The sequence below is a fragment of the Microcaecilia unicolor genome, chromosome 1 (assembly GCF_901765095.1).
Source record: "Microcaecilia unicolor chromosome 1, aMicUni1.1, whole genome shotgun sequence".
In the NCBI taxonomy this organism is placed as follows: Eukaryota; Metazoa; Chordata; class Amphibia; order Gymnophiona; family Siphonopidae; genus Microcaecilia; species Microcaecilia unicolor.
Window position 1 is genome coordinate 643,855,269 of NC_044031.1, and position 72,089 is coordinate 643,927,357.

The 72,089-nt window shown below is 41.9% G+C and overlaps 4 protein-coding genes across 4 annotated transcripts in view; 2 read left to right on the plus strand and 2 right to left on the minus strand.

Annotated features, from left to right (window-relative positions):
• Window positions 1-572, plus strand: part of LOC115461345 (olfactory receptor 1019-like) — a 948-nt gene extending 376 nt beyond the window's left edge. Inside the window, exon 1 of the mRNA XM_030191088.1 lies at window positions 1-572. This exon is cut by the window's left edge and continues 376 nt beyond it. Within this exon, the coding sequence (XP_030046948.1) occupies window positions 1-572 (572 nt within the window).
• Window positions 573-22,417: 21,845 nt separating this feature from the next.
• Window positions 22,418-24,469, plus strand: LOC115460545 (olfactory receptor 1019-like). The gene is made up of 2 exons (XM_030190310.1): window positions 22,418-22,434; window positions 23,521-24,469. Exons 1-2 carry the CDS (start codon window positions 22,418-22,420, stop codon window positions 24,467-24,469), a joined length of 966 nt encoding a protein of 321 aa, XP_030046170.1.
• Window positions 24,470-37,542: 13,073 nt separating this feature from the next.
• Window positions 37,543-38,481, minus strand: LOC115461352 (olfactory receptor 146-like). Its single transcript, XM_030191100.1, has one exon. It carries the CDS (start codon window positions 38,479-38,481, stop codon window positions 37,543-37,545), a length of 939 nt encoding a protein of 312 aa, XP_030046960.1.
• A 21,222-nt stretch (window positions 38,482-59,703) lies between these two features.
• LOC115460546 (olfactory receptor 1020-like) overlaps window positions 59,704-72,089 on the minus strand; it is a 19,711-nt gene continuing 7,325 nt past the window's right edge. The window contains exon 2 of the mRNA XM_030190311.1: window positions 59,704-60,632. Within this exon, the coding sequence (XP_030046171.1) occupies window positions 59,704-60,632 (929 nt within the window). The remainder of the gene's footprint in view (window positions 60,633-72,089) is intronic.

Sequence of the window (72,089 nt, forward strand, 5' to 3'; positions counted from 1 at the left end):
TATGTAACCCTTTGCTTTATACAAGTATCATGAATCCAGGTGTTTGCTATCAGCTGTTGGCTGCTGTATATGCAGGGGGATTATTTCTTTCAAGTGTAACCTTAGGATTTATGTGTACTTTAACTTTCTGTGGGCCAAATGTCATCGATCATTTTTATTGTGATATTCCTCCACTGCTAACTCTGTCCTGCTCCGGGACTTTCATTAGTAAAACAGCCTTTTTTCTTTTAGTTCTCTGTTTTGGCATGAACTCCTTCCTAATAACATCAGCCTCTTATGTATCCATCTTTTCCACCATCCTGAAGATACGTAGTGCAGAAGGGAGACGTAAAGCTTTCTCTACCTGTGCCTCCCACCTCACTGCCGTCTCCTTGTTTTATGGGACAGCCCTTTTTACGTATATGAGACCAGCTTCTGGCTATTCTGAAAGTCAGAATAAAGTGACTTCTGTGTTTTATACAATTGTCATTCCTATGCTGAACCCACTGATCTACAGCCTCAGGAATAAGGATGTCAAAAAAGCCTTAAGAAAAATAATAGAAGGGAGAACAGTTAAATCTAATTCTCATTGATCAGGAGTATACCAGAAGGGATTCAATGTATTTATTTCTCTAGAGCTTTATTTATGTATTCAAATTTATCAACCACCATCTTTCAAGAGAATGTTAGGTGATATAACAAACACAGAATATATACAAAATAAATGTTCTGCTTACTTACAGCAGGATGTGACCCGAAAAGGCCACTTTAGATAGATGAGATTGGAATTGAGACATCCAGTTTGGGACATACTCAGTTCACTCTGTATCTTTTTTATTTAAAAGCTTTTTATACCCTCTTCATGGGTAGAACCCAAACTAGATGGTGAACAGATAAAAAAAGAAATAAAGAGATATTGGAAAGGTATTAAGAATAGTATGAAATCAGCAAAAACAATAGTGAGAGGTTGACCAAGGTCAGTAAAATGGGTCAGTATAAATCAGCATTAGGATGAGAACAGAGGGCCCGATATTTAGCCCCATGGTGATTTATAGCATCAGAGCTGCTCTTAGTCACGTTCTGACCTGACCCCAGATATTCCATGCAGTTACTTAGCTGGTTAGCAGACTGAAAATAGACGCTAACCAGCTAAATAGGCACTCCACCCACACTCTGCCCCCAGCCCGCCCCTAACCTAACCAGTTAGATGGCTGGTTAGTGGCGATACTCAGTGGCATAAGCAGTTAAGTGCCTCCGAATATTATGTGCTGGGTCACTCAGGATGGAGACTTTGAGCCAGTCCTGAATTTCTAACCACACCATCCTGGTGCATTATGGAACTTGCAGCACTGATTTCAATGGGCATTGGACGCTACAAATCCCACCCTGCTTTGGAATGGAAGTTCAAAACCAGGACTGGCCCCAAATCTCCAGCCTGGAACTGGGTAACTTGACATCTCTGAGACCCTAGCCCACCAAAAGGAGCTACCATAGCAACCATTGGTATGCTAGAGGGTCTTTGGGTAGGAGGAATGCTCAGTAGCTCCTGCCCAGTCCTGTACTATCCTCAAAATGAAGCCCTTAGTAGTAGTAGTTGCATGAGACTACTGCTAAGGACACTATTTTGAGGGTGGTGCCAGACTGGGCAGGAGGGACTGGGAATTGCTCCTGCCCAAAGACCTCCTGGACCACCAATGATTGCTATGGGGTCTAGGGCTTTTGAGGGGTAAGAGGGTCTAGGGCCTTTTGGGGTGGGAGATGAGGGATGGGAGAAGCTTGAGCCTTTTAGGGGTGGTCTGGAGCCAGAGGGGCTGGGCTTTAAGCTGGGGGTGCCTGCTCCTTCGGTCCAAGAGCATGCTGCTAGGAAGCTGAAATAACACTGCTTGCAGGCAGCGTTTTACTTTCGTCACTGAATTCAGCAGTCTGCAAGACAGAGATACCACAGGTTGCTAAATCCCTTGGTCTATCAGAGTGCAGTAAAAGATTGCCTTTTAGCACACCTTGATAACTTCTTACCTCAATCTCTCTTATTAACTGATTCTCTCCTCAAATGCAGATTCTTAAATTTCTTTAACTCAAGGCAATTTTCAAGCCACTTACACCAATAAATTTGATTTGCTGCTTTAAATTTGATTGCTGAAAGTTGACCTTTCCAAGTTCAACTAGGACTATGTACAGTGCTTTTTTTGTAGGAAAAATGGTGCCAGTAATCTTACAGGGCAGCCTTAGGGGCTGGGTCACTATGGTTCTGCCCCTATAGTAGCCACAGTCATTTTACCAGCTATATTTTCAATAAAAAGGCAGTATTGAAAATATTACACCAGTATAGGAGATGAAAAATAACATGATTTTGTTTCATTATAAATAATTTCTTTAGGCTGTTACAGTTCTAGTACACCCAAAATGACACAAACCAAATTAGCACACAGACCAGGAATTAGGAGAACACTAAAATGAAAATAAAATGATTTTTTTTCTACCTTTGTTGTCTGGTGACTTTGTTTTTCTGATAATGTTGGTCCCAGTCTCTGGTTCTGCTGCTCTTTATCTGTTCTCTTAACTCCATTTTCAGAGCCTCCTGTCCATTTATTTCTTTACTCTCCTCATTTCTTCTCTACTTCGTGCCCTATGTCCATAAGTAAAAGCTGGGTCCTCCACAGACTAGACTGGAGGAAGTATAGAGTGGATCCAGTTTTTGCCTATTTTCTCCATCCATGTCCTGCATTTTACCTCTCTCCCCTCCCCTCCCCTCCATCCATGTCCAGCATTTCTACTCTCTTCCCTCTCCTCCTCTCCATGTCTACCAATCCTCCTCTCTTCCCTCCACTCCATTCGTGTCCAGCATTTGTCCCCTCTTCCCTCCCCTCCCCTCCATCCATGTCCAGCATTTCTCCTCTCCCCTCCCCTCTATCCATGCCCAGCATTTCACCTCTCTCCCCTCCCCGCTATCCATGTCTAGCATTTCTCCTCCCTCACCTACCCTCCATCCATATCCATCATTTCATCTCTTTCCCCTCCTCTTTCCATATTCAGCATTTCTCCTCTCTGTCAACCCCTCCTTCCATGTCCAGCATTTCTCCTCTCTTCCCTCCCCTCTTCTCCCCTCCATATTCAGCATTCCTCCTCTCTTTCCTCTATTCCCCTCCATCCATGTCCAGGATTTCTCTCTTCCCTCCCCTCCCCTGCTCTCCATCCATGTCTAACATTTCTCCTCCCTCTCCTACTCTCCATCCATATCCAGCATTTCATCTCTCTCCCCCTCCCCTCCATCGATGTCCAGCATTTCTCCTCTCTTTCCTCCCTTTCCCTCTATCCATGTCCAGCATTTCTCCTCTCTCCCCCCTCCCCTGCATCCATATTTATCATTTCTCCTCTCTTCCATCTCCTCTATCCATGTCCAGCATTTCTCCTCTCTGCCCTTCTCTCCTCCATCCATGTCCAGCATTTCTCCTCTCTGCCCATCCCTCTCACCTACCCCTCCAACCTCATCCACTTTCTCTATTTTTTCACCTCCCTGGGTTTAACATCAACCGCCCTCCCATCCAGTATTTCTCCTCAAACCTTCCTCCCTCTCCCACTGCCTGCCTCTGAGAGTCTGGACCTCTGGCAGTAATTAGAGACTAGGCCCGGCACCAGTGCTAACTTCAGCAGTGAGGATCCTTTACACTCACATGCTTGGTAAGGCCATGTTGGTTTTGTCCTCTATGACACATATGCATCAGAGGTGCGGTACCAACAAGGCCTCCAGGAGCAGATAGGCTCGAAAGTTCCTCACCGCTGAACTTAGTGCTGGTGCCGGGCCTAGTCCTATGTGACTAATGCTGGGGGCCCAGAGTCTCAGCAGCAGGCATCAGGAGAGGGAAATGGGATCAGCTCCATAGCAACACCTGTAACAAGGAGCATGTAAAAAAGGTTATGGTATGCTGTACCGTCATGTACTGGCACAAAAAAAGCCCTGATAATGCATGAACTGTACAACATGCATAGTTTTGACTGAATTTTAAAAAGCTAGAAACATTTTCAACTCTATGTACATGCCTTTTCAGCAAAACGCTATTTGTAGAAAAAAAAGCAGACCCAGGAATCCATGTGTCCTTTCTATCTGTAACAAGTTTTAAAGTGAAAGTATATACATACTTCTACCTGGAACTTTCGGCAAAGTTCACAGCTAAAAAATATCCAGCTTTTTTGTACTATAATTGATCATTTGAAAATTGCCCTATTGCGATCAAATCTTTTTCAGAGACGGGGAAGTGGTGAACAGGATGGTAGACATCAGGAAATATTTTTGCATGGAGAGGGTGGTGGATCTCTAGAATACCCTCCCAGTGGACATGGTGGGGACAAAAAACAGTGACAGAATTCAAAAACATGTGGGATAAACACTGAGGATTCCTATATAGAAAAAGGGTAGAATCAAAGCAAAAGGCATAGAAGGGTGTAACCAGGGCCGCCAAGGGGGGGTAGGGGGGACAAACCTCCCTGGGCCCGGGCCTCCAAGGGGGGCCCGGCACCGCAGTCCCCAGTCTCACCCGCCCGCCCTGGGGTCTGTCAACCGTCTGCCACTGGGCCAGACCCCCTGCATTCAAATCACAGTGCCTCACCTCCGTGTGAAAGCACAGCAGTGGCAGATCGCCTCTCTTCGGGCCTTCCCTCCCTGTGTCTGTGTCCCGCCCTCATTTCCGCAAGGGGGCCTGGCCCTGTGGCGGATGGAGGGGGACTGTCGACGGGGCCGGGGTGGGCGGGTGGAGACTGGGGACTGCGGTGCGGCAGCCTCAGGGGGGCAGCAGCGGCGAACTCAGGAGGCAGCCTTGCCCCAGGCCCAGCCCAGTCTTTCAGCGGCCCTGGGTGTAACCTGCATAGAGTGGAAGGTACAACTCTGGCTGCCTTGTTGGGCAGACTGGATGAATCATACAGGCCTTTGTTTGTTGTTCTTGGCTATACTACCATGTTACTATGATTCTAACCTACTTTTCCTTTCTATAGGGATATGAATTCATCTAAAACTGGGAAGTTTTAACAAGAATTCCAATTTTTCAGTTCAGTTTTTCAGAGAAAGAGGGACTATACAGACTGTGGTTTTGGACCTCTCCGTCACCGACCAATGTTATGACTTTTCCATTTGAACCTAAGAAACTTTTACCTTTGTTTTCCTGCCCCTGTGAAGTAACAGGCCTCAGTTTTCAATTAATAAAGTGCTTATCTTAATTTTGCAACCTTGTCTGGCTGTGTCATTTGAAGGCCCACCCTTAACCCTCACTCACGGTATTACATACCAAAAATTTGAAAACATTTAAAACTGTATTTCTTCTTTCAAGAATTTGATGTATGAGATGTTTCAGATGAAGGGACAGCCTGAATGTGGGTATCTGTGAAAATCATTTGTTTTTTTGTTTGTTTTGTTTTATTTTTTTTCCTCACTTGTATATTGGGGAGGGGTGAGGATGGATGTATGGCTCTGGAGTGACTGAATAGGTCTAACCTATAAATATGTGAAGTTCTTTCTTTTTATATTGTTTTTATTGTACGTACAATCTGCCAAGATCACAAATGTCCAGGCAGTATAGCAAATCTTAAATGATAAGCAATAATGTATTTTGCCCTTATTCTTTTGTGAGAGATAGAGCTAGGAAGCTTGGAAGAGCAAGGACATCATTGAGCAGGGATGATCCACTTTCAGAGGGACATGCAAGATATTTGCTGTTTACCTCAGTATCCCAGTGTTACAGAAGAAGGACTATTGCAGCTAAAGGAGAGTGCCTGGTGTAATTTCTCTGGTTGGTACGAGTTGAGTCCTTAATCCCTCAGCTCTGAAGGGCTGGTGACTGATCTTTGTGACAGGTACTTGTCACATACCCCTCAGCCTTGGAGTTTGGATGGGACCTTGAACAGTACCTAACTGACAGCAGCTAGGTAAGAACATTTACACCAGCTATTGAGCTAGCATGGATGAGCCTAAAGTTAGGTGCTATAGTGACAGTTGCACGTGTAATTCCGATATGGATTTTGTGCTTAGCATGTACCACCTTGGCACCTAACTTTAGACCACCTATAGAGAATGCAAAACCTTACTGTGGTTTAGTAAAATGGCCCTTTCTTAGTTAAGTGGGTATTTGCAGAATAGTTCTTAGGCTCAATACTAGCATTTACATACATAAATATAGGTCACCAAATTTGGGCTCAAATTTGAGATCTGCGAGTATGATCAATTAAGCTAAAAATAATCAATTATTGGAGTTGCCAAGAACCTAATTGGCAGTAATTAGAAGATCTGTTTATACCTTATTAGGCATTACCTGAATACTCTCTTAATTCTATTCTTTATATAAGCGAGAAGTGTACAGTGAATACAACTTTGCTTGGAAATTAAAGTATGGCTTTTATTTGACTCAAATTAGTAGGCACACAGATTAATTAACAATTTTAATTAAGGTCTGATTAAAGAAATATGTAGGCACTTACAATCTCTGTGTTTCAATAAGATGTTATGTTTAATGTTTCCATACAGAGTTAATACCACATATTTAATCTAGCTTACCCCCTGTTTGCTCGAATAGACTTAGGTTGTGCTATCTGCTGTCAGGCTAGTACTGTTCCAAAAAGAGTGATTTAAAAACAGCATTTCACTGTAGCAGCATTTCTGATGTTAGCTCAATTTGAATAGTAATTTCTCATCTCTTTCCAGGGAGAGATCCTTGCTTCCGCCCCCCCCCCCCCCCCCCCCCCCCCACCTTGGTAAGACATCTTTCTCCATGGCACATCTTTCTAGTCCATCTGTGGGGCTGGAGTCTACATTTTGTAACATAATTAAACTCACTCACAGACTTTTAATCTCACACTCCCCTCCTCACACTCACTCACTCTTACTCACTCTGGCTAATATCCAGGAAATACCATGTTATATTGGATTTTTCTCCATATCCATTAATGGTATATCCTGTCATTGGCTGTTGACAGGCTAATATGGAAGTAAAGGAGTTTGGCAATTCATGAATGGATCTTAATGAGCATTATGACATGGAAATTGGACCTATGATGCAATGGCCTAGCCAGCTTAATCATACACAACCAATTCTCTGATAGGCCCATCAAAGAGGAGTCTCTGTAGGCATAATTGGGATTGGGTTGTCAATGTCCTTGATTGTACCCAGGTCACCTAGTACATCTCGATTCTTCTGTCCCATGATCTCACCTAGAGTAAACATCCAGATTCATCTTGCAAGCTCTTTGGTACACCAGCTTGGATCAATAATGCTGCCAACTTAATTCTCCTAAAAATATAGTTTAGGCCTGGTCTGTAAACCTAGGAAGCAAAGTCTAATTTGACCTAACTTCCCTATACCCTGCAAGCCCAAAGCCACCCCAAAACTAACCATAACACCCTAATTTATCATATGCGTGCCTAAATGTCAGAGCATGCAACTCAAAAGGGGGTGTGGCCATAGGTGGGGCATGGGCAGGTCAGGAGCATTCCCAGAACTTAGGTGTCATTTTATAGAATACCTACATTTGCGTGTCTAACTGCCAAAGGTTGGGCACGAGCATTTACACCAGCTTTTGGAAGGCGAGAAGTGTGCTAAGCTAGAATTCTGTAAAGGGCACTGTGCGCAGAGCACCCTGTACAAAATACCAACTTAGCATGGATCATAACTGTACCTCTTTGGGTGCCATTTACTGAATCTGGCCCATAATGTACATGTAAACATGAGCACCTAGGTTAAAGAATTGCCCTTCATCTGTTTACTCTTAGAAACCTCAACTTGCTTAAAAAGGATCAGTCCTGCTTCTTTCCTCATACTCCACGTGGCTCCAGACTGTTTGAGTTTAAAAATAAACAAGCAGGGCTTTTAATACCAAATGAAACTAATCATTTCCTGTCACTGTTATTTTGTTTTAAAATGAACCAAAAGAGCCTTTTTATTGCATTTTCAAACAAATGCATATCCTTGATCTATTCCAGCATTTTCTAACTCATTCCTGTCACTGGAATGCTTTGATGTTTCACTTATATATACTGTCATCTACCAACATTTGCTTATTTCCGATCTGACGAAGAAGGGCAACCTTCGAAAGCTAATCAAGAAATGTATTAGGTTATGTCCAATAAAAAAGGAATCATCTTATTTTCTTTTCCATGTTTTCTTTTATTTCTATTGATTACCTTTAAAAGTGGACTAACATGGCTACCACACCTCTCTAACTCATTCCTGGAAGTGCACCTAGCCAATTGCCACAATGCCTATGCACTAGACAATGAGTGATGGCAAATTCATCTCATACATATTCATTGTTGTAGTACTGAAAACCTGATAGGATAGGTGTGCCTCCAAATCAGGATTAAGAACCTACTGTAGACTAGCAATAGTTTATTTATTTATTTGTTGCATTTGTACCCCACATTTTCCCACCTATTTGCAGGCTCAGTGTGGCTTACATAGTACCGTCAAAGGCATTTGCCCAGTCGGTGGATAACAAATACAAAGTTGGGTCAGAATGGACGAAGATTGCATGATGCCCTGTTCGATCATAGTCATGCTGTGTTGGTAGGTGAAGAGGGTTATGTGGGGTCATTGGGGTAGGCCTTTTTGAAGTTGAGAAAAATATGCTGGATTTATTTCTTATGCAAAACAAAAAATATTAGCTACAAAAAAAAATTTTCTTTATTGCTTTTGGGAGTTGCTACATCCTCTGCTTTTCGTTTTGCACAAGAGAATTTTATGTGACCAATGTTGTATGTATTCTCTGTATAGTAGTTTGTTTATTTTTTGGATTTATTTCTTAGACAGAAGCTAATATGGCATAAATGAAATACATATATCAGTTCATGTATCTAAACTGCATTACAAACATCAGGGACAAAACTGAATCACCTTTGTTGTTTGTACTTTGGCTCACTCTTGGAGCTCTTAGGAGCTGTGAGGATTGTTTCCCATAGGTGTTTGCACATAATTAAAAAAAACCCTCCCATATAATTATAACACAGAGACAATAGAGCAGGAGAGAGAAGAAATTTTTACTCACAGGTACAGGGAACATCTTTTAGCTTTGAAATATAATTTATAGTTTGTATCATTTAGCAGCCACGATTAATGTAGTACTGTTTGTTTGTTTGTTTATTTATTTATCTATCTATTTATTTTTTTATTTATTTATTTATTTATTTGCATTCAACTCATCCCAATTTGTCCAAAGATGCTCTTCTACATAGTTAATTTTCTCATATGCAGGACATGCCTTCAAAGTCTGAGGCTTTTGTCCTGGGCCTTCAAATATTTTGAGGTAAGACAACCTCGTCTGTTTTTTAGTTCACTGTTCTCTCCCCTTCCCCTTACCACCACTAAAATGAACTATCTGGTGACCACTAACCATAAAAGGGTAAATTATTGCAGATTCACCCACCAGAAATGTAACCTTACCCACTTCTCCATTCTAAAGGCTGGAGGAAATCAGAATGGCTGACCTGTTCATGTCCCCTCTGTCTGTTTTAATCTGATAACTGAATGTGTGAAGTTCTGTACTATATTAGGATTTGCTGGTGCTGTATGTTCAAATGTAAGGCTGAATGAGACAATGGATACAAATGCTGCTTTCCAGTTGGCTGGTGGGAGAGAGATAGATAGATAAGGATCATGTGAAATGTGGAGGTATGCCATCAAATAGTTGAGGAACAAAGCTGTAGGGGGTGGAATAGAATTAAGATTGGGATTTAAATATCACCCTTTATAATTCTTCTCCAAGGGTGTCATTTCTGGGAGAAAGTTGTGTTTAGTTTAATGCAAATAATTTAATTACCTGGACTGGGGGATAGTTGAGATTGCTGAAATGATGAGGTGTATGGGCGCTCCATGGGATAGTAGAGGAGGGAGCTGGAGTGGGGTGTTGTGGTAACAATGAGAATAATGGCACAAGGTGAATCACTATCCTTGAATGTGATGTAGCAAAAGAAACACACGTATACTGCGCTACACAAATATGTTTTGCAAATAAGTATATGAGTCATATTAAGGTGAAAAAAGGATCTGTACTACCCTGATGCCATTTGCTCTTCCAATAATAGTGACATCTTATCCGGGTGCTAGTGTAAATCATTGACCCTTTAAAAACCTCCATGATGTGTCTTACAGAAGAGGGGTCATACTGGGAAAGCAAGAGGCTGTACTAGACTCATTGATAGTGCATACATGCCTGGGTTCTCCACATCAGTCTACTATACCCTGGAGGAAAGGAAAGGCAGGAATGATATGATAGGAGTGGAGGAGTAGCCTAGTGGTTAGTGCAGTGGCCTGAGTACCTGGAGAACTGGGTTCAATTCCCACTGCAGCTCCTTGTGACTCTGGGCAAATCACTTAACCCTCCATTGCCCCAAGTACAAAAGAAGTACCTGTATGTAATATGTAAACTGCTTTGATTGTAACCACAAAAAGGCAGCATATCAAGTCCCATACAGACATTGAAATATTTGAAAGGTATTACCCTACAAACAAACCTTTCCCAAAGACAGGAATGTGGTAGAACTAGAGGACATGATTTGAGGTTGCATGGGGCTGACTCAGGAATAATGTCTGGAAGTACGTTTCATGGAGAGGGTGGGGAATTCCCTCCTGTGAGAGGTGGTGGAGATGAAAACCATAATGGAATTCAAGCATGGGATAAACACAAAGAAATTCTATATAGAGGGCATGGAGCAAAACAAGTTTAGCTGTGATTAGATGGCAACACCAGTAATTGAGAAGCAAAGACAGTGCTGGATAGACTTCTACTGTCTGTGCTCTGATCATGGCTGGACAAATTTGGACAGGCTGGAGAGGGATTTAAAGACAAGGTCAGAAGTTGAAGAACAATGCTATGAGTTTATCTTGTTGGGCAGGCTGGGTGGACTATACAAGTCTTTATATGTTGTCATCTACTATGTTCCTATGTTACCGTCAGTGAGGCAGAGCATTCAAGTTGCAGTAGTTTGTAGCGAGAGATGTGGAGAAGCTCCTCCTGCTGGTAGACAATACTGGGGGACTGAATGTTGGTGGTGAGCTACAAAACCATTGGGGCTGCAGTGGAACAACTGTGCATTATTAAAAAGAGTGAAAGGGAAGCAGAATCCCTTGGTCTGTATCTAAATTGTTCCCTCTGCCCTGTAAAAACAGCTGAATAAAGGCTTAAGCTGGAGAAGGGAAGAGCTCAAGGTGAGTGTCCATTAAGAAGAGATAGTTGGAGAATTGAAGACTGGACATTGGGAAGGGGTCTGTGTTATTTACAGCTGCTACTCTTTGAACTAATTTTAATAGTTTATGAAAAATAGGTTGATAAGTAGTCTGAACTTTAAAATCTTTTGGGTCAGTATTCAGCCACTGCAGCTGGTGATTTTTTTTTCAATGCCAGTCATAGAAGTCAAAAATATCCAGATATTCAGTACCACTATCCTAAAAGTAGACAGCACTGAACATCTGGATAATGCAGTCAGCACCAGACTGTATCCACATAGCGGCATTATGCAGTACAGTATCCAGATAACTTTTTCCCCATAAGTCTGAAATGAAACATTAATAAGACTCAGATTTTGTTGTTGACAACATATGACTCACCTGATAACCCTACAATGTTTTAGTATAAAAATGAATCTATTCTCATTGTTCGAAAGCTGAGAGATTTAGGTTTGATGCTTGGTGATGGTTTTACAATGAAAGTACATGTATCTAAGATTATTAGCAATATGTATTTTAGATTATGATTGGTAAGAAGGTTGAAGAATTTGTTAAAATAACAACATTTTAGAATGGTTGTACAGAGTTTAATTACGCCATGTTTTGACTATACAAATGTTTTGTTATTGGGGCTTCAGAAGACTTAGTTAAAAGCTTTACAAATAGCACAACATTTTGTGGCCAGGGTCTTGACAGGTACTGCTAGGTTTGAGCATATTACACCAATATTGAAAAGCTTGCATTGGTTACCTATAGAGTATAGGGTAAATTTCAAAGTTGCTCGCTTCATTTTTAAGGTTCTTACGCAACAAGTTTCAGAGATATTGGCAACGAGGCTTCATATATACCAACCAAATCGATTGTTCAGATCAGCTACTCAGAAATTACTTGCTATTCCATCTCATCATGCAATATGTTCTGATGAATATAGAAGTAAGATTTTTATATTGCTGGCCCAGTTTACTGGATGGAATAAGTTGTCAATATGAATAAGGAATAATACAGATTTCAAGGAATTTAAAAAAGAGCTCAAGACATTATTATTTATGCAGGCCTACAGCTGGGGTGATGAGCAATGGTTTAGTATCTGTTTTAGAATTTTGATTTCTAAAATATCTTGTGCTGTTGTTTGAATGATTAGTTTGTTTTATATTATGTATGAGATTATGTGATCTGCTGAGAACTTTGGATCAAGCGGAATAAAGGTTTTTTAAATAAATAAATAAAATTACAGCACCAAAACCGTATAAACAAGTATCCTTAGTAAAATACATGCCCATTTAGACAAGGGGCACTATGTGTTAGCCATTTCTCTCAACCTCTCCGCAGCTTTTGATCTTATCCATCATGCTCTTCTTATTTCATGGTGGTTTCACTCAGGATCTCAGGAACTGTGCTTCAATGGTTTTCTTCTTTTCTCTCAGCTCGGTCTTTCAAAGTTTTGGCTCCTTCTGCAGAATCTACTCCTCAGTCCCTTCACTATGGAGTTCCACAGGAATTAGTACTCTCCCCACTTTTATTTAATCTTTACCTGAGCCCCTAGCCTCCTTTATTCAAAGTTTCAACATTTCTGTGTATATTTACACGGATGATATTCTCTTGCTTTACAATACTAACCCCACTTTGTCAGGTATAACTCAGCTGCAATTTTGCCTTCAGGCTTTACCACACTGGCTTTTCTCACATCTTATGATGTTAAGCCCTGAAAAATATGTTGCCTGTTGGTTCACAGGCCACCAAACTAGCCATACTGAAGAGCTCTGGCTTCTTGGAAAATCTGTTAAACCAGTTACTTCTCTTCGCTATTTGGGAGTAATAATTGACTCCCAACTTTCTCAGTTCACGTATCCCATGACAACTGCAATCAGTCTGCAAATTTTTGACATGATACCTTTCATGGCCTGATTGTCTCCCTATTCATGTCAAAGATCAATTACTGTAACATCATTTTTTCAGGAATCACACAGGCTTCCATCAAAACACTACTATTAGATTATTATGCCATGCAGAGAAGTATGATAGTGTATCCTATCTTCTTAAAGATCAGCATTGGCTCCCAGTTGCATATTGGGTGAAATATAAGATCATTTTATTAGCATTTCAAGCTTCTCATATTGGTCTTCCACCTTACCTTGCTTCTCTCACCATTCCTTACTCCCTGCCCATTTACTGCGCTCCCTGAATGATCACCTTATGGTCTTGCATAACCCTAGGCAACTCAGTATGAAAGCACCAGGCATAATGCCTTTTATTTTCTTGTCCCTGCTTCCTGGAATAGTCTTCTTAGAAATTAGGGCAGATTCATCACTACCTAAATTTAAAACTGCCATTAAGACCTGGCTGTTCAAGCAAGCTTTCGGCACATAAGCAGAGTGGCCGTGAGCACAGAAATCTTTTTTTTCTTTCTGTTCTCGCTCTACTCTCTTTTTTCTTTTCTTTTCTTTTCCTTTAAGCAAAGTTATGTTTGCTTGATTGTTTACTTTCCTGTCAACATTATGGAGTTCCTTTCTTGCTGTTATTATTCTGTAAACTGCTTAGCTCTGTACTCAGGAATAGCGGTACAGTAAATTGAAATAAAGAATAAAGCACTATACTGATGGCATTTCTGTATATCTGAATACCCAGTCAGCAGCTGATATTCAGATAAGTGTTTTTTGAATATTTTCATTTTGTCTAGTTTTCTACGTTGTTTCAATAGTACTACTACTATGAAAGTACTTTTCTGTCCCTAGAGGGCTCACAATCTAAGTTTTTGTACCTTATGCACATTTGCATATTATTTCTGTATGTATGTACCATCGAGAAATAGTATAAAACTGACTATCAATTTTTCTGTTCTTTGTATGAATGACAAAGTGATAGCAAACAGTAAAATAAGGTGTGGAATTGAGGAAAAATGAAGTCACACAATAACTTGATTAAACTAAATGAATTTGCCATAAAATCAAGCTGTCTTTAACCTTATCAGTCTAAAGAACAAAAACTCAGTGATGTTAGTGTTGTTAAATATGAATAAATTAGGCATTATTTTATTGTGGGAAGTTCTTGAAAAAAAATTGAATAGAAACAGATGGAATAATGACCAGCATCTGGGAACCCACCTTCCTGTTAGCAATTCTTTTCTGAAAAGAAAAGGTTAGTAGGATGCTAATGATGTAGAGAATTGTCAAGTTGAATTATCTGTCACCTACATCTTCTAAGTAATTCCAGCAGGCAGTAAAGATAAAATAAATGTTGGCAACAAAAAATATAGGGGGTCTCTTACAAAGATGCGGTAGCGTTTTTAACATGTGCTAATCATTAGCAAGTGCTAAACGCTAGAGACATCTATAGGAATATGGGTATCTCTAGTATTTAGCACACATTTATTTTTACTGTGCTCTAAAAACACAAGCATTCCTTTGTAAAAGGTCCACATAGAGAAGGATGACATAGGTAAGGCCACACCTTAGTAAACAGGACCCTTAGTATTTTTTGAGAAACAATTGAATTTAAGACTAGATTGTGTTTAACAGAAGAGTTTGGGAATGTTTGGGGATTTTTAATACCCTATACTGGTTTCTTCAGAGGTGGGTTTTTCTCCTGGTTTGGGAGTTTTTTTCCCACCGTTGTTGTTGTTTGTTTTTTTTCAGTCAGGTTCAAGCCAATGACAGAAAGCCCATAGAGGTTTTGTTGAAAAGTCTATGACTCTCTTTGGGGTAGTTGAGGCTTCTGTTTAAATGATAGCCCTTTACCACACCTTCTGTTTACATAATCAATAGAGCAGAAAGAACATTTTTATAGTGTTGGAATTGCTCTCCAAAATTAATTATATCTTTAAAAATATTGATGCCTGATTAAATTTCTTACCTTTACAGATGTTTCTTGTAGCACTTGTTAATCATTTTCCTCATTTTGTTGAAGTTGCACTTTTGAAAATTAAATGCTGACACATTAAATGCTGTGTTTCTCCTTTTTTTTTTTGTTGGTGTGATGTTTAGATGTTCCAGAATGACAAGACTAAGCAAACTTAGGGGCCCTTCTACCAAACAGTGGTATAAAGTGGCCTTAGTACAGCCTTATGTGGGTTATTACAGCTCGCTAAGGCCATTTTAGCACTGGAGTAAAACAATCGATTTGTCTATTTTCTTATTAATGGCCTCATGCTAATTTTCCTATTAGTGTGTGGCCATTAGTACATAAGCCTCTACCACCACCTATTTTGTAGACGATAGAGATTCACACCAGTGGCGTAGCAAGGGCGGGGTGGTGGGGGCGGTCTGCCCCGGGTGCACACTGCTGGGGGGGTGTCAGCTCCACTGGTTTCCTGCTCCCTCTGCCCCGGAACAGGTTACTTCCTGTTCCAGGGCAGAGGGAGCAGGGAACCAGCGGAACCGACACCCCCCCAGGGCGTGCACACGGCAGGCAAGAATGCAATCGGAGGGGGCTTGGGTGATGTGCCGAGGGGGGGGCTGATGCGCCGAGGGGGGTTGATGCGCCAAGGGGGGGGCTTGGGTGATGCGCCGAGGGGGGGGTTGATGCACCGAGGAGGGGGTGTCATGCTGCACCTGGGGGGGTGCGCAGCGGCGAACCGCCCCGGGTGGCAGCCGCCCTCGCTACGCCACTGATTCACTCACTAAACCTGTGGTAATCAGTTACCATACAGAAATACTCACTCTCCACCCCAGACTCGCCCCAGTGCTAAAAAATTAATTTTATTTCCTAGCAGGGTGGTAACGCAGACACATCCCAAAATTACTGCAGGATGTCTCAGTGCACCCTGCAGTAGGCAATTTTTTGCACATTAGTGCATACCGTAGCTTTGTAAAAGTACCACTTACAAAAGCTACACTTACCTCAAAGCACTTATAACTTTGTGCATTAGAAGGCGGCAGCCCTATAAGGCACATGGGTACATGTGTTGTCTTTATAAAATACCAATCCAAAAAGATTTTCACTGTACCTAATTCAGGCAGTGTCATAAGCACGGGTGGGCCCAGTTGAGCAGGGGGAGAGGCCATTTGGGCTCAGGCTCACCCAGCAGCCATGCACAGCTGCTGTAGCTGGTGAGGATCCTCAAAGACTAGCCAGCTAAAGACGTCTTACATCCAAAACTCCTACCAAGCTTAGCAGTTTGCAGCAATGTCTCTGGGCTGACATCAGTGCCAGAATGCTGCACATGCTCAGTTTTTGTGCATGCACAAAAACTGAGCATCGGCAGGCTGCAGCAGTGGCAGCTCAGGACAGAGAGTTGATACTGAACATAGGGGAAGGGAGAGTGACACTAAGTGGCCCTTTAACAAAGCAGCAGTAAGTCCACCGTGGGTTTAGCGTGTGGCAATCCAGAACTACCACCGGCCCAAAATGGACACTGGTGGTAATTTCATCAACAGCATGTGGTATTTCCAGCACTAGAAAAATATTTGAAAAATATTTCTGCAGAGAGTTACCTGGTGGTAATCGGGCAGCGCCGGGTGCTAGCCGGTTACCGCTGGGTTAATGTGGAAGCCCTTACCGGCACCTCAGTGGGTGGTGGTAAATGCTCCCCCCCTGCATGGCCACACAATAAGCACAATCTTACAGCATGGCCATTTCTTTTTTCAGCCTTTTTACCCGCTGTGGTAAAAAGAGCCTCAGCGCACAACAAAAACAGCCATTGCTGCTAGTGCATGGCCCCTTTTACCTCAGCTTAGTAAAAGGGCCCCTAATAGGGCAGACCCTGAACATTGGAGGAGGTTAGGGCAGGGGCACACAGAAGAGATGCTGTACAGAGTAAGATAGGTACACAGAGGAAGAGATGCTGAGCATGGGGGGAAGATAGGGACAGAGACCTAGAAAGGGAATGTTGGACAGGATGGATAGAAGTATAGAGGAAAGATGGATAATGGCCATAGAGAGAAAAAATGTCAAAAGGACTTTAGTTTATTTAGGGCCCTTTTACTAAGCCATGGCAAAAAGCGGCCTGCGGCAGTGCAAGCACGTCTTTTGGGCATGAGCCAGGCAAGTTTTTGCCATGTTCTGGAAAAAAGGGCCTTTTTTAAGGGGCCGGAAAATAGATGTGTGGCAAAATAAAATCCAGCACATGTCCATTTTTGGCCTGAGACCTTACCACCATCCATTTACTTACATAAGTACACGCTACCCGGGCGATAGGCATGCAGAACACGTCCACTGCTGTTTACTGCTGGCTAGGCGCCACGTGGTAGAAAACAAAAATATTTTTTACTGCATGTTTTCGGCACACACCAAATTCAGAATTACTGCTCAGGGCACACGGTAGGTAGGCAGTAATACTGATTTGACACGTGCTGGACATGTATAGGCCCTTACGCACCTTTGTAAAAAGGCCCCTCAGTCCTTTTGTACACCCTCATTCAATCCAGATGGACAAAAAAAAGTGCTTTACAAACTTTTTAAAAATAAATTAATAATAATGATAATAGTAAAGAGCAAAAAAAAAAAAAAATAAGGACCTGTAGCTCAATTGCCTGACCCAGGCTACAGCCCAGGGGATCCATATGATAATACTGTATAAGCCACAACAAATTAATGTGTTTTAGAATGGACTTAAAGCGAGGCCTAGTGAGGCCGAAAGATCTCTCTATTCTCAAGGCATGGGGCACAGCATTCCACAAATATGAAACAACATAGCTGAAATCTAAGCATCATGTAGTATTCAAAAGGATTGACATTGTACTTGGAAAGAACAGTTGACTCATAGTCTGGGAACACAAAGTGCAGCCAGTGGAAAAAGAAGATATATGCCCTGCTGAGTATGCAGGGATACCTGAGTGAAAATTATGTACATCAGAAGTAGGATCTTGTATCTGATTTTGAAAATAATGGGCAGCCAATGAAGTTCAAAAGTCTCAGAAACTGAAAAAGGTCTGGTCTTCTTGACTGATTTAGGACATAAAATGAGAATTTTTTTAAGAGGTGAAGGAATATCCAGTAGTGGGAGATGGTCGACCATTCACTCTAAAATTTGGCCCACGTTGAAGATGAAGTCACAGAGGTTTGAGCAAAGTCCATGGACTGCATCGTGCATATGCTTATGATGCTGCTCTATGGTATTAGTTAGAGCATGCGCCTCTCAAATGAAGCCTGCCATTTTCTCTTGCAGTTAACCATTCTTCTGGGACATAATCTCTGCCTAGTGCACCACAGGGTTTTCTGTCTTGATAAGTTCATGGACCTCTATGACCCAAGGCTGACATTGCTTTGCTACTGGCTCCTCTACATTGAGTAGTATCACTTCAGCACCTGAATGCCTTGACAGCTCTTCATCTTCCTTGTCCTCCTCAATATCATCTTACTCCACTGAAGGACCTGAAAGTATACTCATATGTGGCTATGGTGATAGTGGTTGCCCTGTAGCTACGTTTGAAGGACCAACTTGCTCTTCCATGTGGCTCTTTTCTTCTGCCTATTCCTATGCCTCTGCTACATCAACTGGAAGATGGAAAATAGCAAATGCTGCCTAATGACTAAACTCTGACAGGCAAGAATCTTTAGCCTTGGAATAATATATAGACATACAGACTGAAATCCTAGAGCCTCTGATTGGCTATAGCAACAACACAATGCTATTTACAGGTATGTGGCCCCTCCTAGATTAATGGCCTGTACCCCAGAATGGGGATCCCATTTCACTACAATGGAAACAGTGGCTAGGCTACAGTGGGAATGGTAATGCTGAAAGTGGTCAAACAGAGCAGTGTAAACTTTTGCGGGTCAATATTCAGCCAACAATGGTAAACAATACTGACTGATAACAGCTGTTATGTTATGAAATTACAGTATTTTTATACTGCCTTTCAAATTACAGTCAAAGCGGTTTATAATAAAGCAGAAATGATCTACAAAAATAGTACAGAGGAAAGAAAGTACAGTTAGAGAGAAGAAACAAACACAGAGAACCATTAATTCATAAAATAAAATACTGCAATTACCAGAGCAGACCGAGACCCAGAAGTCCACAAGTCATATAGGGCCAGATTCTATAAAAACTCCTCCCAGTAAACATTTCCGCCTAAGCATATTCTATAAACAGCGCCTAGATTTAGGCACGGTATATAGAATGTGCTTAGTTGATATCCCAGCACCTAAAACTATGTGCCTCCAGTTATACCAATGAAAACATGGTGTAAATCCCTGCATGTAGACTTACGTGCGCTGGGCTATTTTCTATAACTACTGTAAGGAGGCTGGGGATCTAAGCAGGATAGGATAAGGTATGGGTCAAGACTACATCCCCCACAAGACCCTGAGAGAAGGAATCAGGGTGGTAGGATTAAAAACCTGTTAGGGACTCCACATGGAAGGGAGAGTGGTAAAGACTGGAAAGAGCAACTGATATGGCAGACAAGGGCCAGAAGGGGGAGCAGTGATGAAAAAGCTCAATTTCCGTGGGTTAAAAATCAGTACAAGATTCCTCCCACCTGGGAGGAAGGAGAGAGATTAAACCAACAAACTGCCAGAGAAGCAGAGTTAATGGAGTGCTTGGAGGACGGAGAGTCAGGGGCTTCCAGCACACCAGGTTTGGAGGAACAGATGGACTGTAATTCTACACTAGTGCAAGGTTGCAGGGGATTGAAGGCAGCGGGTAGTCACAGGAGTCAAGTTGCTGTGTAGAGAGAGGTGAACTGCAAACCTGTAACCACCTAATAGGAAAGACTTTAAAACGGAAAGCCAGGAGGCATGGACTTTTGGGGGGGAGGGTTTCAAAAGAAAGGAAGTTTTGGGGTTTTGATTTTTCTTTTTTGCAGTGAATGGGGCTGTTGCCTGTTTGGGACTGATTTTTGAACCTGGGATATTCAGGGAATGGACATTTGGGGCGAGAGAAAGATAATAGAAAAAGGGAATAAACAGTTTTGGTACTAAAAGCTGTGCTGTCGTGAGAGACTTTGTGGGTTGGCTGTTGGATGGAGAAGCTGAAGTGGTGAAACAGTTGTTAGCAGCAATTGGAAAGGAGGGAAGAGGACTGAAGCCTGCCACCATTACCAGACGGACCTTTGCGGCCTTGTTACACTACGCGCGTAAATTTTGGAACACCCATAAGATGCCCATTTCCCCGCCCATAGCCATGCCCCTTTTGACCTGTGTGCATTAGTATTTAGGTGCAGTTCATTACAGAATACTCTTAGCAAGTTGTGCATGTAAATTCTAATTGTTGCCAATTAATGCTCGTTATAAGTGCTGTTATCAGTGCTAATTAGCATGTTAAGCTAATTAAGTTACGCACATTGTTATAGAATACACTTGGATTTTTGGCATGGAACGCTAGGCACAATATATAGAATCCAGGGGATAGCGCTAATTAGTGAAGGCTTGAGAAAACAAATGAGCTTTAACAAGATAGTTCTGCATGAATGTCAAGGGAAAGAGAGTTCCAGAGAAAAGGTGCAACAGAGAAAAAAACTGAATGGCATATGAATTTGATTCTAGTTAAATACAAATGAGGGGTGTTAAGTTGATGACCCAAAGAAGAGCAAAGTGCAAAACTCACATAGGTAACAGGACAAAGTTAAAACTGCTACGTTAGTGGTCCTGCTTACCCGGTTAGTTATGCAGGCACCGGCACTGAATACAGCTGGTACCTGTATAACTTCCAGTACTGCCCCTGGACCACTCTGGTGCTACCTGCATTGTACCATGGTGATCAGAGGGGATATTCAGTGTCATTGCCTGGCTCAATGCCATTGAACAACTCCTCTTGAGGAGCTCAGTGTAGTTTAACTGAGCAGGAGACTCTTCAGCCCAGTTAAATTGTTTTAAATGTCAGCCCTTCAGTAGTTTGCTTGCCCATAGTGGACAATTTTAACAAGAGCTGGGACCCATTGCACCTGTTTTTAACCTGTGTATTTTACAGTACTATGTTGCAGCTGTACTAATCTCTTGGTTTTAAAAGTATGGAGGCAGGATTACAGACATATACTGCTGAAAGGGCATAACAGTCCCCAGCACCAGTTGGAAATAAGCAGGTTGCATCTCAGAATGTTATTAACCTGGTTGCCTAAAGCAGTGTTTCCCAAGTCCGGTCCTGGAGTACCCATTGCCAGTCAGGTTTTCAGGATATCCACAATGAATATGCATGAAAGAGATTTGCATATAATGGAGGCAGTGTATGCAAATCAAGTACTCCAGGACTGGACTTAGGAAACACTGGCCTAGAGGTATCCTCTTAGCCGATCCCAGAAATGGTGGTGTCATCAGCAGTACCTGAGACCTGACAATGTATAACTGTGAGGAACCTCTGGCTGCCAAATCCCACTGTGGCATGGGCTGTATGTTTGCATTTGACTTTCTTATATAAGTCACATCACTTTTTCTCAAGTTCTTCGTCTCTACTATCATGATAGATTCTGTTGAGCTTCCAGCAACTTATGAATTTGGTTTTATGCAGCCTTCAATAAGACTGTTTCTATACTGTGGCCACTCAAGTTTAGGCAAATGATGTGGCTCTTAGGTTACAGAAACATGATACTGGATTCCAGTTCCTGATGGTCAAATCTTACTGCTATGGTGCTAAACCTCCTCACTGTATATGTTACTCTCCCCCCCCCCCCCCCCACCCCCACCCCACACCCAAATGTTTCCTCTTTATTTCTCAGAAGAATGCAAACACACATATAGCTCTGGTGACTGAAGGATTAGGAAAAGAAGCTACACCAAGCAGGCTTAGAGGTAAGTCACAGTACTGGTATCAGAGCTATAAAATGCTAATTTATACTGCTTTACTTGTGGCCCTTCAACTTCATCAGATTCCATGAAAGCATTTGTGTGTACACCATGCAAGAATTCTGCATCTATAAACATGGCCATGTTGATGGGGAAGGATGTGTGCCTCTGTGGATCCTTAACAGAACTGCATCTTAGAACATACTACAATCCCTGTTTCAATTCTCTAGTCATCGGTTTGCTCAACAGAGTGCCTCCATTTCACAGCTTGCTTCTTCAGGAGACAAACCACCCAGCATACATTCTTTGTGTGTTAGTTTGGGGACACAAAGAATGTATGCCGGGCGGTGCAGTGGACTGTAGGGAAATGGACCCATGCCTATATCTCATTCTACCTGTCACACTTATGGTGGAAGTGTGATCCTTCCAAAACTGATCAAAAACTTACTGTACTCACATATATTTGACCCCTTCACCTATAAGGACTATTGTATGGTGTATAGTTGGGGGCATCGGGTTTTGGAGTGCTCAGCAGACAAGATAATGGGGTAATGGTGGGATGTGCACCTGGGAGCTTTTATATGATGTCCAGAGCAGTGCTCCCATGGGTGCCCCATTGCTCTTCTGGGATGTCTGTGTGGCCAGTCTACTAAGAAGGCTGGCTCCTCCTACATCCCAATGGCTTGATTTTGTGCATTTTGCACTTGGACATTTTTTTTTTTTTCGAAAATGGACCAAAAAGATTAATGCACAGAGCACAAAACCATCTAGCAAGTGACCATTAAAAAAAAAAGATAAACATTTTGCTGTTTCAAAAATGGCCATATTTCTTAATCGGATTTGGGATGTTTTGTGCAAAACGTCCAAAGTCTGACTTAGATGTCACATTGAAAATGCCCTTCCACATCACTTTTGCTAGTGAAGAAGACCATTTGAAATCATGAAGTGTGATGCTAGAGGGTTAATAATCCTCGGATCTTCTTGGGGGAGAAGGGTCATTTTTGGATCTTGCAAATGTGTCCACCAGACAGTCTTCTCAGGATAAAGGGTGGGGATGGTGTAATCCTCTTTGGAAGATCTATCCAAGCTGTTTTGATTAAGAGATAAGGGGGATGGCATTGCCAACTCAGGAGGAAGGAGGGAATGATTACAATTAAGAAAAGAAATTCAAGGAGGGGTGAGAATGAGGCAAAACCTAGGGTCTCAAGGATGACAAAAATCTATGTGAATAAACTACTTGCAGAAATTTTGAAAATTTACTTGGTTCCTTCCTGACCTTTCCCAATCAAGATAATTAATGCTTCTATTTTGATCTATTAAATATGACCATTCTGAGAAACAATTTGCAACTCATGTGATCTAAAAGGATAACTCCTGAGATTACTGGTTAGATTTCTGAAGAAATGTTGCTACTGATAAATAAAGATTTGGCAGAATGCATGAAAACTGTAATAATCACCTTTTCATTATAATTGCAATTTGGCTTCTTCTTGTCATTCTTTTTCAAACGGTAAAATGTTGGGGAGTTGGTGAATTTTGTTTCCACCTTTTGAAAGGGAATACTTCATTTCACAAAACTCTGAAGTAAAGAGATTTTTTTTCAGTAACTTATTCTGAAATAATGTTCTCTTTTTCTGTTTATTTAAGATGAGGCCACAGGGAGAAACGATATTAAATACCAAAGAATGGATGAGAACAATCAGACCTCAGTGACTGAATTCATTCTCTTGGGTCTCACAGATGATCCAAAACTGCAGATTCTCCTCTTCCTGTTGTTTTTAGTGATCTATGTCATTACCCTGCTGGGGAACACTGCAATAATTATATTAACCAGGGTGGATTCTAAGCTTCAGACACCTATGTACTTTTTCCTGTGCAACTTGTCATTCTCTGATCTCTGTTATTCCTCAGCTGTCACTCCCAGAATGTTGGTTGATCTCCTGTCAAAGAGGAAAGCCATCTCTTTCCTTGGCTGTACTGCACAAATGTATTTCTTTGCTGTCTTTACATGTACAGAGGTTATGCTACTCTCAGTGATGGCATATGATCGTTACATAGCCATATGCAACCCTCTGCTTTATACAACCATCATGAATCCGAGTCTTTGCTACAAGCTAGTCGCTAGTGTATTTACAGGAGGATTCCTTATTGCAGTTGTACACCCAGCCTGCATGTTCAGTTTATCCTTCTGTGGTCCCAATGTGATTGATCATTTTTATTGTGATATTCCTCCACTGTTAAATCTCTCCTGCTCCAGGACCTTCATTAGTAAAACAGTCATATTTATTTTAGTTATGTCTTTTGGAATGAGCTCCTTCCTAATAACACTCTCTTCTTATGCTTCCATCTTCTCCACCATCTTGAAAATGCACAGTGCAGAAGGGAGACGTAAAGCCTTCTCCACCTGTGCCTCCCACCTCACTGCCGTCTCCTTGTTTTATGGGACAGTACTTTTCATGTATATGAGACCAGCGTCTGGCTATTCCACAAGTCAGAATAAAGTGTCATCTGTGTTTTACACAGTTGTGATTCCGATGTTGAACCCGCTGATCTACAGCCTCAGAAACAAAGATGTCAAAAATGCCTTTAAAAAAATAATACAAGGCTGTCATTGTAGTAAGTTGAACACGTAAAGTAGTGTTTAATTAAATACATATATCAAGGGTCCTTTTACTAAAGTGCGCTGAAAAATGGCTTGCAGTAGTGTAGACGTGAGTTTTGGGCGCGTGCCGATCCATTTTTTAGCGCGCCTGTAAAAAAGGCCTTTTATTTTATTTTTTTGCTGAAAATGGACATGTGGCAAAATCAAAATTGCCACATGTCCATTTTGGGTCTGAGACCTTACTTCCAGCCATTAATCTAGTGGTAAAGAATCCTGGCGGTAATGACCTACGTGTGTCAAATGCCACTTGGCGCACTTTCATTACACGCACCCGAAAATAAAAACTTTTTCAGACACGCGTATTGGACACACACCAAAAATGAAATTACCACAAGAGCCACGGGGTAGTCGGGTGGTAACTCCATTTTGGCATGCATTGGGTGCACGTAGACGCTTACGCAGCTTAGTAAATCTATGGGCTAGATTCAGTAAATGGTGCTCAGAATTCAGCACCGAAAAAAATTAGTGCTAAGCATCATTCTATAAAGGGCACATGCCCATTATAGAATCATGATTATCACCTATTCCTGTCCCTAACTTTAGGCACAAGACTTACGCCTGGTGAAAATTGGTATAAGAGCAGGTACCCAAGATAGACACTGACCCCCAAATTTTATATATCATGCCTTAATTTCTGCGTAGAAATCAAAGCATATTATGTAACAATGTGTGTAACTTAATTGGTTAACTAGCCAATCACCGCTGTTAATTGAATGTTAACAAGCAATTATCAGCATTAATTGGCATTAATTATGATTTACGCGCACAGCTCCTTAAGTGTATTATGTAACATGGTGCGTGTAAATTCCAAGTTGCATAGTTGAAAAGGGGATGTGGGTATATATGTGGAATTATAAAATACATCCGCTCTGCACCTAATATATGTGTTGGGATTCATGCCAAGTAAAAGATGGCCTAAATGGATGCGACCAAATTTGGTCACTTGGAGAGGCGCTCGGCATATTCTATATACCTTGCAGAAATTTAAGCCTAAGCTATAAAATTTAGGCATACTATAAAGAATACGCCTAGGCGTATTTTTTTCGGCACGGATTTTTCAGGCACCATATATAGAATCTAGCCTTGAGACTGTATTCTATAATTGCACATGCAACATTATGGAATGCCCCTGACATGCCCATGCTTCCTTTTTAATTATGCACTAGCAGAATTAGGCACCAAGCCTTATAGAATTTTGCACAGCCAAATGCGTGCACAAATTTTAATAAATGCTAATTAACATCAATTATTGGTTGTTAGCACCAATTATTGATGTTAATTGGCTAGTTACTAAATTTGTTCATGCATCTTGGGCATACACTCAAATTTGGATGGGTGATTCTGGATGCCATATATAGGATCTGGAGGTATCTGTGTAAGTAGTAGGGAGACAAAAATAATCTATATAAAACTGTATAAAGGCTATAATTTCAGCCACAGATAATAATGTGATGTAGGTGTACCACAGTAATTTTTGGATGTGCCTGTGTTATTCCCAGGTTAAAAAATAAAGGGGTCCCTTTGGTAAGTTGGCTTCCCATTCAATATCAGATCAAATACAAAATTCTCACGATGACATATACAATTCTGCACACAGCTACCCTTCCCTACTTAGTAACTCGTATTGTTCCTTACACACCTTCTCATATACTTTGTTTCCTAACTGATAACAGGCTGGTCCTACCACCTCCTTCAAAAACATGATGGGAATCAACACGCTCATCTGTTTTTGATTCTTGCCCCTGCCTTTTGGAATTCATTTCCTCAGTACCTGAGGCTTGATTTTCATATAAGTCTTTCCAAGTACTACTGAAAACCTTTTTCCAGTTTGGCTTTTGGAGAATAAACTGTCCTCAGTCTGGCTTCTGAGTGTTATTCTGTGTTTCTGATCGATTTTCTGCAACAGGAAAAGGAAAATGCAGTTGATGATTCTATAAATGTTTGTGACTGGTTTGAATCTGGAGAATGTTTGTGCCAGTGTTGACTGGTCTTGAGTGTCTGAGCTTTACTATCGAACTATGGTGCTCCTTTTGCTTTATTTTTTGTTGTTTTAATTTGTTTTATTTTTATATTGTAAATCGTTTTGGTTTGATTACAAGAGAAATGGTATACCAAGTGAAAAAAATGATAAACAATTACCACAGATTAAAAAGTACTACCATGAGGAGCTCAGGCATCCCTCAGAAGTTTTGGGATTAGCACACTCCCCAGGCGCTAAAAATAGAATTTATTTTTTAGCACTGGGGGCATGTCTGGGGCAAAGAGTAGGTGTGTTCTGTGCTGATCGGATAGCAGAACTACATCGCCACATGCTAACCGATTAGCATGTGGCTAGCATGTGAGCCCTTACCGCCTAGAAAAAAGGTGTTGGTAAATGCTCACATACTAATGGCCACACCCTAGCGGGAAAATTAGCATATGGCCATTAATGGGAATAATGGAAAATGGGGTCATTTTACAGCTGTGCTAAAATAAGTACATAAGTACATAAGTATTGCCATACTGGGACAGACTGAAGGTCCATCAAGCCAAGCAACCTGTTTCCAACAGTGGCCAATCCAGAACACAAGCACTTGGCAAGATCCCAAAACAGTACAATACATTTCATGCTGCTTATTCTAGAAATAACCAATGGATTTTCCCTAAGTCCATTTTAATAATGGCTTATGGACTTTTCTTTTAGGAAGTTATCCAAACCTTTCTTAAACCCCACTAAGTTAACTGCTTTTACTACATTCTCTGGAAACAAATTCCAGAGTTTACATACACATAGAGTGAAGAAATATTTTATCCGATTCATTTTAAATTTACAGCTTTGTAGCTTCATTGTGTGCCCCCTAGTCCTAATATTTTTGGAAAGTGTAAACAAGTGATTCACGTCTATTCATTCCACTCCACTCACTATTTTATAGACCTCTATCATGTCTCCTCTCAGCCATCTCTTTTGCAAGCTGAAGAGCCCTAGCTGCTTTAGCCTTTCCTCATAGGGAAGTCGTCCCATCCCCTTTATCATTTTTGTTGCCCTTCTCTGTACCTTCTCTAATTCCACCATATCTTTTTTGAGATGCGGTGACCAGAATTGAACACAATATTCAAGGTGCTGTAGCACCATGGAGCGATACAAAGGCATTGTAATATCCTCATTTTTGTTTTTCATTCCTTTCTTAATTATACCTAACATTCTATTTGCTTTCTTAGCCGCACACTGAGCAGAGGGTTTCAATGTATCTTCAGTGATGAAACCTAGATTCCTTTCATGGGCGGTGACTCCTAACGTGGAACCTTGCATTACATAGCTATAGTTCGGGTTCCTCTGTCCCACATACATCACTTTGCTCTTGCGCACATTAAACGTCATCTGCAGGGCCGTGCCGATGCGGTAAGCGAGGTAAGCGCCGCAGGGGGGCGCCCACCTCTGGAGGGCGCCGCCGCGGTGCTTACCCTCACCCCGGCGCCCCAGCCCAATCGTCGACTTCGGATGTCCCTGCTGCCCTCACAAGCGTAGCGCTTTTGCGAGGCAGCTCGGGCTCTCCCTCCTTCCTTCCTTAGTTCCCGCTCTGGCTCCCCGATCAGCAGCCCCCCCCCGCGTGTTTTAACCTTTACGCGATGTCAATCAATGAAGAACGCACACCAGATTCGTTTCCAGCTTCTCTCTTCACACAGTGTCCCGCCTTCAGCGTCAGCGATGATGCATTTCCTGTTCCCGCGAGGGCGGGACACTGTGTGAAGAGAGAAGCTGGAAACGAGTCTGGTGTGCGTTCTTCATTGATTGACATCGCGTAAAGGTTAAAACACGCGGGGGGGGGGCTGCTGATCGGGGAGCCAGAGCGGGAACTAAGGAAGGAAGGAGGGAGAGCCAGAGCTGCCTCGCAAAAACGCTGCAGCCTGCCACATGTAGGGGGGAGGGCAGGGGAGAGGAGAATTGTTGGCCATGTATGGATGCAGGGCAGGGAGAGAGAAGAAATCACTGGACAGAAGGGGAGAGGGCAGAGCAGGGGAGAGAATTGCTGACAGGCATGGATGGGAGGGCATGGATGGGAGGGCAGAGAGGCATGGATGGGAGGGCAGAGAGGCATGGATGGGAGGGCATGGATGGGAGGGCAGAGAGGCATGGATGGGAGGGCAGAGAGGCATGGATGGGAGGGCAGCAGCAGGGCCCAGGGAGAGGACAAATTGCTGGAAGGGGAGGGGAGAGAGGAGGATTGCTAGCTATGGATGCAGCAGGGAAGGGCAGAGAGGGACAAGGATGGACATGGGGGCCCAGGGAGAGGACAAATTGCTGGAAATGGAGGGGAGGGGAGAGAGGAGGATTGCTGGCTATGGATGGAGGAGGGAAGGGCAGAGAGGGACAAGGATGGACATGGGGGCCCAGGGAGAGGACAAATTGCTGGAAATGGAGGGGAGGGGAGAGAGGAGGATTGCTGGCTATGGATGGAGGAGGGAAGGGCAGAGAGGGACAAGGATGGACATGGGGGCCCAGGGAGAGGACAAATTGCTGGAAATGGAGGGGAGGGGAGGGGAGAGAGGAGGATTGCTGGCTATGGATGGAGGAGGGAAGGGCAGAGAGGGACAAGGATGGACATGGGGGCCCAGGGAGAGGACAAATTGCTGGAAATGGAGGGGAGGGGAGAGAGGAGGATTGCTGGCTATGGATGGAGGAGGGAAGGGCAGAGAGGGACAAGAATGGACATGGATGGGAGGGCAGGACCCAGGGAGAGAGAAGAAATTGCTGGAAATGGATATAGAGCAAGAAATGAAGAAGAAAGGAGGAAAGTAAAGAAATAAATGGAAAGGAAGCCCTGGAAATGGAGTTAAGAGGACAGATAGCAGCAGACTCAGATACTGGGCCAGCATGATCGGAAAAAGAAAGTCACCAGACAACAAAGGTAAAAAAAAAATCATTTTATTTTCATTTTAGCGTTTGGAATATGTCCACTTTGAGAATTTACATCTGCTATCTTATTTTGCAATGTATAGCAATTTGTTTCTAAGAATATTGCTGACAGTTCCTGTCAGTGTGGCAAGTGGTGAGCGATCATTTTCACCGGGGGGGGGGGGGCGTGATCATTTTCACGGGGGGGGGGGGGGCGCCAACTGATAGTCTGCAGGGGGGCGCCAGAGACCCTAGGCACGGCCCTGGTCATCTGCTATTTGGATGCCCAGTCTCCCAGCCTTAGTTCATGGGAAAGACCTGCACTGGGGTTAACCTGACCACTTTTTAGTACAGCTTAGTAAAAGACCCCAAATTTTATTTTTTTAGTGCTGGGGGCTGGTCTAGGGATAGAGAGTCGGTGTGTTCTGCACTAATTGGTTAATGCAGCTACATTGCCATATGCTAAATGATCAGGCATGAGCCCTTGCCACCTACATAATGGGTGGTGGTAGGGACTCACATCTAAATGCCAAAAAGTCATCTTAGTGTTATTCTGTTATTCTGTAAGTGCACACATAGGGGCCTTTTTACCAAACAGCAGTAAAAAGTGGCCTTAGAGCATCCTTACAAGGGACATTCCTGCATGGTAAGACCATTTTTACCACTGGGGGTTAAATAGCTGATTTTTTTTATTTTTCTTATTAATGGCCACACACTAGAAAATGGCATCAATGTGGCAGCACAGGAACATCCATCTTATAAAATGGCTACATAGACTCCACGTGCCAGGACTTGAACATTTATGTCATCTATTTTAGTACGATGCACATCCATATTTCAGGTAGCGTACTAAGGGTGGGGCGGTGGGGGCAGTCCACCCTGGGTGTAGACAGCAAGGGGGTGCGTGGAGCTGGTGTAAGGCTGTCAGCTCTGCCAGTCCTCTGCCCCCCTAACATTACTTATATACTGCTAAATATTGCATGCAAATCAAGGCGGTTTACAAAGTCTTATTAAAACACTAGTAAAAAAGGCCCGTTTCTGAGAGCAATGAAACGGGCGCTAGCAAGGTTTTCATCGTAGTGTGTATGTTTGAGAGTGAGTGTGTGTGAGAGAGAGAGAGAGAGAGAAAGAGTGAATGTGCGAGTGTGTGTGTGAGAGAGTGAGTGTGTGTTTGAGAATGAGAGTGTGCTGCAGAGGCCCCCCCTCCGTCTGTTGGCGTCCTCCCCAGTCCCCCCTGTATTTTGTTTTGCCGTTTCCTTCTCCTCCCCCTCCCATGTGTCCTCCCCACAGCGCCTCAGGGTTGTGGGCCCCCCCCACTCCCCCCGCTGTCTGGCTTTCAGGATCGTGGCCCCTCCGTCTGGGGCCTTTTTTCTGCATTGTAGTGTGTATGTTTGAGAGTAAGTGTGTGAGAGAGACAGAGTGAATGCGGGAGTGTGTGTGCGAGAAAGAGAGTGTGTGTGTGAGAGAGAATCCCAGGTTCAGGGAGTTTCTCCCCCCCCCTCCCCTCCCCTGGGCCTTTCAGGATGGTGGTCCCCCCTGTGTTCCCTCCCCCCTTCCCCCCTCGCAGCTCCAGGGTTGCCCCCCCCCCCGGGTCTTTCAGGATGGTGGTCCATCTTTCTTCCGCCCTTTGTCCCTCTCCCCCCTGTCTTCCCTCCTCCCCTTCCTGGCCTCCCCGTTTCCCCCTCGCAGCTTCAGGGTCGAGTGCCCCCCTCGCTCCGCCTTTCAGGGTGAAACTGTGATGGTGAAGCTGGTTCCCTTCTTCGCAGGTTCAGGGAGGCAGGCTGTCTCCGTCTGCTGAAGGTGGTTCCCTTCCTCGCACGTTCAGGGAGGCAGGCAGGCTGGCTGGCTCCGTCCGTGAGTCCGAGTCCTGCGGATGCGGAAATTGGCCGCCGAGGGGCAGGGGGAGATCGCGTGTCGCCGCTGCCCGCATCCCCGCCTCCCTCCCTCCGCCGTTGTTCGGGCGATGTTAGTCCTCCGGAGGTGGGAAATGGTCACCGAGGGGCAGGGGGAGATGACGTTTCACCGAGTGTGAATGCTCCGCCCTCGAGAGGGCGGGCCAGACACTCATTGGCAAACCGGATATCTCTGGCGCCTCAAGTTTCCGGCTTGAGGCTTCAGAACGTTGAAGGTGCCTTTTATATATATAGATTAAAAAGGAAAGAACTCTAAATCTTGATAGGAAAGAGTTAACCGCACACAGACATACAGAAGGAGAAAGCACAGTCTCACAACATGGCAAAGAATAACTACAAAAGTTCTTTACACCCAATTGCAGGATCTGGTCAGATATATTTATTATCAAAATCCAATTGAAAAACATGAGTCTTAAGAGACATCTGAAAGAGAGAGTAAGAGTTCTCTAACCAAAGGCTGAGGAGGAATCATGTTCGGCTTCTGGGGCTTCCTGAGCAGGCTGAGGGGAAAGACTTACTTCTCTTTTTGCAAAACCTCTTTGCAAATGTAGCCTCACTCCCAGCTGAGACCATAATTGACTTATTCTCCACCAAAGGTCCCTTCCACTGACATCTTTGCTGGTACTGCTCTGTTTCTGGAAATCGGCAGCAGCAGCTGCAATGAAAAATAAAAAAAGATGCGCAGGGCCATGTTCTCTATGTGCAACCCTGCCAGTGATACCAGTCCCAACCCTCTGAATGGGAGGTGGAAGTTGGAGGTGGGGTGATGGAAAGCAGCAGAAGATGCCAGGGTGGGGGGTGGACAGAGAAGAGGTGAGAAGAGATGTTGGAAGGAAGGGAGAACATATTGAGTGGAGGGGTGGAGGGCAAGAGAAAAGAGGAGTGAAGAAACATTAGATGGAAGGGGAGTAAAGAGATAGAGCGAACATGTTGGATGGAAGGGGGTGAGAGAGAGGGAGATATGCTGGATAGAAGGGGGCTAGAGGGGGAGATGCTGGATGGAAGGGGAGGAGGGGTAGAGAGAAGAGATGCTAGATGGCAGGGGAAAGAAAGAGTGGAGAAACTGAATGAAAGGGTGAAAGCAGGATAGAGGTGATAGAGGGCAACAGAAGATGCTGAATGGTAGGAGGTGAATAGGGAAGAAGAGAGAAGAGACAGTGGATGGAAGGGGGACATGTTGGATTGAGGGAGAAGAAAAACAGAACATACTGAGGAGGTGGATAGGAAAGAGGAATGAAGAGATGCTTGAGGTAAGGAGAAGAGAGATGGATAGGAGAATGCTGCATAGAAAGGGGAGGGGTTAGAGAGGGGAGAATGTTGGATTGAAGTGGGAGGGGGTATAGAGGGGAGATGCTGGACTGAAGGTGGTGTAGAGAGAGGAGACACTGGATAAAAGGGGGACATCCTGGAAGTGGGGATAAGACAGCGGAATGGGGTGAGCAGAATGGGGTGAGCTACGGCCCCATCAATATTTTCGCCAGCACAGTATCAGCAATTATAGAGCTTGAAGGCAGGGCTGGAGATATGTTTTATAGCCCTTCCATCCAAAAGATGTTCAGCTGCCCCTGGATAAATGGAAAGGTTGGGGGGGGGAGAGGGGAGATACTGGATGGAAGAGAGGAGAGATAGTGGGCAGATGCTGAATGGAAGAGGAAGGAGTGGGAGAGGTAAGATGCTGGAACCCAGCCTAGAAGAAGAAGAGAGAGGGAGAGATGCTGGAGGGAGAGAGGGGTGAGTTAAAGACTAGGGTATAAGAGGAAGAGGAATGAGAAGGCCTGGGATAGGAAAAGAGATGGAAAGCTGTAAAAATAATAATAATAATAATAAGTTCTATCCCGCTTTATCCCTAGATATAGGTTCAGAGCAGGTTAACAATAAGAGTAACTGAAACACCAATCAGGAAATTACATTAATAATTAATTAAAATTTACAATAAAAATTTTAAAAACAAAAATGACTTCAAAGATTTACAAAATTGAAAACAAAATGAACATAAGCAAACTTCTAGTGGCAACACATTCCAATGTTTTACTAACTGAAATATGAAGGATTTACGATATGAGGGCTTTAGCTTAAAGCTGAAGAGGGAAACTGGATAATAAAAATGGATAAAATTTGAACAGAGAGCCAGAAAAATAAATGGAAGAAACTGAAAGAAAAAAGATCAGTGAGGGAGATGGATGCAGTGGAGGAAGTGAAGAAGACAGGAAGAAAGAGAAAAATGACAAATGGCGAGGAAACCCTGATGAGAGAGTTAAGAGAGGACAGGAGAAAGCCAATATTCAGCACTTAACTGGTCAAGGTAATCACATAAATAGGACCACATAAAAGTCAGTCTCATCTTTATGTGGTGTACCATAGCTGGATAAATGCTGTAAAACCTGGAAATTCAACGCCAGTGCCGGACATAGAATGACATTAAATTTTCAGGCATGACACCAGTGGTGGTCAGCATAACTCTGAGCACTGCTGGCTGAATATTGATCCCTAAATTTATTTTATTTAGATTTTGCTCACACCTTTTTCAGTAGTTACATTCAGGTATACTGGATATTTCTATGTTCCAGGAGGGCTCACAATCTAAGTCTGTACCTGAGGCAATGGAGGGTTAAGTGACTTACCCAAGTTCACAAGGAGCAGCAGCAGGATTTGAACCAGCCACCTCTGGATTGCAAGACCAGTGCTCTAACTACTAGGCCACTAGGCCACGTCTCCACTCTGTAGAGATAACTGCCCTTCCTAAGGTTCAAAGCCATACTCAAGGCCTACTATTTTCACAAGTGTTTCTCTCAAAACTAACTTGACAGATAGTTTGCTCCTCAGCATCCCCCCCCCCCCCCCCCCCCCACACACACAGTATGTTATTGTAGAAATTTGTCCTACACCCCCATTGTAGCTAAATTCTCCTTCACTGTGTTGTCATCCTTTTCTCTGACTCCCCTCCTAATGTATCATAGCTTATTCAATAATTTAATGTAATCTATTAATTACTTATACATTCTACTGATCTATACATGTTATATTTATACAATGCATTACTATAAATTAGACATTCTTGTGCTTTTTCCTCTTTTTTCCTTTCCTTGATTATTACCTTATTTACAGTATTGTAAATAAACTTGAACTGTGAACTATGAACTGTAAACTGTTCTACTGTAGGTTAGTAAATCTAGCCCATAATCATATACAATGGCTAGTTTTGCTTATACATCATTTTTTTATCTTTAGGATTTACCTAAGGTTACCATATCTTATGGGTGTATTAATGACTTTTGTATAGACTCCTACTATGGTTTGTCATAATAGATGACCCCAATTTTGACTTTTTTCTTTACCCCTATTCCTGGGGGAAGAATTATGAATAACCACAGTTCATATTTAGTGATACATATGTGTAAGTCTCAAGCAATTCTTCCTCCTCTTACTCTGTCATTACTTTGATATGTCATTATTTACTTATATATTACATGTGATTAATCAGTTCAACAAAAATGTTCAAAATTAAATACATTATAATAGTAATTCATAAAACCATCTTACTCCACCAAAACAATCCCATAACCAAAATCTAACTCAATGCATTGTTAAAATAATTTTACGAAAACAATTAAAAAATGGCATTATAGGGTAATTCTATAACAAGTTGTCTAAAGTTAGGTGACCAAGGGACACCTGGTAGGAGCCTCTTCTATAAAGGAAAGTAATAATGGTCACATTTTTTAGCATGGGAGTAAATTCTCAGAGCTGTATATTGAATGGTTTGAAGTCAACAAAGTAATGACTAAGGTTATACCAGAATAAATGGTATTGTGGAGGGGCATAATCGAACGGGGCGCCCAAGTTTTCCTGAGGGCGTCCTCGCAGGATGGCCCCATAAAGGGGCGGGGCAACCCGTATTATCGAAACAAGATGGGCGTCCATCTTTCATTTTGATAATACGGTCGGGACGCCGAAATCATGAAATTTAGGTCAACCTTAGAGATGCTCATCCTTAAGTTGTTTTTGAGATGGTCGTCCCCGGTTTTCGGCGATAATGGAAACCGAGGACACCCATCTCAAAAAATTACCAAATCCAAGCCATTTGGTCATGGGAGGAGCCAGCATTCATAGTGCACTGGTCCCCCTGACATGCCAGGACACCAATCGGGCACTCTAGGGGGCACTGCTGTGGACTTCAGAAAAAGGTCCCAGGTGCATAGCTTCCTTACCTTGTGTGACTAACAACTTTCTTTAATAATTTTAATACATAGCAAAATTGGAAACTGGCAGTAGTTCACAGCTGAAGATGGGTCAAGTGAGGAGTTTTCAGAATCAATCAGGTGATAATATGCTTCTAGCAAGTTGGAAATTCTCCAGTAGTAAGGCCATTGGTGATTATTGGCATTGCTAGGTGAAGAAGGCTATGGCAGGAAATAATGGCCCAAGCAGAAGGAATAGGGTCAAGTAAGCATATGGTACTGTGGGCTCTGTATGCTATTTTCTCCAAAACAGTAAGAGAAGGCAATAAAGACCAGGAGTATAATTTTACAGATGAAGAAGATGACTCTGGGACATCTAAAGTAGTAGTATCATCTTCAGGAGCTAGTCTGCTGAAGTGAATTTATCTTAGATACAAAGAACTGTGCAAGATCTTCAATATAAGGGGAACATTGAAGAGAATTATTCCTATTAGTAGAGTTTAATTCTGTCAGAATTGCAAAAGGCTTTTTTGGTCTATTGGATGCTTTAGCAATCATGATAGTGAGTTGTTCTTCTTAGTTCAAGCTTAATGATTGCAACAAGATTTATACTGAGCAAGTAGCTCTGCACTCCTGCACTTTCTTCACTTCCATTCTGCATGCAATGTTTGCCAGTATAAAAGATATAGGCTAGGATGAAACCATGCATTATGTTTTAAAGATAGATTTCTCTGTGAATTAGAAGAAATGATCCCTGTTACTTGAGAGTATAGTGCTTGGATGCCATAATGGCACATATGCTTTACATATATGCAAATGCACATTTGTGTTATTATTCTAAACATTTATAAATATAACATGCATGTAAGCGTTAGCACCTGTGTTATAGAATTGCCCCCTCTCTGACCAATAATGTAACACTCATCCTAAAGCTCCTTAATCTAGAAGTTCTTCATTCCATGCTCTACCAAAAATGCCCCCACAAGGGGTCAATATTCAAAGCAATTGAGGTGGCCAGAAATGTCTTCTGGCTTTTTAAATCACTTGGCTGGGGCTCACCAGGCATATTCAGTGGCACTAAACCAGACATAGCCATTGAAATGCCCGGTTAGTGCCCAAGCAACAAAGGATTCAAATACAAATCCATCTACGCAACCAGCTTTTCCTATTTAAGTGCACAACTATGGAACACACTGCCAAAAGCAGTAAAAACTATGCTCGACCATCTAGACTTCCGGAAAGCACTAAAGACAAACCTGTTCAGAAGAGCATACCTCACCGTCTCAACATAAAATACCTGGACACCTACATCATAATGAAACCAAAGACCTTAATGAACATTACCTGACTCTTCCTTCCTTCTCCCTCTCTAAGACCCCTATCCAACCTACCATACATGTACTTCATCCCACCACAATATCACTTTGTATTATTCACACCATGTATTTGTTCATACCGGAATCGGCTATTGCCGTTAACGGTAATATGTAAGCCACATTGAGCCTGCAAATAGGTGAGAAAATGTGGGATACAAATGTAACAAATAATAATAATAAGCTGAAACTAGCTACTTTGTGGGTGTTCCGAGGGCCATGTTAGCACTTAGCCAGTTTAGTAGCAATATTCAGTACTTAACCCTAGGATATCCACATTAATAGGACCAAATAAAACACAGTCCTAGCTATATGTGGTTCATCATAGCCAGTTAATTGCACTTAACTGGCTAGGTCTTATCTGGCCACATAATGCTTGGATATTTAATGCTGGTGCCCAGAAATTGCCCAGCCTTGAATATTCAGGCATAAAGTCACAGTGGACAAAGAAACGCTAACTGCTACCAGCTGAAAATCTACTCCCAGGCCTTTAACTTCTTGCAAAACCAAAGATCGCCTCCCTGAGTCCACACTTCCATCGGAACTTGGTTCCACAGATGTGGTCCTTCATAAGCAAATGCCCACTTACGGGTAATTCTGTCATTGCAATTTTTGTACACCACCTACATGTCCTTTGCTGCACAAATGGTTTCACAAATGTACTATTTCAGCTTTAAGCATTAGACCTGGATATAGTGGACAACCCTTTATTCTCTGCAACTTTTGTGTATTACTTTTCTTAAGGCTCTTTTGACCTCCTTGTTCTTGATGCTGTAGATCAGAGGATTCAGCATGGGAATCACAACTGTGTAAAACACAGATGCCACTTTAGTCTGACTCATAGAAAAACCTGTGTCCAGGTGCATATACATAAAAAATATTGTTCCATAAAACAAGGAGATGGCTGTGAGATGAGATGCACATGTTGAAAAGGCTTTGTACCTTCCTTCTGTGCTACGCATCTTCAAGATAGTAGAGAAGATGGAAGCGTAAGAGGTTATTGTTAATGAAAAGGTGCTAAATCCAAAAGAGACAACTAAAATAAAAAAGACAGTTTTACTTGTGAAGGTCCTGGAGCAGGAGAGACTAAACAATGGCATGAAATCACAATAAAAATGATTGATCACATTTGGTCCACAGAAGAACAAACTAAATATACAACCTACATGTACAAATGAAATGAGAAACCCTCCTGCAAATACGCCAGCCACCAGCTGATAGCAACGAGCTGGATTCATGATGTTTATATAAAGCAGAGGGTTGCATACCGCCACATAACGATCATATGCCATCACTGAAAGCAGGAACGACTCTGTGGATGTAAACACAGCAAAGAAATAGAGTTGTGCTGTGCACTCCACAAAGGATATGGCTTTCTTCTCAGACAGCAAGTCAACAAGCATCCTAGGAGTAATAACTGTGGAATAACACAGATCAGAGAAAGACAAGCTACACAGAAAATAGTACATGGGAGTTTGAAGGTTAGGATCCAGCCGGGTTAATATGATTATTCCAGCGTTCCCCAGCAGGGTGATAACATAGATCACTAAAAACAACAGAAAGAGGATAATCTGAAGTTCTGGATCATCCGTGAGACCCAAGAGAATGAATTTGGTAACTGAGGTCTGATTCTTCTCTTCCATCATTCATTATTGTTTCTCCCTATAGGTGGAAACAAAGTAATCAACATTGAAAGCCCCATTTCACATAGAACGCTGAGATCAGAATTGAGAATTCCAGGTCAGGATGTGCTGTTCAATTTTGCAAAATGGTCTGCTAAACGTGGAGTCTTTTGTAAAATACCTAGAAGGACATACAACAGTACACATCCATTGCTGGCCAAAACATCAGGAGCAGCAATTTTAAAAATGCAGATGCTGAAAAACAGTGTCCCTATCTCCAAGATCTGCATTGTTGCTGCCAGGAACATTGCAGGTTCTTAGCTACAGCAACCCAGATAGTCAACCCCAAGTCATGGCAACTACCTTAAGAAGGGACTAGTGGTGGCATCAATTTGTCTCCCACCCTAGACCCCCTCCCCCCTCAATATCTACCATACCCTCTCTATCTCCTGGACTCCCCATAGCATCTCAAATATCCCATCCCCACCTCTCCATATCTCTTTATTGCACCCTCCCACAGGCCCCTCAACAGCACAAGGATCCCCCCAAACACATCCTGAACCTCCCAGCTCTCACCACGGGCTTTACTTCATATCTATATGGGGCAGGAACGACCTCCAGTTGCTCCTACTTCACTGGGTGCTTGAGAATCAAAATGGTGTCTCTGGTCCCTAGCAGTAGTTTTGCAGTGCTACCATTAGGGGGTCAAGCTGCCAAATAAGGAGCATCATCTTCTGACACTTTATTTTAATTTGCTATATTTATTTATTTATTAGGATTTATTAACTGCCTTTAAGAAGAAATTCACCCAAGGTGGTATACAACATATATAGTGTGACATAAAACTTACAATTGTGTTAACAGCATAAGAATAGTAAAATGACCAAATATAAACATAAATACAAATACAATCAATGAGGTAGACAGGCAAATTAAATTCTAGTAATAGGAATAACATGATACAGTGTCAGAAAAGTACACATTAAAACATCACAGTTGGCATTCATATAACAAAAAGTTGGCACAGTAAAAATGAAACCTCTTAATAGGCAACAAATTAGATCATTCGTATAACATGGATATGATGCTTACGATGTCAGCATAATGCAAATAAAACACTTTAATAGGCAAGTATTACAACATTCAGTAACACAGAAATAATGCTCACAATGTCAGTACAATACAATGAAACATCTTAATAGGCAGCCAAGGGGGCAGATGGAGTTGAGATTTACACACACAAGACAGACGGAACAAATTCACTGGGATAAATAGATGCATGGCTAAATTGAAGGTAAATTATATGTACAGCCATATAAAGTTTGTGGAACTAGCCTTAGTTACAAATTGTGCGGTAGGTTAGTGCAGATGTAGAGTCAATGGATAGTCAGCTGCCATATCTATTAAAGATGCTGGAGAACTACTACTACTACTCAACATTTTTAAAGCACTACCAGACTTATGCAGCGCTGTACAGTCAAACATGAAGAGAGACAGTCCCTGCTCAAAACAGCTTACAATCTAAAGGACATAACAACAGAGACAATCAAATTAGGACAGCATAGTACATCTGATTACACAATAGTTCATAGGGACAGACTAATAGATCTAAACAGCTAAAGACAATTAAGGTATGCAAATGCATAATACAGACAGATTGGTAGTGGTATTGAATAGAGGAGTAATGGTTAGGTTAAGTGCCAAAAGCAGAGTTGAAAAAATGGGCTTTGAGCAAGGATTTGAAGATGGGTAGGGATGGGGCCTGACGTATCAGTTCAGGAAGTCTATTCCATAGTATTCCAGGCAAAGGGTGAAGCGAGGCACAAAGGGCGGAGTCTGGAGTTAGCGGAGGTGGAGAAGGGAGCAGAAAGGAAGGATTTGTCCAGTGAGTGGAGGTTCCGGGTAGGACTGTAGGGGGAGATGAGGGTGGAGAGGTAAGGAGGGGCAGCAGAGTGAGAGCATTTGTAGGTTAGTAGGAGAAGCTTGAATTGTAGGTGGTAACGGAGAAGAACCAGGCTTTCATGTGCTTCCTAAAGCAGAGTTAGTCTTGAGTTAAACATAGCTCCTCTGCAAGGTCTACTCCTAAGATGGTTTGTTATCGCGCATTATATCATGTAATTTCCTTTGATAAGAACAGTGGTACTGGTCAATGTTCAGCCTGTGGAGAGCATTAGCGCTGAATATCCAGAGCTAATTTGGTATGCGCTGGCTGCCAGAGCTTAGGCGGCTCCTGGCCAATTTTCAGCTTAGGCACGCATAAGTGTCTTATGGTGGGTCCTGGCTGGATACTAGGAAGCAGGACCTCCCACCCCTCACCCCCATTTCTGGTGCCCTCTCCCTTCTACTCTGTCTCTCCATCTCTCACTGAAGTGATACCGATCCCCCAGCCAGACCCCCCCCCCCCCCCCCCCACCTCCTTAAGTCCTCCTGGGCCTACCTTTAGTATCGTTGGTAGAATAGGGATCCAATGGGGGAAGGATGTGATGTGGTCAAGATACTTACAACTCTCTATCAGTAAAGCTGTGGCATTCTGAATTAGTTGGAACTGTTACAAACTCTTTTTGGTTTGACCAATGTACAAGGTGTTACAGTAGTCTAGCTGTGACATTATCATGGCATGGAAAACCAAAAAGAGAGAAACACCTACAGGTGCAATGTGAAGACTTTGTTAGTAGCTGACCCGACATACCTGCATCAGGGGTTGTTGCCTGTGAGTAAAATTAATCCTGTACCACAAAAGACAGATGGAGCATAGAAAGTATTTCAAAAGATTGCTGTGTTGTGAGGCTGTAAACTCCTATGTAGACTCTTGCCATTGTTCCAGGACCTCCATTGGTCTGAATCCTGGCTTCTCTCATCTTGGACCTCATAAGATGGCTTGGCTTCTGCCCCTGGGGAACACTTCCCCCTCTGCTTCTGGCCTTGTCAGGGTTAGCTACTAATAAGGTCTTCGTAGTGCACCTGTAGGTGTTTCTCACTTTTTGGCTGCTTCTGCTTTTTTGTTTTTCTTTGCTGTGTACTGCAGCGCTTGATCTTCTTCTTTTGGTTTCAGGGGCATTATCATGGCATAAACATCTATAATTCGACACTTTCATAGTTGCTGCTAATGACAGAAGCAGTTTTTAAAGATTGAATTTGCAGGATCAAAGTTAGTGATAAGTGTAACAGTATCCTAAGATTCTTGACCTGTAAGTTTAGGAGGAGTTCATGCTTCCTAAATGGTATTATGAAGTCAGGTGCATCTCCTTTTGTGTTGGGAACCCACAGAATTTCTTGGGTCTAAGCAGTTTGCTGTTTTTGCCCAATACTGGGTTGTTCTTAAACAGGTAGTCAATTTATTCAAAGCTGTGGGTAGACCTGGTTTGGTGGGTATGAGAAGCTGAACATCTTTGGCATAGATGTAGAATTTTGCATCAGTCAACTGTAGCAGCCCAGCTAGGGGCTTGTTATAGATATGAAACAAAATAAGTGGCAGTATGGATCCTGAAGTTCAGTGCCCAAGGTGATGATGTGCTTTTGATGAACAGAACTGTTTGTTGTCCTTCTGACAGCATTTAAACCATGCATATATGATATTTTTGGTCCACAATATCAAACCCTGCTGAGAAATCCAGCAATACTAGTATCAATATGGCACCCCTGTTGCAGTTTCTATGGAGATCATCAGGCAGGGATACAAGAATTGTTTCAATTGCATATCCAGGTATGAAGCCAGATTGACACAGGTCTAGCTAGTTTTTCATTCAGCCAGTCATTAAATTAAATACAGACTGTCAGTTCTAAAAGTTTTCCCAAGAAAGGGATGCCAAATACTGCCCAGTAATTTTCCAGCTTGTCTTGGTCAACACAACTCTTTTTCAGTAGGGAATGCACCACATCCCTTTTTAGTGTTTTTGGAAGCTGACTGTCACGGTTGTGCCCATGTTTCGTGCTCTCCTTCTTCTCGCCACCTGGTGGCCAGACCTGGTGGCTGCAATGAACTGTCTGGTTATTGTCACCCATTCCAGATTTCAGCCCAGTCCGGTCCGGATCTTCCAGACTGCCAGACTTGCTCTTTTTGTTTGAACCTGCACAGCTCCCGTAGTTGCCTGGTGATTGCTGCTGCTGGGCTTATTAGCCATTCTGAAATCTTTCTGCTTTGCCTTTGCATCGCCTTAGGCCCTGGTATGTTGGTGCATGTTGCACTCCTATTTAAGTTCTTGCCTGAGATTCTTGTTTGTTTCTAGTTAGGCTGTGTGTAGTTTAGATTAGGGCTATTGTTTGTTTCTTAGTCTTGTTCCTGGTTTGCAGTTCTTTGTGTAGTTCTTAGGTTCTGTGTTGTCTGTCTTCAGTGGCTGCTTGCAGCTTCTAGTTCTATCCCTTGTCTGTCCGTGTTTGTTTCCTGTGTTAGTGGCTGCTTGCAGCTTTCAGTCTCTGTCCCCTAGCTTGTCCTCTCCCTGCCTTGTGTTGTATTGTCTGTCTGTGAGTCCTAGCCCAGTTTCCTGCCTTTTGCCCATGTTCATTCCTTTCCCCTCTAACCCTCAGTCCCTGTGCTGCTTAGCTGATATCCAGTCCCGGCCCTGTCCAGTAAGTCCTGCCAGCCGCCTGCAGCCAGGGGCTCAACTCCTGGGGAAGGGCGGCTAAGTGCAGGTGAAGTCTCACTGTCAGAGTTCTGCCTTGCCTCTGGTGTGGGGTGGTTTTGCCTGCCACTGCCGCTCCTCGGCAGTGGTCCAAGGGCTCACAACCTAGTTCCAGCTTTGAAAACGTGACAGAACGTGACACTGACCTTCTATAGGAGAGGTGTTAACAATTTTAATAGCCTCTTCAATGAGGTTTCTGCTTGCTAGCTGTACTATCTTTGCTGGGCTGGGGTCAAGATGACAAGATGTCAGTTGAAGGCCTTTCAAGCCTATGTTTTCATCAGGTGAAGGAGGCTTGAGGGAGACCTTCAAATTTCTTGGCAAAATCATTGTTAATCAGTTGTGACTGGGAAGGCTGTATCAGTTGTGGAGTTTGTAGTAGACTACCACATTGAATAGCTGTAGTTAAATTTACAGCCTGTTCAATACATTAAGAGAAATATTGCCTTTTAGCTACTGTTAAGGTCTGGCAGCATGTTGCCATGTCTTTCCTACAGTTGAGCCTGTCTTTGTCTATGCAAGATTTATAGTGTTTTGTTTGTAGGGCCATGTAGTCATCCCTATTAGCTACATGGGATTAGAACAAGGTCTGCAGAAAGCTCTCAGTGGTTAGATTTCTCATGTGTCGAATTTTCTTCCAAACGTTTTATCTATATGGGATTAGAAGAAGGCCTCCAGAAAGCTCTCAATGGTCAGATTTCTTATGTCTTGAATTTTCTTCAAAACAATGGATGAGCCCATCTGTTTTAGGTTTTCCTTAATAGAAAATGTTTTTAGAAAATGATCTGTATATTATAGGGGTATTATCTTGATGCTACCAGCCTTGTCTTCAAAGATGTATATCCCTCTGCAGAACATCAAGTCTAGCATATGACCCGTTTCATATATTGGTAAGTTGATCACCTGAGTGAATCCAACAGTTGCCATAGTATCAAAGAAAACTGCAATGGTGGTATCTGAAGTTTCAGTTTATACAGTAGGTTAAAATCTCCTCTGATCAATTGCCTAGAGAACCTCATGATTACCTCTGTCATCAGATACAGAAGATCTTATACAGATGATATGTTGCTGTGAAGTGCTCTGTAGACCATAAGCAGCAACAATGGTGTCCCTTATCTTCTAGATGAATTAAGAGGCATTTTGACTTATACAAGTAGGAGATGGTGACTCCGTGTAGTTTGATTGTCTTTCAAATCAGGACTGTTATCTTCCTACCATGCTTCCATGGTCTCGGTTGATGCTGACTGATGAATCCAGATTGACATAGTTTAGCAAAAGGAACTCCTCTGCATTGGTTCAGCCAGATCTCAATTATTCCAAGGATGTCTAGGTGAAATTCAATGATGATATCATGAATCATAGGAAATCTTTTATTGCCTGACCTGGCATTCACTAAAACATGTTTCCATGTAGTAGTCTTTTAGTGATAGGGGTAACTGAATGAACATATGTCATAGGACAATCTGTTTATTCTCAGCAGTTTATTGGACTGACGTACCTTCTTTTTGAGTGAAATTACCAAATCAAGAGTAGTAAATCACCTGGACTAGATGGTATGCACACAAGTGTACTGAAAGAACTCAAACATGAAATTGATGATCTGTTAGTGATATGTAACCTGTCACTTAAAAACAATCTGTAGTACTTGAAGATTGGAGGGTTGCAACATAACACTGATTTTTAAAAAGGGTCCCGGGGTGATCTGGGAAATTAAAGACTGGTAAGCCTGAATTCAGTGCTAGGCAAAATAGTGGTATCGGAAAATTGGAGGGTGGCCAATGTAGCACCAATTTTTTAAAAAGGTTCCAGAGGAGATCCGGGAAATTATAGACCGGTGAGTCTGATGTCGGTGCCGGGCAAAATGGTAGAGACTATTATTAAGAACAAAATTACAGAGCATATTCAAAAGCATGGATTAATGAGACAAAGTCAACATTGATTTAGTAAAGGGAAATCTTGCCTCACCAATCTACTACATTTCTTTGAAGAGATGAACAAACATGTGGATAAAGGGGAGCTGGTTGATATTGTGTATCTGGATTTTCAGAAGGCGTTTGACAAAGTACCTCATGAAAGACTCCAGAGGAAATTGGAGAGTAATGGGATAGGAGGTAGTGTTCTATTGTGGATTAAAAACTGGTTAAAAGATAGAAAATAGAGAGTAGGGTTAAATGGTCAGTATTCTCAATGGAGATGGGTAATTAGTGGGGTTCCCCAGGGCTCTGTGCTGGGACCGCTGCTTTTTAACATATTTATAAATGACCTAGAGATGGGAGTAACTAGTGAGATAATTAAATTTGCTGATGACACAAAGTTATTCAAAGTCGTTAAATCGCAGGAGGATTGTGAAAAATTACAAGCGAACCTTACGAGACTGGGAGACTGAGCATGTGGGAAAGAGGAACCCGAATTATAGCTACGTCATGCAAGGTTCCACGTTAGAAGTCACGGATCAGGAAAGGGATCTAGGTGTCGTCGTTGATGATACATTGAAACCTTCTGCTCAGTGTGCTGCTGCGGCTAAGAAAGCAAATAGAATGTTAGGTATTATTAGGAAAGGAATGGAAAACAAAAATGAGGATGTTATAATGCCTTTGTATCGCTCCATGGTGCACCTTGAATATTGTGTTCAATTCTGGTTGCCGCATCTCAAAAAAGATATAGTGGAATTAGAAAAGGTGCAGAGAAGGGCAACGAAAATGATAAAGGGGATGGGACAACTTCCCTATGAGGAAAGGCTAAAGTGGTTAGTGCTCTTCAGCTTGGAGAAAAGGCGGCTGAGGGGAGATATGATAGAGATCTATAAAATAATGAGTGGAGTTGAATGGGTAGACGTGAAGCGTGTGTTCACACTTTCCAAAAATATTAGGACTAGGGGGCATGCGATGAAGCTACAATGTAGTAAATTTATAACAAATCAGAGAAAATTATTCTTTACTCAACATGTAAATGTGGTAAAGGCGGTTAGCTTGGCGGAGTTTAAAAAAGGTTTGGACGGCTTCCTAAAGGAAAAGTCCATAGACCATTATTAAATGGACTTGGGGAAAATCCACTATTTCTGGGATAAGCAGTATAAAATGTTTTGCACATTTTTGGGATCTTGCCAGGTGTCTGTGACCTGGATTGGCCACTGTTGGAAACAGGATGCTGGGCTCGATGGACCTTTGGTCTTTCCCAGTATGGCAATAACTTATGTACTTATGTACCACATTCTCATAGTCAAGGTGGCATATGACAAGATCATGAATCAATAAATTCAATGCAGCCCCATCTAATACAAATTTCAGTAATTGAAACTGGATGAGAATGGGAAAACCTTTTCTTATCACACTAGAATAAGGTTCCACGGAATCTTAGCGGAGATTGGGTGGTGATACCGGTAATTGGGAAACAAAACGGAAGCTGGGCAGACTTCTATGGTCTACACCCTGACCATGACTGAATAGATAGGGATGGGCTGGAGTGTAAATTTTAAGGGGCTTCAACGTTAGCTTCAGAACTTAGTACAAGAACTGTGCTGGGCAGACTTCTACGGTCTGTGCCCTGAGAAAGGCAAAGACAAATCAAACTCAGGTATACATATAAAGTATCACATACCATGTAAAATGAGTTTATCTTGTTGGGCAGACTGGATGGACCGTATAGGTCTTTATCTGCCGTCATTTACTAACAAATGGGCATAATGCACCTATACAGTACTTGAAGCCAGAAAAATGTGAGGGACATAGCGAGCAGAAAAGAAATTATAATGCCCCTATACAGGATGCTAATGAGGCCTCACTCAGACTACTATGTTCAGTCTCAGAAGCCGTATCACATTATGGAAATAGAAAGACTGGAGCTGATACTGAGGAAAGTGACCAAAATGGTAAGATGATTGCCAGAGGGGAATGATGGAAATACAAACCCTTATTTTGCTCTTTTGGGCAGAAGTCCATGGTTTTTTTTTTTGTTACATTTGTACCCTGTGCTTTCCCACTCATGGCAGGCTCAGTGCAGTTTACATGGGGCAATGGAGGGTTAAGTGACTTGCCCAGAGTCACAAGGAGCTGCCTGTGTTTGAAGTGGGAATTGAACTCAGTTTCTCAGGACCAAAGTCCACCACCCTAAGCACTAGGCCACTCCTCCACTCCAGGAGTTAATATTCTATAGAAACGACTTAATTTTGTAAACCCAGCTGGCACCTCAACTGTTTCTATAGATATTAAGTGAATTCACATTAAGCTATTGGCTTTTATATGTATGGTTATAACCACTTTTTGGTTTTGTACTTCTGATATATTTCTAATATGTTGTTTTAACTATTTTTGGCACATTTAAAAAATATATATGTTATGCAATGTTTATAATCAGAAGAGGTATGTCTTACTGGCACAGTGTCATGTCAATGCATCTCATTGTCAGCACAATTATAATAACATATTTTTGCAATTAATTTAAATCTTTCAATTAATTTTTGTGGAGGTTCTTTATGTTTGTTTTTGTTATATTATCCTCCCAGTAAATTCATTCAGATTGTGAAAAATTGCAGGAAGACCTAAGGAAACTGGAAGACTGGGTATTCAAATGGCAGATGAAATTTAATGTGGACAAATGCAAAATGATGTACATTGGGAAGAATAACCCGAATCATAGTTACCTGATGCTAAGATCTACCTTCAGCGCTCAAGAAAAAGTTCTAGGTGTCATTGTAGACAATACGCTGAAATATTCTGCCCAGTATGCAGCAGCAGCTAAAAAAGCAAACAGGATGTTAGGAATTATTAAGAAAGGAATGCAAAATAAGACCAAGAATATTATAATGCCTCTGTATCACTCCATGGTGCGACCTCACCTTGAGTATTGCATTGAATTCTGGTCGCTGTATCTGAAAAAAGATATAGCAGAATTAGAAAAGGCTCAAAGAACAGCAATCCCCCTCCCCCACCAACTGACTAATACCTACCCCTAAAACAGGATGAATTAATTCCAGGCTTAAATCTAACTAATCCAAGGGTTTTACCTTCTGCAGATATATTGCTTGATTATTTCTCATCTAAAATAGATGGAATTAGTCTTCATTTTTGCCCTAATTGAGACAAAATTGTTTCTGCCCCTGATACCTATTCTAACAATAATTTTTCTATCCTTCAGACAGAACTTCCCAGATATTGATAAATCACAGATTAGTTCTCTACTAAAGAAACTTTCCACATCATCTTTTTTTATTGGATAGTTGTCCTTCTTATTTGTTGACGTGATACTCTCTAATGCAAATAATGGATTGGCTCACCACCTTATAGAATAAACTTCTAAAAGATTGCCATTTTTTTTATTGCTTTAGGTGTTATTATTTTAACACTAATTTTAAAGAAAGCTAGCCAATTTGGGGGTCCTTTTACTAAGGTGCGCTAAAAAATGGCCTGCGGTAGTATACGCACAGGTTTTGGGCACGCACAGAATCATTTTTTCAGCACACATGTAAAAAAGGCCTTTTTAAAAGTTTTGCCAAATATAGGCATGGAGCAAAATGAAAATTTGCGCACATCCATTTTGGGTGTGAGACCTTACCACCAGCCATTGACCTAGTGGTAAAGTCTCACGCGGTAACCAGGCAGTAATGACCTACGCATGCCTAATGCCAGTTGGTGCGCATCCGATATGCGCGGCCGAAAATAAAACTTATTTTTTGGCAGCGAGTATCGGACGCGCGGCAAAAATGAAATTACCACAAAAGCCAGGCAGTAGTTGTGCGGTAACTCCATATTGGCGCACATTGGGCATGTGTAGATGCTTACACGGTCTAGTAAAAGGGCCCCTTGGCAACAAAGCATTTCATAGCACAGAAGCACCATTATGTCACACCACGTTGTATCAATTTTGTGACTTAGTATAGCACTATACATGAGTTTAAGTTAAACAAGGACAAAACCAAGGTTCTTTGACTTCAACACAATTTGCTTAATTTACCAGAACATCTTACTCTAATGGATGGTTTAGTCCTTAAGGTGATTGTATCTTCAAAAATCTTAGGATTTCATCTTGACACCACTTTGCCTTTTGATATTCAAGTTAATTTGTTCGTTCGATCTGTTTTTTTCAAACTTTGTCAGTTGAGAAGGATCCGTCCTCTGTTTTCTAAGGATCATTTTAAAACATTAGTTGGGGCACTTCTTTTGTCCCATCTTGATTATTGTAGCAGTTTATACTGTTCTCTTTCTAGTAAATCTTTCTCAAGACTACAGACTCTTCAAAATATGGCTGCCAAATTGATTTTTCAGCAATTAAAATTTGATCACGTTACTCCATCCCTGATAAAAGTACACTGGCTACTTCTCCAAGCTCGCGGCTTTTTAAAATTAGTTTCTCTAGTTTTAAAAGTCTTCGATGGTACAGTCCCTGAGCCATTACTGCGTCTTTTGTCATTCACTCTAAATAATCGATATTAAAAAAAATATGCTACTTCAGTTCCCCTTTGGGGGGGGGGGGATTTGCTGCAAGAACATATTAGAGAGTGCCTTTTCTTACAAAGCCATATAAACATGGCAATCGTTACCAAAAGAATGAACGTCTACATAATCCTATTATGTGTTTAGGAAAAGTTTGAAAACTCATCTATTCAAAAATTTGCTTATGCAATTCACTGTTACTACAATTTTTTAAAATTTTGCAATCGACTTTGAACCATTTTAGGAGCTGACGGAATACAAATACGATATGTCAAATCATCATTATGTGAACTGTCAGCAAAATCTAGCCAGTTATGTTTGACTGAAAATATACCTAAACTGTTAAAATAAACCAGTTATCCATGTCATTCAGTGGCTTTCTGAAAGTGGACCTCACAGCCGATGGCATGTGTCCAGCAATATATCATTAATACCTAAACCTTTCATGAAATGTTCCATGTATACAGTAGCTAGTCATTGATCCAGGCTTTTAACAGCAGCTTATCCTTGATTTCACACTATAAAATCAATTTCATTCTGTAAGGAAATGTGACAACTGATGGAAAACAACTGGTAGAATCATTACTAGACTTTAGATTTTCTCCAGGTAATTCTGAGGAACAGGGATGTTAGTTCCCAGAAGCTAGTCAAGAAATGTACTGTTACTCCAATAAAGTATCATCTATATATTGTTGTCTTTTGTTTTTCTTCCTCTATGGGAGAGCATCATCATTTTAATGCTTGATTTATTTTTCTCATCTCCTGCACATCCAGTGTACTGCACTGCTAATAAAAATTAAATGAGCCCATTTTCCAGTTGTTTGTGTTGGTTGACATATTTACTGCTTGAGTAAAGAAGACATGTGGACTGAGGTGCAGACATAACTGTGTGAGATCATCACTCTGCTGATAACCTATTGGCCTTAAAGATATCTTACATACCTGTGAATGAAAGTATCATCTCTTTCCTGTCTCCAATGTTTGGATTGTGTAAGAGGTTTTATATTGTGTGAAAGGACCTCTGGGATCCAATCCCCAGAGTCTGTCTATCTGTTGCTTTACATTTCAACTTCAGTTTGAGTTTATTGTTCTGAAAAAGGTGTATACTGCATTATAGTGGAAAGGGGTTGGGACTGGAACATATACGTGTATTTTATAAAATACTAGCCGTTAAAACGGGCGAGATTTATGTTTTCCAAAATGTAATAATTCTCACCTCCATCCATCCATGTCCAGCAAACCTCCTCTCTCCCCTGCCCTCCCCTCCCCCGATCCATGTCCAGCAACCCAGCTCTCTCCCCTGCCCTCCCCACCATGTCCAGCAGCCCTCCTGTATCCCATGGCCTCCCCCCGTCCACCAACCATCCTCTCTCCCCTGCCCTCCCCCCCCATATCCAGCAACCCTCCTCTTTCCCTTGGCCTCCCCCCTGTCCACCAACCCTGTTCTCTCCCATGCCCTCCCCCATGTCCAGCAACCCTCCTCTCTCCCCTGGCCTCACCCCATCCACCGACCCTCCTCTCTCCCCTGCCCTCCACCCATATCCAGCAACCTTCCTCTTTCCCTTCGCCTCCCCCCCCACCCTGCTCTCTCCCCTGCCCTCCCCCCATGTCCAGCAAACCTCCTCTCTGCCCTGCTCTCTCCCCATGTCCAGCAACCCTCCTCTCTCCCCCTGCCCTCCCCCCCATATCCAGCTACCCTCCTCACCACCGCTCCCGCCCCCTCCGTGCCAGGCCCCCTGCACTGACATGAGAGCACCTCTCACCTCCGGGTATACCGCTTAACGGGGCCATCATTAGAGATGGCCGCCCTTATAGATGGACGGCCCCGTTCGATTATGCCCCTCCACGTTAAGTGATATTTGCGTGTAATTTTATTAGGTAAAATCAACTTCTTTTAAACATATGCACATACTGTTCTGCTTTATTCTCTGTTAAACTACTGCTACTTTTTGGTTTGTTGCTTTTATTTTAGTCTTTGAAAATGTTTGATGATTAATTGGATACACCATATGGAGCTTGTTCATTTCTTACACATGTGTATTATTATTATTGTATTATTCTAAAAACATAAAGATTAAAAAAAAGAAATGTACTGTTAGTCCAATAAAGTATCATCTATATATTTTTGTCTTTTGTTTTTCTTCCTCTATGGGAGAGCATCATCATTTTAATGCTTGATTTATTTTTCTCATCTCCTGCACATCCAGTGTACTGTACTATAACAAAAATTAAATGAGCCCATTTTCCACTTGTTTGTGTTGGTTGACATATTTACTGCTTGAGTAAAGAAGACATGTGGACTGAGTGCAGACATAACTGTGCGAGATCATCTCTGCGTATAACCTATTGGCCTTAAAGATATTTTACATACCTGTGAATGAAAGTATCATCTCTTTCCTGTCTCCAATGTTTGGATTGTGTAAGAGGTTTTATATTGTGTGAAAGGACCTCTGGGATCCTATCCCCAGAGTCTGTCTATCTATTGCCTTACATTTCAACTTCAGATTGAGTTTATTGTTGTGATAAAGGTGTATACTGCATTATAATGGAAAAGGGGTGGGACTGGCACTTATGCGTGTATTTTATAAAATATACATGTAACCCTGGGCAGTCTATAATGGTCCTCACAGAGTTATACATTGCTTGTTAGAGTGGGGACATACCTTCAAGGAGCTAACATTAACATGATACTATATTTTGCCAACATTATCCAACTAGTGTTTCCTAAATAGGAGGCAGTACATGTTCCTGTATTAAGTTTTTGCAAATCCCATGCGTTAATGGAAAAATTAGCATGTAATTTGCAAACAAAAGTCTTTATAATACTGGCACCTTGGGGGCGCTAGTGAACAACAGAGGAAATGGCAGCATAGGTGAACAGCTCCGGTGGGACCTCAGTAAAATCAAGGACTCCCTTCTACATCCTTGATTTCAAATTAAATTGTTGTCTGACTCATTCATGATGTCAGCCAGAAAAGATCCATCCTCACCTTTGAAGCAGATGACAGGTAAAGCTGAGGAGAGCAGCTCTGAAACGATATTAGATTAGATCAGATCCCTAAAAAAACCTCCTTACTGACACTAAGGATGACATTATTAAGACTAAGGAAGACCTAGTCATAGTTACATCAGAACTTCCCCAATTCAAAACTGATGCAGTAAAATCAAAACAAAGAATCACTGAGGAAAATGTCAATGAGTTGAGACTCCATGTTAGGCGCGTGGTGCTTCTAGAGAAGGAACCCGAGGAAGTACACAACAGGACATGAATAATTTTCAGCTCATTGGGGTTCCTGAGGGAAGAGAAGGAAATAATCTCATCTCCTTTTTCCAAACATTTATTCCACCACTTCTTGGCTTAAAATTTGAGCTGCCCTTTGAAGAACTTGCATACCGCATTGTGATTCTAGGCCACTTGGGTGTAATCACTCTATTAATGGACAGTAAGGCTGCGTTGCTAAGAATCTTGCTGATCATTGCAGTAAGAAATACACTTCATAATTTGAAAGACACCACACTTTCGGATGACAACATACAGTATGGTGGAACACTGTGTATTACTGTTAAATGTGAACGGAGCTCAGCTGAAAAGTGGGGAGTGACCTCTAATTTCAAAAAGATTGGGAACCTTTACTTGAATTCAGTATGCTACCCTACTAGCTAGAAATCATCGCACATGATACTATTTGTAAGATACCTTTAACCAACTTCATATGGCATGTCAATCGTTAAAGACCATTCACTTTATCATTGGGAACACTCATGATCCTCCTTTCCTTTTCTTGTTGTTGTTCTGATGAGCTTCTTTATGATGATCACTTGTATTATTGTGAATTGTTCTTCTCTGTATTTCCCATTTATAAACTCCAATAAAAATTTTTGAACTATAAAACTGGCATCTTGCATATGGGTTTAGCACATGGGAAAGTGTCTCTCTCCCGCTTTTCCCCCTACCTCCATGCTTTCTATTTCTCTTTCCTTTAATATGATGGCATTCTTTTAACCTCTTCATTTTATAGAATATGTACATCACTTTATCTCCTGAGAAAAAGTGATTAATCAAGTTTTAATAGATCAAATCAAATCAAGGTCAGTGTTAAAATGCTCTAAGCCCATATTTGACTTTATTAGTAGTATTGTTATGTATGTAATATTGCATATCCTTGAACAGAGCACCAGTATACAAATCATTAAGAAACAGAGAGGATTATCTGTCTTAGAAAAACTAAATTACAAGTGCATCAGAGGAAAAACTGAACAATAGTTGGGAAGTAGGACCGATGCTGAGCACACCTCTATGGTCTGCGCCCCAAAACTGGTAGGGAGACACAAAGATTAAGTACACCAGTGTTAAATCATGAAGAAATGAAACATGTGCAGAGTTCCAGATCCAACTCTGACCACCTGTTGGGCAGGCTGGATGGACCTGCCAATATTTACTATGTTACTTGGGCGCTTATTTTTGAAGTGTGGATGTGCAAGATGCGAAAATGGATGTGCATGAAACACCAAATCCTGATGTTGCAAAGGCAGAATTTGGATGTCCAACACTGCTGTATGTCCAAATAGGAAGAGGACATGTTTTGGGCAAGACTAAGGAGGACCCAAAATCAGGACATCCAACAGCGATTACCAAAGGGAACATCAAAGTCTAGAAAGAATGATGTCCTTAGTTAGACCTGTTCCATTCACATCTAGGGTGCAAAAGGTGCTCTGATTGAGCAGCTGGTCATTGGTCCATCAGTGGTTGATGTCCTCCTCCCTCTCCCTAAAAGTAAAACTAGAAAGGAAAACCAGGCTATATGACAGCTTCAGGTATTATGGGCATTCTGAACAACATAACATATAGATCTGTGGAGTAGCCTAGTGATTAATGCAATGGACTGTACCCCAAGGGAGCCAGGTTCAAATCCCACTTTAACTGTTTTTTCTTTAAATTTTGTAAATTGTGAGCCCTCCAGAAACATAAAAATTTGCACTTTGGTTCATAAAATCATTTATGGAAATGCCCCATCTTACATGTCTGACCTAATAGATTTACCAGAGAGAAACAACAAAAGTTCATCACGTACCTTCTTAAACCTCCATTATCCCAACTTCAGAGGACTTAAATACAAATCTATACATACATCTAGCTTCTCATACATCTGCACACAACTATGGAATGAATTACGACCACCATAAAAACTACACACGACTTGACAACCTTCTGGAAATTATTGAAGACCAACCTGTTCAAAAAGACGTATAATAAGAATCCTCCATAACGAACTGATTCCTAAACTACACCAGATACAATTACTTGGAACCCTTCTAATTTGTTCATTTTAATTACACCTTCATTACAGAATATTATATATTGGCCTGATCTCATTATGTTGCTTTATCTACTTATGTACTTCTAATCCTACATGATATTTTATGCACCTTATTTGTAACAATATTCTGACATTCTTATTCCATTAATGTGATTATCATTATAACATATTGTAAGCCACAATGAGCCTGCAAATAAGTGGGAAAATGTGGGATGCAAATGCAGCAAAATAAATAAATAAAAATACCTACTGTACCTAAATATTTATTATTTATTTGGATTTTGCTCATCCCTTCTTCAATAGTAGCTCAAGATGAATGACATTCAGGTACACTGGGTATGTGTGTGTATATATATATATATATATATATATATATATATATAAGCCACCTGCTGCAAGCCTGAAGACTATTGAATTGGTGTACATTCAGATACAGTAGGTTTTTTTTCTGTTCCTGGAGGGCTCACAATTACATTTTAAAAAAAGAGTTAAAGTGGAATTTGAACCTATGTCCCTTGGTTGACAGACTACTGCACTAACGACTAGGCTACTCCTGTGGTCTGCATGGAAGTCTATGTGGCTATTCTCTAAGAATGCTGCCATACAGATGTCCATGTCCCTTGTTTCCTGCTCCTCCCCCCTCAATTCATAATTTGGACATTCCAATTTGTAAAATGGCTGTTTGTGCTGGACTATTCCAGCACACATCGCACATATTTTTGAACAGAAAATCTCAATGCATTTCCAGTACAAAAATGCATATGAGATGGACGTTCAATTGGGACATTATGGCATGGATTCCCTATTCTGACTTGGACGTTCTTTTGAAAATGTAACTAAAATGAGACTACAACTGGGAGAGAAGCCTACATATAAAAGGAGCAAAATAAACTATTCTCAAGTTAATCATTAAAGGAAATAAGACAGCAAGAGGCATGCATAATTACAGTGAGAAGAGTCTTCCAATCTTTGGATCTTCCCTAGGGGAGCAATTACATTTGAAGGAGACTTATTCTTAAGAAACTTTTGTAACTGAGATATGTCATAGGAAATATAAACATTTCCCTGATACACAATTTTATAAAGAAAAATAAATATGTTTTTGAGAAGAAATAGTACAATATTCAAAGGATTTATGCCTCTAACTTTGGGAGTTTCTCTCATAAATTGGCCTCTTTGAAAATTGGTGTAGGGCTGAATGCATAACTTCATACTCCAAATTTCAGTACGTTTAGCAGCATATAATGTTGGTGGCAACAAGGGTAGATTTAGGGAGGAGAAAAAAGTTAGGAGTTTAGCTCTGATTTTCAGCACTAGGCTCATAAATTAAGCTCATAAATTTAAGCAAATGAATGGCAGCCTTAAATGTATGGACATAACTTTTACAGTCCTAAACTGAGATGAATTTTCAGATGAAAGTTTTAAGGTCCTTTTACTAACGTGCACTGAAAAATAGCCTGCCAAGGGGGGCCCAGAGCCACAGTCCCTGGTCTCACCCGCCCGCCCTCGGCTCCGATGACAGCCCCCGTCTGATGTAACTTCCTGTTTTTTCGAGGGCGGGACACAGGTAAGGAAGGCCTGAAGGGAGGTGACCTGCCGCTGCACTTTCACACGGAGGTGAGGCGCTGTGATTTGAATGCAGGGGGGCCCAGTGGAGGATGGAGGGGGGCCTGTCAACGGGGCTGGGGCTGGGCGGGTGGAGACTGAGGACTGCGGCATGGCGGTTTTGGGGGGTGGCCGCCGCGGTGACCTAGGGGGTGGCAGCAGCAACCTTACGGAGGCAACGGTGACCGCAGCAGGGGACGGAGCCCTGGGGGCAGCCTTGCCCCGGGCCTAGCCCACTCTCTCGAAGACCCTGCAATAAAGATCTTTATTTAGAAGACTCGACACAGGCCATGTTTTGGCAACAATTCACCTGTATCATGGGTCACAAAAAGATCTGAAAACTTCTTGTTATAAAATGTAGGTCTGCCATTTTGGTGGGGTTTTTTTTACTGACTAGCGCTTTTGTGTATTGTCAGAACATTTCTTCATCTGTCTAGTCATTCTGTCCTGGTGGGTGGTAGTACAGCCCTACCAGTATACTCCTTCATACATGAAATTTCTATCCATAAGGATTCCATGCTGCTATCTGTTTCATGTAGAACGTTTATTTTGTTTGACTCAATGCCCTCTTTAACATGTAGCACAACCCCTCCTCCAAATTGGTCCAATCTATCAATGCAATATAATTTGTACCCTGCTAACACAGTGTCCCATTGATTGTCCTCTTTCCACCAAGTCTCTGAGATACCTATTTTATCTACCTCTTCATTTAGTACCACATACTCTAATTCTCCCATCTTATTTTTTAGTCTTCTAGCATTTGTATAGAGACACTTCAAATTGTGTTTTTTCCTTGCATCTTCATGCTTCTTAGAAGTTGACAGGGATAATTTGCATCCTTTACTCTGTTGTCCCATTAAACACTCCTGGCTTTCTTTCACCATTATTGAAACCTCTCTGTTGGGATTCCCTAAAGATCCTGTTTCAATAGTATCTTTTGAGGATACTCTACACTGAATCACGTGCTGCTGGGCAACTGTTGGCTTCCCCCACCACCACCACCAGCACCACAATAATCATTTTAGTTTAAAAACTGCTCTATCTCCTTTTTAAATGGTCAGTGCCAGCAGCCTGGTTCCATCCCATTCAAAGTAGAGCCCATCCTTTAATAGGCTCCCCCTATATGTTGCCCACTTCCTAACAAATCTAAGTCCCCTCATCCCTGCACTATTGTCTCAACCATGCATTGAGAATTTAGAGCTCTGCCTGCCTCTTGGCTCCTATGTGTGGAACGGGGAACATTTCAGAAAATGCTACCCTGGAGGATATGGATTTTAGCTTTCTACCTAAAAGCCTAAATTTGGCTTCCAGAGTCTCCCTCCAACATTTTCCTATGTCATTGGTCATTCCTATGTCATAAATCAAGACAACTGGCTCCTACCCAATATTATCTAAAATCCTATCTGGGTGACGCATGCATTAGGATATTGCATCCCCCGGTTGGCAGGTCCTGGCTACATGATTACTTCCTACTTAACCAGGGTGATGCTTTTTTTAAGAGACCTCTCTCCTCCAAAGTAGCACAGGGGCTGCCAGACATGAGGTGGGACTTCTCTACGACATCCCTGTAGGTCTCCTATATATATACTCTCTGTCTCCCTGAGCTCCTCCAAGTTTGCTACTCCAGCAGACTCATTTTCTGAGAGCTAGGAGCTCTTTGCATCAATCTTACACATATAACCTCTCGCCAACTGGGAGATAATCATACATGTAACACTCAGTGCAAAAGACTGGATAGCACCCCTCTCGTTGCTGGTGGTGTTCATTGTTCTTTAAATGCTGACTGCCACCAGCTGAATTAGATCTGGATATTTACTATCCGCCTCTATTTGGATACTAGCACTGATTAGCTACGCAGGGCTCCATTGCTCAGAACCTAATGATGGCATTAGAGCTGATTAGTGCTAGATTAGTTCCGGTGGTGTAGCCAGGAATTTTTTACAGGGGGTGCATGTCCAACACCACCCCCCATCTCCTGTGCCACCCCCTGTCTCCTGCATATCTCCCAGTACCTTAAAATAATCTTTGCTGCAGTCTTTACCCGGGCAGCGGCTGTGCCACTTACAGGCTGCCTGCACCGGCACTTCCACTCTGAACCATCCCGCCCTTCACAAAAAAGGAAGTTGTATCAGAAGGGGCGGGATGGTTCAGAGAGGAAGTTCTGGTGCAGGCCGCAGGCAGCCTATGAGTGTTGCAGCCACTGCCTGGGTGAAGACTGTAGCAGAAATGATTTTAAGGTATGGGCGGGAAACCAGGTCTAACAGTGGGTGTGTACGCAACCCTCACACCTTGTATAAATAAGCCACTGGTGCAGAATGATCAGAAGGCTTTAGTGCAGGAAACATGTTCACCAAATATAGCCATACATTGTATATAAATGTAGTCAAATGGATGATAATGAGGTCATTTGCTATTCCTTCCCAACACTCAGAGAATAACGCATAAACAAACCCTGCTCTTAATGCTGGAAACCTACCAGCAGCTCAAAGCTGGAATTGGGAGGGTTTGAAAAGAGGATTTATTATGATTTTCTGATTAAAATCTTCAGGTTTTGATTTGTTTTGGAAGCAGAAGGAAACCATGCAAGCTCTAAATGCCGGAACTCAGAAATAAATGTGTACAAGTCCAAGCAAACCCAAAAATGAAAGCACACATTGCTGCCTGTTTTCTGCATGTCAAGTAAAAAACAATTTTTTTTTCAAAAGTGTTTATTTAAAGGCACAGAAGAATGGCGCCACTGCATGCTTCACTTCAGGGTTTGCCTGGGCATGTGCACAAGAGCTGCACTTACCACATTCTTCCCCATAATTTCAGTCGCACAACATGCATATCATTTGCAGGTCATTAGCATTGAGCTTTTGTAAGCTACGTTTTTGTGCTGTTCCCATGGTATGAGGCAGGCACCATTCTCATTAGTGCCAGAGCTTAAAGAATTGGGGGCCTGGGTTACTTAGGACACCCTTGTTTCTATACTAAACTAATCAGGTTGTTATTTGGGTATGGCTGCCAAATTTTGAAAGTTCACAGATAGCTCCCTTCTTTACCTCTGGATGGTCCCAGAACTAACCATATAGTGCTGTGATGATCTCCCAAGACATTCAGTGGCACTCTCCGGATTTTGTGTGACTGAAAATCTGGGTTGGACCCAGTCAGTTGGAGTTATTGAGGTAGGAACTACCCCTACCTGAATAAATGCCTTTGAAAATTAATACCATTGTTGATTATCAGTGTTTATTTCTCTTTGCTTTCACATGGTCAAAGAAAGAAATGCTATGCTTAAGAATTCCATTTTTTGTCCACAAGTTTTTTCAGTGCTTGTTTGACATCATTGTTCCTTAGACTGTAGATCATAGGATTTACCATAGGGATTACCATTGTGTATACTATAGAAATAAACCGATTTTTGTTCAGAGAAGAATGTGAGCTGGGAAATGCATACATGAAGACAAGGGTCCCAAAGAATAAAACTACTGTGATAAAATGAGAAGCACATGTAGAAAAGGCTTTCTGTCTCCCTGTTGCAGAGCGAATTTTCAGGATAGCAGAAATAATATAAAAGTAAGAAAGAAATATTGCCACAGTGTTTAAAGTAATAACAATTGAAGCAAACGTTTGCAGAATTATCTCGTTGAGGAAGGTATCAGAGCAAGAGAGTTTCAACAGAGGAAGGGGATCACAGTAGAAATGATTGATCTCGTTAGAACCACAAAAAGACATAGAGAAAATATTGCCAGTTTCTACCAAAGAATACGTCAAGCTAAATATATATGCAGTTCCTAACAGCTGGATGCAAACCTTTTGAGTCATAACAGATGTGTACAGTAAGGGATTACATATTGCCATGTAACGATCATAAGCCATGACTGATAGCAGGAAACTCTCTGCAGATGCCAGTAGTCCAATAGAAAAGAATTGTATAGCACAGCCAATCAGGGACATGCTTTTTTTCTCCACTATAAAGTTGGCCAGTGCCCTTGGGGTGACAGTTGAGGAATAGCAGATATCTACAAAAGATAAGTTACTAATAAAAAAGTACATAGGTGTATGAAGTTGAGGATCAATCCTAATTAATGTGACAATACCAATGTTCCCCAGCAGAGTGAGTACATACATGGCCAAAAATGCAACAAAGAGTAAAGTCTGTAGCTTGGAAAGGTCAGCGAATCCAAGTAGGATGAGTTCAGTAATAGAGGTTTGGTTTTTGCCTTCCATTTCCCAAGGATGGAGCAATGAGCATCTGTTGATTGTTCAAGAAATAAAATATGTAATTATACTTGGTTCCAGTTTTAATTTATTTTTATTGAATATCATCATGTGCTTGCTGAAACAAAACTAGAAATTACACATAGGCCATCTATGTGGCCCATGAATCTGGATAACTTTAACTAGATAATGACTGAATGTTCTAAGGTACCTAAAGGTTAAACATGTCCTTATCATGCACCTGACTCTCCTGTACTCCACTTATTAAATGGACAGCCCAAAGAGTGAGGTTTACTAACACAGTGGGTGAAATTGAAGACTAAAGTAGGAGATTTATTTGGGTGGTTGTGTCCAGGTGTAAATCTCCACTCCTTCACACATAATCTAGCTTACTTTCCATACTGTGCGCACACTCATGTGCATGTACCTAAATAAGGGGCCCTTTCACTAAGCCGCATAAGCGTGTACGCACACTCAAAGTACGCCAAAATGGAGTTACCTCCCGGCCACCATGTGGCTCTTGCAGTAATTTCATTTTTGGTGCACATCTGATACGCATCTGAAAAATAATTTTTATTTTCTGATGCATGTATTGGGTACGTGCCAAGTGGCATTTGATGCCTTTTTTACATGTGCACTGAAAAATGATTCTGCGTGCGCCCAAAACACGCATCCACACTACCGCAGGCCATTTTCAGCACGCCTTTGTAAAAAGACCCCTAAATCTGTGGAAAAATTAGCTATATATAACTCCCTTCAGCTCACCTGAAATCTTTAGATGCAAAACCAACAAGTTATGAAGTAGTATATTTGCATTCACTTTTTGTTATGTGAATTTCCTCCAAAACACCTCTCTTATGATCCTCATAAATTTCCTGTCATTTTCTGAAATTTGGAATTGTACAGATGAAAAAAAATGTTATTCAGTGACACAACTGTGCATAAGTCCTTATAAAACACATGACTCTCCCTGTCAAAATCATCACATCATCCATGACATGTACTAAAACTTAAGAATGGGTTGGATATAATTATTAGTTCGCATAATCATACATGTATGACTATGTTGATACAGAAATAACATGTCTGCTATTATTTTTGTGACTCTTCTAATGTGGTAAAAATCTGGTTTAAATTAGATGTAGAATAGATAGAAAAAAAGAGTTACTGGGGAAAAATTGTACACAATCTTCATGATATATTTGGATTTGAAAAAACTAAAATTACCCATCTCTCATGTCTTTCTCCCCTTGATATGCACAGAAATCTGGTGTTAACAGAACACTCAATGGAAAATGTATTAATGGTGGAACAAAGACAGAAACACTGGCAGAATGATTTATAAACCTCCCTCCCTCCCTTTAGAGAATAGACTAGCAAGTCAGAATCCAGAAATCATGATTCTTTTTCATTTTTGCTCATTCTTGTTACAGATCACTTTCTATTTTTATCAGCTAGTGCATCAGTACATGTAGAGGTACTTGTGACCTGACTTGGCCACTGTTGCAAATAGGATACTGGGCTCAGGGCTGGTAGTAGACATGGTGGGGCCCAGGGCAGAAATTAAGGAGAGGGCCCATGATCCCTAATCCTCCTCTCCCCAATTTCCCCGCCTGCATTGCTACTATGCAGTTCAGGTATCTCTTCCCCTTCTCCCCACCACAGTCCATCTTCCTCCCTTCCCCTCACCTTGTGGTCTTCTTTAAAATTCTTATTTCCTTTCTCATAGAGTCCCTGGAGCGGCAGCCATCTTCACAAGCTGCCTCTGGCTATCCCAAAGTTTTCCCTTTCTGCCACAATACGCCCAGGTGGAAACAGGAAATTGTGTTAGAGAGGGATGGATCATCGTAGGATTACCATATGTCCGGATTTCCTCGGACATGTCCTCTTTTTGAGGACATGTCCGGGGCGTCTGGCTTGTTTTGCCCGCCCGCCTGTTTATCCGGATTTCTGGACAAGCGGGCGGACGGGCGGCAGTACCGTAGCGAGGGCGGCTGAAACCCGGGGTGGGTCGCCGCTGCGTATCCCCCACCGGGTGCAGCTCGGCGCCCCCCCCCCTCCGGAGCACACCCTCCCCCCGGGAGCGCATTTTTAATTGATTTAAAAGTGAGAGGCAGGCAGGAGGGCTGATCTGCCCCCGAGTCCACGTCGCTGGGAGCTGCGTCGGCTCCGTTGGTTCCTTGCTCTCTCTGCCCCGGAATAGGAAGTAACCTGGCATAGGGAGCAAGCAACCAATGGAGCGGACACCCCCCCCAGCGGCGTGCACCCGGGGCGGACCGCCCCACCGCCCCTCTTCCTACTCCACGGGCGGGCAGGCGAGCGGCGCCATGGGTCTCCCCTCCCTTTACTTACTTACTATCTGCCTTAGTGGTCTAATGACCTCTTTAGGGCAGGAAAGAGCCCCCTCTTTCCTGCGCAGAGCGCTTCCTGCCCTTGCCCTGCATCCTTCTCAGTCTCGGCTCGGGATTCAAAATGGCTGACAAGAGTTGAAGTGGCCTCGTGAGACTTCATCTCTCGGTGGCCATTTTGAATCCCAAGCCGAGACCGAGAAGGATGCAGGGCAAGGCAGCACTCCGGGCAGGAAAGAGGGGGCTCATTCCTGCCCCAAAGAGGTCACTAGACCACCAGGGCAGTAGATAGTAAATAAGGGGAGAGAAGGGGAATATGTGATAAGGGGGAGGGGACGTGATTGGAGGGAAGGTGACAGGGGGCAGGGGAGGGGAATATGTTTCAAGGGGGAGGGGAGGTGATGGGGGGCAGGGGAGAGGAATATGTGACCCGGGGGAGGGGAGGTGATGGGGGAGGGGAATATGTGACGGGGTGGGGTGATGATGCAAAAGGGGTGGGGTGTGGGCGGGGCAGGGGCGGGACATGTGTCCTCTTTTTAAGAGGAGAAAATATGGTAACCCTAGATCACCACAGAGAGGGAAAGCTTTGGGGCAGCTACAAGCAGCTTGTGAAAATGGCTATCATCCTGGGGCCCCTCTGAGAAAGGAAATACATTTTTAAAAAGATCAGGAAGGGAGGAGGAGATGAACTATGGTGAGGAGAAGGGAAAGATATGCCTTGACTCCCTGGAGCTGTTTGTCCCCCACTATCGTCAGCCCTGACTGGGCTAGATGGACGACTGGTCTAGCGCTGCGTACGTCTAGTAGCGCTATAGAAATGATAAGTAGTAGTAGAAGTAGTGGTCTGACCCAGTATTGGTATTCTTATGTTCTAAGACTGAAAAAGCCATCTGGTTTGAAAAATCTCATCTTGAAGTGTTAAAGTTTTCTTCTGACTCTTTGCTCCCTGTTATTAAGATTTACTATTTACCAGTTTCTTCAAAAACTACCCAGGGGGAGGTTAGAGATCAAGGGCAGGTTTTGAATTTGGATGTTAATAATATTTCAGCTATTTTGGAAGACTCATTGTCTGAGACTTCGGAAAAAGCTGCCCTACTGGTGTTTTTAGTCTTTGAACAAGAACTCTATAATGAAGTTATATTTTAAACATTCTCAAGAGCTATTCTATGGTCAGAAGTTGTGGATATATCTGGATGTTGCAAAAATTACTCAGGAGAGGAGTTAGGCCTTTTTTGCTATGCTTCAGGAAGTGAAGGACTTGGGAGCAACTTTTCTTCTTGCTTATCTGTGTAAATATAGAATCAGATATGGACAAAGTATGTTTTCTTTGTACCTGAACAGCTGCATTCCTTTTTGGACCTAAAGAAGATTGTTTGAACTTGTTTTGAACAACCAGTTTGCAATTATAGGGATCCTTTTACAAGGCCATGATAAAAAGTGGCCTGCGGTAGTGTGGGAATACCTTTTTGGCACACACTTGACCACTTTTTACCGCAGCTGGGAAATGGGCGTACACAAAACTTAAAACTAGCGCTCGCCTGTTTATGGCCTGAGCCCTTTCTGCCAGCCATTGACCCAGTGGTAAGGGCTCATGCACGACCCACATGGTAACCTTGCAGCATGCACCAACGTGGCCACACTGCCAATTATCACCGGGAATGTACCCCGTAGTAGAAAATAGAAAAATATTTTCTATCACAGGATTCGTCGTGCACCAAACTCAGAATTATCACTGGGTGCATATGCTATGCTGGCGTAAGTGCCAATTTGGCGAATGCTACCTGAGCATTTGTCCTCCCGTGGCTTTGTAAAAGGGCCCCATAGTTTGTTTCCAAAGGGTAGTAACTGATAATGGCCTTTCTTTAATTATGTTACATTGCATTTTCTCCTAATTCTTTCATTAGACCTCTCCCCCATTAGATTTTTGTGGTCTAAGAAAAACTGAAAAACTGTTTGTTGTTGTTTCTCTTATTTCTTCTGTATTTCTTAATCAAGAGCAATCTTGTCAAATTATTGTCAAGTCATAAATAAAAAAAAAACTCATCTTAAGCTTGCTCTAAGCCTTTTGGAAGTATTTTTCAAAGCTGCCGATTCAGCTACATAGTCCAGGGATACTTTTAAACCTGTGAGGTCTGCAAGAGTTTTGAAAGGGAAAATATGAAGATGCCTTTCCCTTTAGCAATTGCTCTAGGACAGAATGTTCCTCTGCTTTAAGTGAGTGCACATTTTTCCTGAATAATGACATTATAGATTTGAAACAATTGCTAATTTCTCCCTCCCTCCTATAAAATGCCCTAGGACTCTCCCTCCTCACTCCAGTAAAAAGTGTGCAAACTGTTAATACCTGTGTGTACATTAACCTACTCATTTGCATAGGCATCTAAAAATTACCTTTCCACAAACAGGGCTAGATAGAATTAAGAAACTTCCTGATTAGCTCTGATAATATTCCAGTTATGGAAAGATGCTCAGTGTTTCCAAATATATGATTTAGAAATATTTCCACAAAAATATACAGCTACAGTGTGCGGAATGAAGCACTTTGAATATGCTGACATTTTGTCATATAGGGACCTGTTTACTATGCCATGCTGTAGGTTAGCGCATGCTAAAAATTAACATGCACTAATGCTAGAAATGTCCATATATTCCTATAGGTGTCTCTAGCGTTAGCCCGCGCTAATTTTTAGCACGTGCCTACAGCATGGCATAGTAAACAGGGCCCTAATTTTGAATGTTTGCTCACATCAGTCATACATTCTGTAATGTATTTACTATCTGGTCGATGTTCAAAATGATTTATCTGGCCAGTGACTGGTTAAATCGCTTGTTCACAGCTATCCACTAATTTTCAGCAGCACTTAACTAGTTATCACCGCTGAAAATTAGTGGTTAGCGCCTAAATGAAAATCAGCTATTTTGGAGGCATTCCGAGGGCAGAGTCAGCACTTGGCTCGTTAAGTGCCAATATTCAGCACTTAACCGGCCAGGGTAGTCGTAACTACATAAATGAAATTGCCTAAAACACAGTCCTATCTTTATGTGGCAACCCATGGCTGGTTAAGTTCTGAATATCAACTTAACTGGCTACTTGTTAGCCATCACTGCATAAACCCGACATGGCGAAGAACTGAATACCTGGAGTGGAGGAGTGGCCTACTGGTTAGAGCACCAGTCTTACAATCCAGATGTGGCCAGTTCAAATCCCACTGCTGCTCTTTGTAATCTTGTGCAAGTCACTTAACCCTCCATTACCTCAGGTACAAACTTGGATTGTGAGCCCTAATGGGACAGAAAAATATCCAGTGTACCTGAATGTAATTCACCTTGAGCTACTACTGAAAAAGGTGTGAGCAAAATCTAAATAAATATTAACACCCGTGGGAGTCAGCAAAACACTCACTGCCACCAGCTGAATGTTTACTCCACTGAAAATATTAATGTGACGTTAGAAATCAATGGACAAACAACATTCAAACAGAAACATAGAGACTGATATTCAGCTAAACAATATTGGGTTATCTTTAACTGGCTACATTCAATTATACTGACATCTAGGTAACTTTTAAATATATATATATATATGGATAAAGACATATAGATATCCTTTATGCATATATCAGATATAGACACTCGAGATACATCACAAACAGTGGTACTGCAGGACACTTATACATAGGATGTTAACTTTCCATCTAACTAGGAGATCTTTGAGATCAAGGAACATTGGTGTTTATCACTGTTTTGTGCTACAGGTACTGTTGTTTGTTACCTTTTCTGTTGGAATAAAATATATACAGTACCTGTGTGTCACTTACAAATCTTTAGTAGATAAAAGACACAAAACTGAGTTATCAGTATCTAGTTAAAACCTAAAATCAGAAGCACTAATAAATATATGTGTACAGATCAATTTTATCTGTTCTGTCTTAAACCTACAATGAAATACCCACCTTGTGCTAGGAAGATGCAGCTCTTCTGAGCTCCAGTGGACCTTGCAGATTCCCAATATTATATGTGAATATATATTATGCATTTTGTGACATTTGGGACTGTATCCCTGAAGTACACTAAAGAAAACAATTTTCACTTCTGCAAACATTTTTGCTCATAATTGTATCTTGCTTTAAAAAAACATCTTTAAACACAGGATTTCTAGTTCCCTTTTTTTCTCCACATACTGTAACATCTCTTACAACAGGGAAAACTGAGGTACATATCGATACATGCATCATTCCCCATGCATCATTAAATTGTATTAGTAGGGTACCAAGCTTTAAAAAGGTAATCCACAGTTCTCTGTCTGAAATAAGCAGATGGTCATGTGTTTTTTTAATGTTTTAAATTTGTTGGTTGATGTATTATAATTAATATTTTATGATGCATTGTTTATATACTTTATTTATAAGTATGCTGATATATATTATGTTTTTTTATTGTAAACGGCTTTAAAACTTGCAAAGTGTTAAGCGGTATATCAAGTTAATAAATCAAATCAAATCCAAAGAAAGAAATCTGTTTATTCCAGGTGTCTGACTTATATAAATATCTTACATAGGGATGTCTTTGATATTGTCCTTTGAAGACTAATTGACTGCACTATTAATCTCTGGTCCTTATTTTAGAAAAATCCCCATGTGTTAACAGTAAATCCAATCCTTTGCCACATAACAAACCTGATCCCGCCACACAAGGACATCCCAGTTAAGGACCCACCAGATTCACCCCTGGCTCTTTCTGGAGGTCCTTGGCCCTGGGTTTGACAGAACACAAGAGCAGATTGAACAACCAGAACATCACGGCCCCTATGGTAGCCCATTGTTTAAAGTTTCATCATCAGTTTTCCCAAGTTACAGTGAATGGTTATTGACCATGTGGTATCCACTCAAAGAGGAGGAAATAGGGAGAGTGCACTAGCCAGAAATGAACAATACTGGATTTTTGAATTAGACACTATAACCCCTAACGGATTAAATGACTTTGTAGAATGGAACATAGTAATTTAGTGATTTGTTACAGAAGATTGTTTTCCAACAACTGTGCGGGTAGATGGGTGGGTTTTTTTCAATAAATTTTTCAACAACATTTTTTCAATAACATTTGTTCAACTAATTTTCAATAATATTTAACAATTTTTCATATATATTTTTTCAATTACAGTAGTTCCTCTGTACCAGTATAATAGGTTTGCATTGTCTATTCTAATTCAGTTTGTACATTGTATTGTCAGTTGTAACAACCAGTGTCACTATGACGTTTCACGTTTTGTATGTGAGTACACCTACTTCCGGCTAAGGGAGCTTAATAGTGGGAACTCTCTTGCTTTTGGGATAAGAAAGAATTCTCAGAAAGTTGGCGCAGCATGTGTTTATTTTCAGGAACAGGCAGTAGAAAACCGGGTCTCTGACGAAGATCGTCTCGAAACCCTGCAGAGTTGGACACAGACGGTATCCTGCCAACATTGGAAGAAATTGTGGCGACAGCGGTGACGGTGGTGAAAGAACTTGTCAACGCTGATTTCAATAGCAGCTGCTGGGTGTTGTGTTCACACCTAGTGGTGCAGAGCCTTTTTCCTTCAGAATGTATAATTTATGAAATTTGGACTATTTATTAAGGACCTTTTTGTTCTATTCTCATCACATTACATGTTTCCTTACAGTATGGATATAAGCTTAGTTTAGGGACAGAACGCTATTTGCGCATGAGATAAAAACTACAAAAAAAGATATTAACGGATGAGCAGACTAGCTCATGTCTCACATTATTATAGGGGCACGGGAGTAAAGCTTTTTTGACTTGCGCATGTGGTGAAAGTGAGTAGGGAACTTGTTAGTGCGGGATTTAGATTTAGATCAGGATATGAATTGAGAGCTTAAGCCTGTTTCGCTTAAACCTGTTGCTATTTCTTGTGATTGTGATTGTTTGCATAACTTATGTAAAGTATAGGATGTTCATGGGTGCACTTATAAAATTTTAGAGAGATTCCATGATAGAGAAACCCATCCACCCATTAGGATAAGCCTACGTTGAGTGGGCTGTCCACTTGGGTGAGTTCAGCTTCTGAGAATTTCTCCTTTTCACAAAAAAAATTATTATTATTATTTTATTATTTTGTTTCTTTTTTTACTAGACAGGTCTTCTAAGCTCTCCATCCATACCCTAGATATCACCAGTGGTTAGAGTAGAGATCTAGCCTTACCCTGGTTTATTTTGTAAATTATTTGTGTTACCAGAGGTATTCTAAGGGGATTGTATTTTTGAGTCCTGGGTTTAAAATGCCACTGGCAACCCCTAGTGGTAGTATCACAGTAGTACCTCTAGGGATTAGGCTACCTTTTGACCTTATATGTCAGCCTGACTCCTAGCAGTAGTACTGTGATACTAACACTAGGGGGTCCTTTAACTAAGGTGCGCTGAAAAATGGCCTGCGGTAGTGCAGGCGTGGGGTTTGGGTGCACGCAGATCCATTTTTCAGTGCGCCTGCTAAAAATGCCTTTTTTTATTATTGTCTAAAATGGATGTGCGGCAAAATAAAAATTGCTGTGCGTGCATTTTGGGTTTCTTACCACCAGCCATTGACTTATTGGTAAGGTCTCTTGTGTTAACTGTGTGGTAATCGCCTAAGTGCTTCAAGTCAGAGTTACCGCCCGATTTTCACCGCGCGCCAGAAAATAAAATATACGTTCTGACGTGCATAGTAAGCACACGTAAAAAATGAAATTACAACAAGGACCACGTGGTAGCTGGGTGGTAACTCCAAATTGACGTGCATTGGGCATGCTTAGGTGCCTATCCAGCTAATTTTCTAAAGAGATCCCCGGCCATCTTCCAACATAAATCGAGAGATGGCCGGCGATCTCTCAAAAGCAGCGAAATTGGTATAATCGAAAGCTGATTTTTTGACACCATTGCCACTTTCCCATCGCCGAGCCGGTGAAAGTTCAAGGGGGCGTATCAGCGGCGTAGCAAAGGCAGGACATGGGCGGGCATGGGTGAGGCTACCAGATGGCCGGCTTTCACGGATAATGGAAAAAACAAAAGTGGCGTTAATCAGTATTTCGCCGGGTTTACTTGGTCCTTTTCATTTTCATGACCAAACCTCAAAAAGGTGCTCCAACTGACCAGATGACCACCGGAGGGAATGGAGGATGACCTCCCCGTACTCTCCCAGTGGTCACCAACCCCCTCCCACACTAAAAAAATAAAAACCTTTTTTGCCAGCCTGTATGCCAGCCTCAAATGTCATACCCTGCAGTATGCAGGTCCCTGGAGCAGTTGTTAGTGGGTGCAGTGGACTTCAGCCAGGTGGACCCAGGCCCATCCCCCCCTACTTTTTGCACTCGTGCTGGTAAATGGGAGCTCCAAACTGCCCCCAAAACCCACTGTACCCACATCTAGGTGCCCCCCTTCAGCCATAAGTGCTATGGTAATGGTGTAGAGTTGTGGGCAATGGGTTTTGGGGGGGATTTGGGGGACTCAGCACCCAAGGGAAGGGAGCTATGGATTTGGGAGGTATTTTAATTTTTTTTAATTGTTACAAGTGCCCCCTAGGGTGCCCAGTTGGTGTCCTGGCATGTGAGGGGGACCAGTGCACTACGAATCCTGGCCCCTCCCATGACCCAATGCCTTGGATTTGTTTGTTTTTGAGCTGGGCACCTTCGGTTTCCATGATTGCTGAAAAACGATATCGCCCAGCTCAAATCTGCACAAATCCGATGCATTTGCCCGGCACAAACTGTATTTTCGAAAATATGGCCTGTCCCGCCCCTTCACGTACCCGTTCTCGGAGATAGACGTCCATGGAGATGGGCATTCGCATTCGATTATGCCCCTCCACGAGTACAATAAAATATCAAAAATTAAAGAGGAGTACAAACCATAGGTATAATAGATTGAAACTTTCTAAAAACCTTCTCTAACTTCAATTATGATGTTATTGATTTAAGAGCGAGGCAGACTAAGGGATCTGCTTCTTATGAAGCATTCTGTGAAAGAGTAGCTCGCTGTCAGGCGTTTCCCATTAGTCCAATCCGCATGATAGATAAGTGCCAAAGCATCATTAAAAATGCCGATATATGCATGAAATAAAGTTAAAACAACACATAGATAGGAGAGGTTTTTTGAGACTTGTGAGGATGCTCGCCAGTCAGTTTGCATAAAGAAAATTCATTTTCAAGAGTAAATGCTGAGCAACACGATATCTACTACAAAATATGTAGTTGAGTTATCGAGCGTCTGAAGTCTTTTCCTCTCATTAATTACAAATTTGGAGTTAGATAAGAAGGTTTTTGTGTAAACAGTGAGATGTGGTGGAAACTGTGACACCACCCAAAGTCACCAAAACCTAATATATCTATCTCTTCATTTAGTGCCATATACTCTAACTCTCCAATCTTATCTTTTTAGGTTTCTAGCATTTGTATACATACACTTCAAATTGTGTTTTTTCCTTGCATACAACCTGCTTAGAAGTTAAAAGGGATAATTTGCATTAAAAGGGATAATTTGCATCCTTTACTCTGTTCTTCCATTAAACACTCCTGGCTTTCTTTCACCATTATTGAAACCTCTTTATTGGTACTCCCTAAAGATCCTGTTTCAATAATATCTTTTGAGGATACTCTGCACTGAATCATGTGCTCCTGTGTGACTGTAGGCTTCCCCCACTACCACCACCACCACCATCATCATTTTAGTCTAAAAACTGCTCTATCTCCTTTTTAAATGGTCAGTGCCAGCAGCCTGGTTCCATCCCATTTAAAGTGGAGCCCATCCTTTCATAGGCTCCCCCTATATGTTGCCCACTTCCTAACAAATCTAAGTCCCCTCATCCCTGCACTATTGTCTCAACCATGCATTGAGAATTTAGAGCTCTGCCTGCCTCTTGGCTCCTATGTGTGGAACGGGGAACATTTCAGAAAATGCTAACCTGGAGGATATGGATTTTAGCTTTCTACCTAAAAGCCTAAATTTGGCTTCCAGAGTCTCCCTCCAACATTTTCCTATGTCATTGGTCATTCCTATGTCATAAATCAAGACAACTGGCTCCTACCCAATATTATCTAAAATCCTGTCTAGGTGGCACGTTCAAGAGGATATTGCATCCCCCGG

Coding starts and splice junctions, on each gene's coding strand:
- LOC115461352 (XM_030191100.1), bottom strand. CDS start 38,481: ATGATGGAAGAGAAGAATCAGACCTCAGTTACCAAATTCATTCTCTTG.